The sequence below is a fragment of the Homo sapiens genome, chromosome 8 (genome assembly GCF_000001405.40).
Source record: "Homo sapiens chromosome 8, GRCh38.p14 Primary Assembly".
Lineage (NCBI taxonomy): Eukaryota > Metazoa > Chordata > Mammalia > Primates > Hominidae > Homo > Homo sapiens.
The window spans coordinates 143,091,566-143,161,837 of NC_000008.11; the positions used below are offsets into that span (position 1 = coordinate 143,091,566).

The 70,272-nt window shown below is 52.0% G+C and overlaps 1 protein-coding gene and 1 long non-coding RNA gene across 6 annotated transcripts in view, besides 5 other annotated features; one reads left to right on the forward strand and one right to left on the reverse strand.

Moving 5' to 3' along the window:
* Positions 2,926 to 3,454: an enhancer, noted in NCBI's record as "H3K4me1 hESC enhancer chr8:144175908-144176436 (GRCh37/hg19 assembly coordinates)". NCBI's record gives its function as "activates a minimal SCP1, AML or CMV promoter by ChIP-STARR-seq in primed H9 embryonic stem cells {active_cell/tissue: H9 hESC(primed)}" and the evidence as "EXISTENCE:reporter gene assay evidence [ECO:0000049][PMID:30033119]".
* Positions 24,401 to 25,398: an enhancer, noted in NCBI's record as "H3K27ac-H3K4me1 hESC enhancer chr8:144197383-144198380 (GRCh37/hg19 assembly coordinates)". NCBI's record gives its function as "activates a minimal SCP1, AML or CMV promoter by ChIP-STARR-seq in primed H9 embryonic stem cells {active_cell/tissue: H9 hESC(primed)}" and the evidence as "EXISTENCE:reporter gene assay evidence [ECO:0000049][PMID:30033119]".
* Positions 25,399 to 26,396: an enhancer, noted in NCBI's record as "H3K27ac-H3K4me1 hESC enhancer chr8:144198381-144199378 (GRCh37/hg19 assembly coordinates)". NCBI's record gives its function as "activates a minimal SCP1, AML or CMV promoter by ChIP-STARR-seq in primed H9 embryonic stem cells {active_cell/tissue: H9 hESC(primed)}" and the evidence as "EXISTENCE:reporter gene assay evidence [ECO:0000049][PMID:30033119]".
* Positions 35,329 to 35,888: an enhancer, noted in NCBI's record as "H3K4me1 hESC enhancer chr8:144208311-144208870 (GRCh37/hg19 assembly coordinates)". NCBI's record gives its function as "activates a minimal SCP1, AML or CMV promoter by ChIP-STARR-seq in primed H9 embryonic stem cells {active_cell/tissue: H9 hESC(primed)}" and the evidence as "EXISTENCE:reporter gene assay evidence [ECO:0000049][PMID:30033119]".
* Positions 48,930 to 49,668: an enhancer, noted in NCBI's record as "H3K4me1 hESC enhancer chr8:144221912-144222650 (GRCh37/hg19 assembly coordinates)". NCBI's record gives its function as "activates a minimal SCP1, AML or CMV promoter by ChIP-STARR-seq in primed H9 embryonic stem cells {active_cell/tissue: H9 hESC(primed)}" and the evidence as "EXISTENCE:reporter gene assay evidence [ECO:0000049][PMID:30033119]".
* Positions 66,351 to 69,089, reverse strand: LY6H (lymphocyte antigen 6 family member H). Of its 5 annotated transcripts, NM_001130478.2 has the most exons (5): positions 68,981 to 69,089; positions 68,633 to 68,702; positions 68,017 to 68,144; positions 67,238 to 67,357; positions 66,351 to 66,920 (listed from the first exon to the last, which is right to left on the reverse strand). In NM_001130478.2, coding segments are annotated over exons 2-5 (486 nt in total). In that variant the 5' UTR covers positions 68,635 to 68,702; positions 68,981 to 69,089; the 3' UTR covers positions 66,351 to 66,684. The 5 variants fall into 5 exon arrangements, with proteins under 5 accessions (NP_001123950.1, XP_047277738.1, NP_001129127.1 ...); XM_047421782.1 differs by lacking the exon at positions 68,633 to 68,702; NM_001135655.2 differs by lacking the exon at positions 68,981 to 69,089 and having other exon boundaries at positions 68,633 to 68,756.
* The window catches only part of LOC124902035 (uncharacterized), a 3,053-nt gene continuing 1,084 nt past the window's right edge, over positions 68,304 to 70,272 (forward strand). Inside the window, exons 1-2 of the long non-coding RNA XR_007061136.1 lie at positions 68,304 to 68,421; positions 69,232 to 70,272. The exon at positions 69,232 to 70,272 is cut by the window's right edge and continues 1,084 nt beyond it. This is a non-coding gene — a long non-coding RNA (uncharacterized LOC124902035). The remainder of the gene's footprint in view (positions 68,422 to 69,231) is intronic.

Sequence of the window (70,272 nt, forward strand, 5' to 3'; positions counted from 1 at the left end):
TAAGAGATACAGAAAACTTTTGAGAATGATAAGATCTGGACATGCTAGATGAAATCAAAGCCCTGGATGTCCTTGTTCAAGCTTCCAGGGTTGAGTGCCTGAGTGCCTGAGTGCCGGGGGCATGTGGCGTCCATCACGCTCACAGGGTGAGAGCCGAGGAAGCAGTTTGTTTCACTGAACATTAACTTGAGAAAACAAACTGTCCTCCCCACATTTTCTCAGCCTTGGTCACTGTCCTTTCAGGAGCTCAGAGACTTCTGGGTCTGCTCCCAGTCTTCATGGTCCCTGGTGTCCCCACAGTGTGGAGCCCCTTGCCCTACTTTTGGGGACTGTTAGACAAAGAGGGGATGCATCAGAGCTGAGGCTGGGGCTGAGTCTGGAAGGGGGTGGACCTGCATCTCACCCCGGGCTGTGATGGCTGCATCCTCCTCCTTGGGCCTCCAAGGTTGCTGCGTAAGAACCCCAGGAATCCTCCCCAGTACCTCTGTCCTCTGTCAGGCCCAGCCCAGGTCTGAGGGAAGGGGCAGGAGGGGGATTCAGGCGAGGGTCCCTGGGATGCAGACCCCTGTGAGGATAGGGCTGGAGGGGCCAGGAGGACACATCCCAGTGGGCACAGAGGAGGCGTCCAGGGGCAGGACCAATGGTTGAGGGGAGAGAGCAGGGGTCGGGGCCCTGGCGAGGTTCTGCCTCTGCTCCCAGTGTAGACCTGCTGCCTGCGTAATGGACAGGGTTCTCCTGATCCTGGGGCCCATGCTGGTGTATGCAGAGAAAGGTGAAGACACCAGGACGGGGTGGAAGGAAAGGCCAGCTGTGTCTCTGTGGTGTAAGGCGCATGTTTCCTTGAGGACAACGCAGGCCTGCTGTGCTGAGTGCATTTTGCCCTGTGACCCTGCAGCGGAGTGGGATGCTATGTGGCTTCACACCCACGGCTGTGAACACCGGCCCCAGGGTGGAGAATGTGTGCTCAGGGTTGAGGGTGTCACCTGAGGTGCTATGAGCTTGGGGTCTTTGGGCATCTTCACATGGTAGTGGCTGGGCCCAGACCCAGGTGTGCTCGGAGCCCATGGCTCTGCCCTCACCCCTCCTCCTGCAAACTGAAGCCTGTCATGCTACCACTGCCTCCACACCAATGCCAGCAGGCCTACAAGCCAGTCTCCTGCAGTGCCCAGGAAAGCCTGGGTTTCTTCCAGCTTGCGGTGGTCCACACAGGGCAGGGCCAGCCGGGACAGTCCCTGGAGAGGGTGGGGGTGGGCTTCTGAGCTCCGTGGTTCCCTCCACGGGCTCCTGCCCAGCTGTGAGCAGGGCCTGGGGGTCCAGGGTTAGGGGACCTAGACTTTGAGTTCCGGCCTGGGCAGCCTCCCCTCCCTTCATCCTCCTCGTGGACTCAGCTGGGGACTCCATGCTGGGCCTCTGGATCCCTTAGGAAAAGCAGGCCGTGGGATGCCACATACGCCTGGAGGGGAGGGGAGCAGCCAGGAGTCCAGAGAGCCAATGACACCCATCTCTTTTGGGGTGACCAGATAGAGAATTGATGTACATTCCAATTCCATGGGAGGACCCTGGGTAACAGGAAGTCCTCTCCCTGCTCTGGTTCCAAAGGGCATAAGCCACAGTGCAGTTCAACTCTCCACTCTACAGCAGGCACCAGCGGGCATCCCCGGGACACAGGCACCAGTGGGCATCCCCAGGACATGCCAGCCATGTGTCTCTGTCTTCTTTCATTCTTATTTATTTGTTTATTATTTTTATTTTGTAGACATGGGGTCTCACTATGTTGCTCTGGCTGGTCTCAAACTCCTGGGCTCAAGTAATCCTCTGCCTCAGCTTCCCAAACTGCTGGGATTACAGGCATGAGCTGCCGCACCGTCACCCTCCTCTTTCTTTGTGATAATTTCTGAGTATTTTGGGGGCTAGCAGGTGCAGAGCTGGCTTGTTACTTTCAAAGGCCTCAAAGCCCCACCTGGCCAGGCCGCCACCCTGCTGTACGTGGTTTTGCATCCTCTGTCACCCGTCTAGATAAGAGAGGCACATTTTGAATTTTGGCTGCAAGCCACCTTCCCTCAAAAACTCCCTCGCTGATGTGCTGATGGGCATGCAGCCCTCGGCACGCCCGTGGCCCTCCCGGCACCATGTCCTCTTCTCCCAGTGGTTTGGGGTGATGGCTGGTGGTCTTATATTTATTCATTTATCTTTGAGATAGGGTCTTGTTCTGTCACCCAGGATAGAGTGCAGTGGCACGATCATGGCTCACTGAAGCCTTGCCCTCTCAGACTCAAGTGATCCTCCCACCTCAGCCTCCCAAGTAGCTGGGACAACAGGCACGTGCCACCACACCCAACTTATTTATTTATTTATTTATTTATTTATTTATTTATAGAATGGGGGTCTACTATGTTGCCCAGGCTGATCTCCAACTCCTGGCCTCAGGGGATCCTCCCACCTTGGCCTCCCAGAGTGCCAGGATTACAGGCATGAGCCACTGCACCCGGCCAGCCAGCTGGGGCTTTGACAAGCATTGAACTCCAGCCCTCTTGGGCGGGCTGTTCCTGTCTGCCATCTGCTGTGGTCATCTTCTCAGACAACCACCTCACCGCTCCTTCGGCATCTGCTCCTCCTTCCTCCTGTTTTGAAGGAAGTTTTGTATAAACGGAGACTGCAGCTTCCCTGGATGCAGCTCGTGCTGGTTTCTACCCCTCCCCTCTGTCCTTCTGGGTCCAGGTTTAGTGGCAGCAAAGCCCCCACCTGGGTGAGCCCTGGGCAGGTCGGGAGGGAGGTGGGCTGCAGGGGTGGCTCAGCCCTTGGGACTGACTAGGACTTTAAAGATCCTGTTTCTTCCCTATCCAGCTGTGCGGTGCTTCCTGCGGATAGGGACAGCAGATCCCCAGGCCTCCTTCAGCTGGAAAACGTTCTTCTTGAGTGTAGGATGTGATGTTGGCACCTCCTGCTGTGCCCGCATGAGCCTTCCTTCTCTTTCAGGGCCGTTCCAGGTTTTCCTTTGTGCCTTGTCAGGAGGGTCCCCTATAAACAGACACAGTGGCAGAGGCCTCTCCAGACATCTCTGTCACATCTGTGCACGCAAGCAGGACCCAGCCAAGCCTGGGTCGGATGCCCGCAGGCACTGGGAGACCACCTGCTGCTCTGAATTCTGCCCCCAGGTCCAGGGAGGTCTGGGAAATCTGTCCTCCCTGGTCCTCACCTCCTCCGGGAAAGCCGGCTTCTGTGCTGTCCCTGGAGGCTCAGGGCTGTGAGCCCGGCCTTCTCTCTCCCCAGGGTCAGAACAAGTGACAGAGGTCACCAGGGGCTGCACCAACAACCGCATCGTCTCGGCCCGTCCCGGCTGGGAGGAGTTCACCTGGGACAGCATCCTCTGTGCCAGCGTCTTGTGCTGTTTGGAGACCCTGGGTAACCGGGAAGCCATGGCAGGCAGCGCTGCCCAGGCCCTGCAAGGGGGCTGCAGCTCACCCAGTGGTTAGCACCCTCCCTCCCTGATGCCCGCCCCCCTCATCTGCATGGTCCTTTGATGACCATCTCCACGTCTCATCCCCCATCTCTGTTTGGACTGGTCATGGGGCCTGCCCTCGCAGGTGAGGCTGCCTTGACTCGCTGCCTCCCCCTAACAGTGGAGGGAGAAGCTTCCTCTTGAGCCTGTAAGTCTGGGCAGGTCCAGCCCCCGTCCCCTCCCCCAGGGCCAAGGGGTGGCCAGTGCCCCGGTGTGTGCTTTCTGTTCCAGCCCAGGAGGGCGTCCCCTGACAAAGCCGCCCCTCTGTGCTGTGAGGTGGGAGGAGCCTCTGCCTGTCTACCGGCCCCAGATTCCACGCCCATCGGGGAAGCCCGGCAAAGGCACCAGCACTGGGAATGTGCCCCAGCAAACAGTGAGCAACGAGGAGGGTGAGGAAAGCGAGGAAGGCAGCCAGGACTCAGTGGCAGTGTGGACGCCGATGGCTGGATCATGAGCACCCCAGTGCTGTTCTCATGACAGAGTTCTCACGAGATCTGGGCATTTAAAAGTGTGTAGCACCTTCCCCCTCTCCCTCCTCCCCCCACCCCTCGCCCCCAGCTTTCTCCTGCTACGGCCTGTGACGCACCTGCTCCCCCATTGCCTTCCGCCATGGTTGCAAGCTTCCTGAGGCCTCTAAGCCTCTTTTCTTTATAAATTTCCCAATATTAGGTTTTGTTTTGTTTTGTTTTGTTTTTTGAGACAGAGGCTTGCTCTGTCGCCCAGGCTGGAGTGCAGTGGCATGATCTCGGCTCACTGCAACCTCTGCCTCCTGGATTCAGGCGATTCTCCTGCCTCAGCCTCCCCAGTAGCTGGCATTACAGGCACCCACCACCATGCCCAACTAATTTTTGTATTTTTAGTAGAGATGGGTTTTCACCATGTTGGCCAGGCTGGTCTCAAACTCCTGACCTCAAATGATCCACCCACCTCGGCCCCCCAAAGTGCTGGGATTACAGATTACAGGTGTGAGCCACCGCACCCAGCCAGGTATTTCTTCTTCTTCTTCTTCTTTTTTTTTTTTTTTTTTTTGAGATGAAGTTTCACTCTTGTTGCCCAGGCTGGAGTGTGGTGGTGCGATCTTGGCTCACTGCAACCTCTGCCTCCTGGGTTTAAGCGATTCTCCTGTCTCAGCCTCCCAAGTAGCTGGAATTACAGGTGTCTGCCACCACACACGGCTAATTTTTTGTATTTTTAGTAGAGACAGGGTTTCACCATGTTGGCCAGGCTGGTCTCGAACTCGTGACCTCAGGTGATTCACCCAGCTTGGCCTCCCAAAGTGCTGGGATTACAGATTACAGGTGCAAGCCACCGCACCCAGCCAGGTATTTATAACGATGTGAGAACAGCCTAACACAGACATTATATAAAGAGAAAACTGCACACAATGTTCTTTATGAACACATAAAAATCCTTCACAAAATACTTGAAAATAGAGTTCAGCAATATATACAAATAATTAAAGACCATGACCAAGTGGAGCTTTATTCCAGGGATGCAAGTCTGGTTCAATATCCAAAAGTAATCAATGTAGTTCATCCTATTAGTAGGCTAAGGCACAGGTATACATATGTAACAAACCTGCACATGGTGCACATGCACCCTAAAACTTAACGTATAATAGTAATAAAATAAAATAAAATAAAATAAATAGGCTAAAGAAGAAAAATCACATGACCACGTCAAAATGCAGAAAAAGCACCTGGCAAAATTCAACATCACTCATGATTTAAAAAAAAAAAAAAAAAAAAAACAACTCTCAGAAGAAGAGGAATCAAGGGGAACTTCATCAACTTGATAAAGATCATCTACAAAACACCCTCAGCTCACACGCTTGCTAATGAAAGACTAGATGCTTTCCCCTAAGATCAGAAACAAATGAAGAGCATCAGCTCTCACCACTAGCGTTCAACACAACACAGTGCTGGAAGCTCTGGCCGGTGCACACAGCAAGACAAGGAAACCCTCGCGTTCAACACAACACAGTGCTGGAAGCTCTGGCCGGTGCACACAGAGAGACAAAGAAACCCTCGCGTTCAACACAACACAGTGCTGGAAGCTCTGGCCGGTGCACAAAGAGAGACAAAGAAACCCTCGCGTTCAACACAACACAGTGCTGGAAGCTCTGGCCGGTGCACACAGAGAGACAAGGAAACCCTCGCGTTCAACACAACACAGTGCTGGAAGCTCTGGCCGGTGCACAGAGCAAGACGAAGAAACCCTCGCGTTCAACACAACACAGTGCTGGAAGCTCTGGCCGGTGCACACAGCAAGACAAGGAAACCCTCGCGTTCAACACAGTGCTGGAAGCTCTGGCTGGTGCACAGCAAGACAAGGAAACCCTCGCGTTCAACACAACACAGTGCTGGAAGCTCTGGCCGGTGCACACAGAGAGACAAGGAAACCAAAGGCATACACATCAAAAAGGAAGACACGCCCTTGTCCCATAAGCAGATGACTTTGTAGCCCACTTAAAAAATCGTAAGGAATCTGAAATAAATAAGAGCGTCCTAGAACTAATCAGTGAGTTCAGAAAGGTCACAAGAAAGAAGATAAACGTTTGAAAAATCAATTGTATTTCTATGTAGTAGCAGTAAACACATGGGCATCACAATGAAAAATATACTTCTATTTTTAACCACTCAAAAAATGAAGTACTTAGGTGTAAGTCTAACAAATAATGTGCTGGACTTTGTATATGTGTTTTGTACACAGAATTCTGATGAAAGAAAGAAGACGAAGAAAGTAAGTGAAAAGGCGTGCCTTGCTCATAGAGTGGAAGACTCAACATCGTGAAGTGGTGAATTCTCTCCCCAGACTGATTTATGGGTTTAACACAATTCTTATTGCGTCTAACAAAATTCCAAAAAGATATGTCATGAATAAGTACAAGATTATTCCAAAGGATAGATGGAAAGTGATGGAGCTAGAATAGCTAAAATTGGGTAATTTTTAAAGGAAAGAAATTTAATGCCTGTAATTCCAGCACTTCAGGAGTCCAAGGTGGGTGGATCACGAGGTCAGGAGATCGAGACCATCCTGGCTAACACAGTGAAACCCTGTCTCTACTAAAAATACAAAAAATTAGCTGGGCATGGTGGTGGGTGCCTGTAGTCCCAGCTACTCGGGAGGCTGAGGCAGGAGAATGGCGTGAACCTGGGAGGCGGGGCTTGCAGTGAGCCGAGACCGCACCACTGCACTCCAGCCTGGGTGATAGAGCGAGACTCTGTCGCAAAAAAAAAAAAAAAAAAAAAGAAGAGGCTTAATTTGGAAAAAGAGAAAAATGGGGCTAATCCATGTACCTGATTGCAAGACTTCTTATATATAGTAGTTATAATGACCTAGAGAGTGTGGGGTTGGCAGAGGGACAGATACTCAGATTGATGTGGCACAACGAACTGCCCAGAAATAGACCCACACAAATACGCCCTGGGGATTCCTACAAAGATGCAAGTGCGACTCAGTGGAAGACGCATTGCTTTCAAAGTGCGGCGCCACAGCAATGGAAAATCCGTAGGCAAAAAGCAACAACAGACAACAACAAAACTCAACCTAGACCTTGCACAAAAGTGACCTCAAAACAGATCACAAACATGAAATCAGAAAAAAAAAAATTAGGGAAAACAAAACCACAGGAGAACATCTTTGAGATCTGGGACAAGACAAAAAGGTTTTCAGACTTGACACCAGAAGCATGATCCATAAAAAGAAAAACTGATAAACTTGACCTCTTCAAATTTAAGACTTTTGCACTAAAAAAAAAAAAACTGTTAAGAGGATGTAAAGACAAGCTACAGTCTGGGAGAAAATATTTGCAAACCATTTATCCAGCAAAGAACTAGTGTCTAGACTGTATAAAGAACTCTCAAAATTCAACAGTTACAAATCAACCAATTAGAAAATGGGCAAAAGACATGAAAAGGCACTTCACTGAAGAGAATATTTATTCAAAGGAGGGCTTTCCTCATGAAAAACGAATATATAGATAACAAAATATGTACATAAAAAGATGTTCAACAACTTTGTAAGTGAAAGAAATGAAAATTAAAATGCAACAAGATATTATACACACCTATTGGAAAGGCTAAAATAAAAAAATGCCACTGGTGAGGATGTGGAACACTGGATCCGTCACACATTATTGATGTGAACATACAGTAGTAAAAACCCCCTGGAAAGCATTTCAGCTGTTTCTTAAAAAACTAAACATATGGCCAGGCACTGTGGCTCACACCTGTAATTCCAGCAGTTTGGGAGGCTAAGTCAGGCAGATCACGAGGTCAAGAGATTGAGGCCATCCTGGCCAACATGGTGAAACCTCATCTCTACTAAAAACACAAAAATTAGCTGGGCATGGTGGTGCACCTCTATAGTCCCAGCTACTCAGGAGGCTGAGGCAGGAGAATCGCTTGAACCTGGGATGTGGAGGTTGCAGTGAGCCGAGATCGCACCACTGCACTCCAGCCTGGGTGACAGAGCAAGACTCCATTGTGAAAAATAATAATAATAATAAATAAACATACAACTACCATACCACCCAATAATTGCACTCCCGGCCATTTACCTAGAGAAATGGAGACTTATGTTCACTCCCAAACCTGCTGTGTTAGTCTGTTTTCACACAGCTGATTAAGACATACCCGAAACTGGGCAATTTACAAAAGAAAGAGGCTTACTGTACTTACAGTTCCATGTGGCTGGGGAGGCCTCACAACCATGGCAGAAGGCAAGGAGAAGCAAGTCACGTTTTACGTGGATGGCGGCAGGCAAAGAGAGAGCTTGTGCAGGGAGACTCCCGTTTTTCAAAACCATCAGATCTCATTAGACTTATTCACTATCATGAGAACAGCACAGGAAAGACCTGCCCCCTGCTTCAATTACCTCCCACCAAGTCCCTCCCACAACACATGGAAATTCAAGGTGAGATTTGGGTGGGGACACAGCCAAACCATATGACCTAAACATGAATGTTTAGCACAGCTTGATACCAAATACCCCAACACTAGAAGCAACCCAGGTGTCCCTCAGTGGGCAAATGGTTAAACAAAGTGTAACACATCCGTACCGTGAAACACTACTGAGCAATAAAAATGAATGAGCTCTTGACACACCCCAAAGATGGACAGATCTTAAGAGAGCTATGCTGAGGGGAAAACACCAGTCCAAAGAAGTGACATTCTTTCTTTTTTGAGATGGAGTCTGGCTCTGTCACCCAGGCTAGAATGCAGTGGTGCGATCTCAGCTCACTGCAACCTCCGCCTCCCAGGTTCAGACAATTCCCCTGCCTCAGACTTCTGAGTAGCTGGGATTACAGGTGTGTACCACCACACCCGGTTAATTTTTTTATTTTTAGTAGAGATGAGGTTTCACAGTGTTGGCCAAGCTGGTCTTGAACTCCTGACCTCAAGTGATCTCCCCACCTCAGCCTCCCAAAGTGCTGGGATTACAGGCATGGGCCACTGTGCCCAGCCCCAAGAGGTTACATTCTGTAGGGCTCTATTTCTATTTCATGCTTGAAATGACACAATTATAGAAATGGAGAGGAGTGTTCCCCAAGAGTTAGTGGAGATTAGTATTCCCCAAGAATAGATTAGTGTTCCCCAAGAGTGAGGGAGGTCTTGGAAATAGGGGTAGGAGGCGGAGGGGGTGTGGCTATCAAGGACAACAGGAGGGACCCACGTGGTGCCAGAAACGTCTGTGCCTTGCCGCATCGATGCTCATGTCCTGGTTGTGCCGTTGTACTTTTCAGCTTTACAAGATGTTACTATTGAGGGAAACTGGGTGAAGGGCACACAGGACCTCTCTGTGTTATTCCTCACAACTACATGTGGATCTACAATGATCTCATAATTAAAAGTTGTATTTTTAAAAAGTATCCCAGACTTGGTCCCTAGGAGCCCGATCGAGTGGGGTTCTGTGTGCTTTTGAGATATTGCTGCCATCCTCTGAACTATTCCTTACTTTCCAACCATACGAGTCTTGGTGAAAAGGTGGAGTGACCAGACCATTCCTGCTCTGCTGGTGAACATGGAAAATGCTACAACCACCTTTGAAAATAGTTTGGCAGTTTCTTAAAAAGTTAAATATATGCCTGCATATGGTGCAGCCATTCCACTTGTGGGTATTTAGCAAAAAGCAATGAAAGCCCACATCCTTAAAAAGACCTGTATGCGAATGTTCGTAGCAGGCTTACTTGTAACGGACAGAAGCTGGAAAGACTCGAAACACCCACCAACATGCAAATGAGTAAACAAAGTGTGCTCCATCCAAGAATGGAAGACTGCCCAGCAATAGAAAGGAATTAACTGCTGATACACGCGGCCATGCAGATGAAGCTCAGAATAAGTAAGTCAGAGAAAAACACGTGTCTTAACTGAATGATTCCAGTTGGATAAAATTCCCGAAAATGCAAACTAGTCTACGGTTAAAGAAAGTGAGTCAGTGATTGCCTTGTGGGGTAGGGAGGGAAGGGAGGAGGAATTACAGAGGGGCAGGAGGAGGTTTTGAGAGTGGTGGATCCATTCCTTACCTCCATCAGTGTGCTGGTTCACCATGCAAGTGTCAACAATTATCAGGCTGTACACTCTAAACTTTACAGTTTATTGTATGTCAATTATATCTCAATAAAGCTGCTAAAAACAAAAACAAGTCTGAGAAATATGCAGAGAAGAGTGTGATGATAACTTGACTTCCCAACATCCCAGGTCAGAGAACAACAATGCAAGAGGCCTGATGCTGTGCTCTGAGCTCCTCACGGAGAAAGAAGTCCTAGGGCTCTGGGCCCCGTGCTTTGGAGTCAGAGCCACCTGAGCTGGCTTCTGCTCTGCTCATCCCTTTGGTCCCAGGCACCACCAGGCTTGTGCCGGGAGTCGGTGGCGATGGCGGGAACAACATCCCGTGCCCCTGTCCAAGGTGCTGAGCAGACGACGCAGGCCCCTCTTGAGCCCCTGGACTTGGTGGCGACAGGCTTAGGACCCACAATGACTGCAATGCTCTAGGTGCTCACCCAGGACCCCCAGCGCCAGGCAGACCAGGACCAGGCAGGGCTCAGGCTGCGTCAGAACCTCCCCAGAGGCACAGCAAGTTTATGGAAGCAAGTGCTCATGTAGACAGGCGCTAACGTTTTGTTTCTCTGTCTCCGTGGGACCGTGAGCTCCTCAAGGCAGACGGGGCCTGACGAGCACCTCCACTGCCTGAGGGGCCCCCTGGGGTGCCTGTGGGTCCTGTCCTGTCACCCTCTTTTGCTGACACACGTTAATCCTACAGTCCACTGTGTGAGGAGGTGATGACTCCGAATTGGGGTCTCTCTGACCATTTACAATCCCACTCGTCAGCAGAAAGTGTCTGCCGGGGTGAGCTGGGGCTCAGTCTGGAGAGTGGTTTGCCTGTGGACCAAGCACATGCTGGAGGCGTGAGGCAGAGAGGTCCCAAAGGGGTGAAAGGCATTTCTCTTAGTGGTGTCAGCTCTGCCCTCTTGAGGTCCTGCTATGAACACTTGAAGCTCCCTCATGTCCATCAAGGAACTCTGGAACCCAAAGACCACCCAGCTAGTCCAGGATCTCAATGGCCTGGGGCTGGACCCAAGGTGGTGAAGGTGTTATTCCCCTGGTTAGGGAGACTTGCCAGCCCAGAGAGGTGTGTGTGTGCAGCGGAGTTCCAGGTTCCTGTTCTGGGCAACCAGACTTGGGTCTGGCCCCAAGGAGCCCCTTGGGCTCTGCTGCAGCAGACGCCAGGGAAGAGCTAGACCTCACAGTGCAGCAGCCGTGTCAGCACAGGCTCCACGATGTGGAGCCACACATCCCCCACTCCGCTGTCGAGGCCGCCTGCACCATCAGAGACTAGGATAGGCCACTCTGGGGGTACCTTGTGCACTTGACTGGCGGGAGAGACCTCTGCTGGGGCTGCACTTACTAAGCATGTAGCTAGGACACAAATATCTCCACATTTGGGCTCATTTAGAGACGTCTACCCACTAGCTATTCCCTGAGACCTTCCAGCCCACAGGGTTCCCTCCCAGACCCTGGTTGTCCAGGCCAGCCCCTTTGGGTGCTGAATCAACATAGAGCTACAGCTCTGTCCCTTTCTCCTTCCAGGCAAAACCATACCAGGTGAGTCCCACAGGTTCTGCTCATAAGGTGGACTTTCCCCTCTCCCCTCGTAATCACCTGATCAAGGACAGTTTGATAGCTAGGGTTTTTCAAGGTTTTCTCCATATATTTCCAGGATAGTTTGGTGGGCAGGGGGACTAGGGGAATGGGTGCTGCTGATTGGTTGGGGATGCAATGATAGTCTGCCTCTGGGTGAGGACCACAGGACCAGTTGAGCCAAGAGTTGACGGTCCCGGTGGGGCCATCCGGTTGTCAGAAATGCAAAAGCCTGAAAAGACATCTCGAAAGGCCACCTTAGGTTCTACAATAGTGAAGTTATCTGCAGGAGGAATTGGGGAAGTTGCAAATCTTGTGGCCTCCAGAGCAATGGCTGGTAATCGTATAACTATGCCCACATCTTAGCAGAATTCAGGTCCCTCTCATCCTCCTAACCTGGCAGTCTTTCATTCGTTTTTCAAAGGTGATTTAGTCTGGGGAAAAGGTTAGTGCAAAAGTAATTGCATTACTTTTAATGGCAAAAAGCACAATGACATTTTCACCAACCCACCAACCTAATAATTTCAACTATAAACTAAATTTTTCCCAAAGTTAGCTTGGTCCAAGCCCAGGAATAACCAAGGGCAGTTTGGAGTTAAAGGCAAGATGAGATTGGTCAGGTCAGATCTCTTTCACCATCATAATTTTCTCACTGTTATCATTTTTGCAAAGACAGTTTCACCCTCTGCATCATTTAGGGCCACCCTTCAAAGGGGGAAGGGTGTGGCCATGTACTTTTGGGTAATGCCAGTATTTCATTAAAAAACATCCAGAAATGAGGCCGAAATATTTTCTTCTCTATAGGGCTGGTCAGAGGGAACAACCTGTGAGGACATCAGTGTGGGGACAGAGACCAAGGAGTGCAACAGGGGTCAGCCGTATCAGCCGTGTGTGAGTCTGAGCCACATACCTCACCCCTCCTGGCTAGTGGGGTGCAACCATGTCAGCCGTGCGTGAGCCTGAGCCACATGCCTCACCCCTACTGGCTAGCAGGGCGCAGCTGTGTCAGCCGTGCACAAGCCTGAGCCACATGCCTCACCCCTCCTGGCTAGCAGGGCGCAGCCATGTACATCTGGGGCATGAGTGCTGGGTGACACTCACTCATGGCAGGAGGCCCAGGTCCCTTGACAACCTGTACTTTATGGTATAGGTTGTCTGTTCTAAGCATGTGTTCTGAAATGGAACATTCATAGTGTTCACTGGCTTACTAGTTTCACCTCTAGGAAGTAGTGAACCTTCACTTGAGCCCAGTCGAAAGCCAGACTTTTTTTTTCTTGAAAGGAGAACAGTTATCTGCTGAAGACTATTCTGCCTCCAAAATCCAGAACGCCCTGCCTGGCACTGTGCCCCTCTCTTAGTGATGGGAGGTACCAGGACAGCAATTCTCTTTCCCTTGGGGGGAAATCGGGAGATGCTCCCAGGCGCTGGACCCCGGAGATCCCACCGAGATGGAAGACGCCTGGATTTTGTGTGCCTTATTTTCCAAGCTTCTGGCAAACATTTCTGTTCTAAGCATGGATTCTGAAATGGAATATTTGCCACATGGTGGTTCCTGGGCTTGCTATTAATAGTTCCACTATAAGCTGGAGCTGATCTCAAACATTCTTTGCCATCTGACCGGCTTACCCTCACCCCCACTCCCCGGAATGAAGGAACAGTGTCATATTAAGTCTCCAGGAATTATCGGTGTCCAGTCATCCTGAAAATCCTGAAAAATATGGTCATTTCTCCTCCTCCAACACACAGTCATCCTGGCAAGAAGACGGCTAGGAAGATTTACACCCTGAATCCGTGCATGCAACAGTGTTCTCCTTCAGTGGAACCCTGCCTATGCTTGACTTAGGGCGCTCTGGCTAAAATACGGGAATCAGGGGTGGACGGTGGGTTCTCATTTGAGTCTTTCACTTGTGACATAAGCTGCCCAGGCCAGGATCCAGGATTTTTTTTTTTTTTTTTTTTTTTGAGATGGAGTCTTGCTCTGTCGCCCAGGCTGGAGTGCAGTGGCTCAATCTCGGCTCACTACAATCTCTGCCTCCTGGGTTCAAGCATTTCTCCTGCCTCAGCCTATGAAATAGCTGGGACTACAGGTGCCTGCCATGATACCTGGCTAATTTTTGTATTTTTTGTACAGATGTGCTTCACCACGTTGGCCAGGCTGGTCTCCAACTCCTGACCTCAGGTGATCTGCCTGCCATGGCCTTCCAAAGTGCTGGGATTATAGACATGAGCCACCATGCCTGGCCAGGCCAGGATTTTGTTTTAATCATTGCTTATACAAATCAGGTTAGACTGTCTCCCACTGAATTCAGGAAGCCAAGGGAAGCAACGTTTTTGCAGTTCTGGAATATTCTTCTGTTGCACTTTTTTTTTTTTTTTTTTTTTTTTTTTTTTTTGGAGACAGAGTCTCGCTCTGTTGCCCAGGCTGGAGTGCAGTGGCATGATCTCGGCTCACTGCAACATCTGCCTCCCAGGTTCAAGTGATTCTCCTGCCTCAGCCTCCTGAGTAGCTGGGACTACAGGTGCATGCCACCATGCCTGACTAACTTTTGTATTTTCAGTAGAGACAGGATTTCCCCATGTTGGCCAGGCTGGTCTGGAACTCTTGACCTCAGGTGATCCACCTGCCTCGATCTACAGAAGTGCTGGGATTATAGGCATGAGCCACTGTGCCCGGCCGCACTTTTTATTTGTCAAAGTACAAAGGTACTGACACACAAAAAACGTTTTTTCCTTTGTCATTTTTTTTTTGTGGTAAAATGCACATAACACAGAAAACCAAACGCCAAATCTCTCTCATAAGTGGGAGTTGAACAGTGAGAACACAAGGACACAGGGAGGGGAACAACCCACACCAGGGCCTGTTGGGGGGTGGGGAGCAACAGGAGGGAACTTAGAGGATGGGTCAATAGGTGCAGCAAACCACCATGGCACATGTATACCTATGTAACCAACCAGCGAACCACCATGGCACACATGTACCTATGTAACCAACCAGCGAACCACCATGGCACACACGTACCTAAGTAACCAACCAGCGAACCACCATGGCACACGCGTACCTATGTAACCAACCAGCAAACCACCATGGCACACGCGTACCTATGTAACAAACCAGCAAACCACCACGGCACGCATGTACCTAGGTAACCAACCAGCAAACCACCATGGCACGCATGTACCTATGTAACCAACCAGCAAACGACCATGGCACATGTGTACCTATGTAACAAACCAGTAAACTACCATGGCACGCATGTACCTATGTAACCAACCAGTAAACCACCATGGCACACATATACCTATGTAACCAACCAGCAAACCACCATGGCACACGTGTACCTATGTAACCAACCAGCAAACCACCATGGCACACGCATACCTATGTAACCAACCAGCAAACCACCATGGCATATGTATACCTACGTAACAAACCAGCAAACCACCCGGCACACATGTACCTATGTAACCAACCAGCAAACCACCATGGCACATGTATACCTACGTAACAAACCAGCAAACCACCCGGCACACGTATACCTATGTAACCAACCAGCAAACCACCATGGCACACGTATACCTATGTAACCAACCAGCAAACCACCATGGCACATGTATACCTACGTAACAAACCAGCAAACCACCCGGCACACATGTACCTATGTAACAAACCAGCAAACCGCCATGGCACACGCGTTCCTATGTAACCAACAGCAAACCACCATGGCATGTGTGTACCTATGTAGCAAACCTGCACATTCTGCACTTGTATCCCTGAACTTAAAGTAAAATTATTTTTAAAAATTTACCATTTTTATCATTTTAAAGTGTACAATTCAGTGGCATTAAGTACACTTATAATGTGTGACCATGACCACCATCTTGTTCCAGAACCTTCTCATCACTCCAGATGGAAACCCCATGCCCCACTAAGCAGTCACTCCCCATTTTTTCCTCCCCCAGCCCCTAAGCAACCACTTTCTGTCTCTTGGACTTGTCTGTTCTGGACATTTCATATGAATGGAACCATACAGCATGCGGCCTTTGGTGCCAGGCTTCCGAGGTGCATCCACGCGTGTCACATATCAGATGCATCCACACGTGTCATGTATCAGGTGCATCTATCTGCACGTGTCACATATCAGGTGCATCTGCACGTGTCAGGTCCATCCACGCGTGTCACGTATCAGGTGCATCTGCACGTGTCATGTATCAAATGCTGTAAGTCCTAGTCATGAGGAAAATGAAAACCAAAACCACAATGAGATAGATACCTCTTCACACCCACTAGGATGGTCATCGTCAAAACTACAGAAAATAACAAGTGCTGGTGAGAAGATGAGGAGATTGGAACTCTCAGACCCTGCTGGTGGGAATATAAAATGCCGCAGCCACTGGAAACAGTTTCTTATAAAAGTAAACGTGCAAGTCCTGTGCAACACAGCAAGGGCACTCCTAGGTATATACCCAACGGGACTGAAAACAGGCATTCAAACAAAAACTTGTCCATGAATGTTCATAGCAGCTGATATGGTTTGGATGTTTTTTCCTCTAAATATCATGTGGAAATGATCCCCAGTGTTGGAGGGGGTGGGAAGTGACTGGATCATGGGGGTGGACCCTTCACGGATGCCTTGCTGCCACCCCTTGCTAATGAGTGCTTTCTCACAGTGAGCTCCCGGGAGATGTGGCTGTTTAAAAGTGTGCGGCGTCTCCCCCCACTATGTTCCTCCTGCTCCCATCATGGGACGCGCCATCTCTCACTTCCACCATCAATAAAAGCTCTCCGAGGCCTCCTGAGAAGCCTCCGCAAGCCAATGCCAGTGCCATGCTTACTGTCCAGCCTGCAGAACTGCGAGACAAACACAAATACCAGTCTCAGGTATTTCTTTACAGCAACAAAAGAACAGCCTAATATATGCAGCAATATTCACAAGTACCAAATGGTAGAAGCAACCCAAATATCCCTCAACAAATGACGGATAAACAGAATGTTTAAGTGTATACAGAAGAACACTATTCAGCCACTGTCTCACAGTGAACAAGTCCAAACACATCTACCTCAAAGTCCAAGGAAGCTGACAGGCCAAAGAAAGAGGCTGACAAATTCACATCTTTTTTTTTTTTTTTCTTTTGAGGCAGAGTCTTGCTCTGTCGCCCAGGCTGGAGTGCAGTGGCGCCATCTCGGCTCACTGCAAGCTCCGCTTCCCGGGTTCACGCCATTCTCCTGCCTCAGCCTCCCGAGTAGCTGGAACTACAGGCGCCCGCCACCACGCCCGGCTAATTTTTTGTATTTTTAGTAGAGACGGGGTTTCACCGGGTTAGCCAGGATGGTCTCGATCTCCTGACCTCGTGAAATGCCCACCTCGGTCTCCCAAAGTGCTGAGATTACAGGCGTGAGCCACCGCGCCTGGCCCACAAATTCAGTTCTTAAAAAGAAACATTTAATAGGGACTTAGAAACAGAAGCCATGTCAGTCTCAGGCTACGGTGAGTCAAGATGGCGGCTCCCTGCGCCGTCACCACCCAGGCCCAGGGCTTCTATTGCCATAGTGCAGGGGACATGCCTCAGAGGGGGTGGGCAGGAATTTCCCTAAGGCCAGGACTTGTGATAAGGATGTGCTCTTACACAAGGAACAACAGATGAACGGGAACTCTCAGAGGCATTCCCGGAACTGAGGTTAATCAGAAGCCAACACGACAAACTAGCGTCCAAGATGGAGCGGCTTCGGCCTCCATGATCCGCCCGCGCCGCCCCACTAATCCAGCTCTGACCGTCTCACCTGCCCTCCTCTTCCGCGATGGTCCCTGAGCCTTAGGGAGGGTGCTTGGGGTTGTCTGGCTTCAGCAGCGGTGCCTTGGCGTCGGAAAACAGGTCGGGCCCGGTGAGAGTCCCAGTGAGGGAGGGTCACCGGCTGTTGAATCATCTCTAGTCTTCAGGATACCACGACTTCTGTTTTCTCAGAGAAAATAAAACAACAAGAGATACATAACATTAATAATTTGCACACAAGGATGACAATCAAAAGGGAATTTGTATTTCAGAACAGTAACAAAAAAGAACCTATTTCATTAAGAAGCCGACTAAAAGCATCGTGAAGGAAACTAAAACCCGGTTTTTCTTTAGAGACTTGTAGCCAGTGAATGATTCAGGATTAGCCCAAATTGTAAGCAAATAATAACTCAAAAACAACGGTCAGAGCTAGGATCTAAATTTTTCTCTCTCTAGTTTCCCCATTTCTACCAAGGATAAATCATAGTAGGACCAGTTTATTTGCAAAATAAATTTCGGTCTCATTATACTTGGCCTATTTGCATGAAGCGTGGCAAGAATAGTTACCAGCCCTAGAGGCTTTTTTTTTTTTTTTTTTTCCCTGTGACAGGGGCTTGCTCTGTCAGCCATGCTGGAGTACAATGGTGCAATCAGAGCTCACTGCAGCCTCAGCCTCTCAGGCTCAAACACTCCTCCTGCCTCAGCCTCCCGAGTAGCTGGGACCCTTGGCACACCCCACCACACCCAGCTCATTTTTTATGTTTTGTAGAGACAGGGTCTCAGCATGTTGCCTAAGCTGGTCGGCTCTTTTTAAGTTGGCTTTGCTGGAACTTTTTTAGGGAATTTTGGACTCAACTTATTAAAAGCCTCAAGGGTAGGAAGCCAAGCGAAGGATTCACTGAATGAAATTGAAGTATTTTACCGCAAATTGTGTTTCTTTGCCATGTCTTGAAATAGCCTTGCAAAGCTTTCTCTTGTGGGGAAAAGCTGCATTCTGAAGAGAATCCTTTTCCTTTTTCAGGACTTTTCCCTGATTCAAGAGAGAATCAACTCTGGTAAGAAACATTTACAATCTGTTCTCTCTGAAGCTACCTGGAGGCTTTCTCTGTGTAATAGGAACTTGGTCACCACAATCCCTCATTAACCCAGACATTCCTTCTTTTGATTCCAGGTCTTTAGATAGTAACTCCTTCAACCAATTGCCAATCAGTAAATCTTTGAATCTACCTATGACCTGGAAGTCCCTGTTTCAAGTTGTCCCACCTTTCCTGATCGAACAAATGTATGTCTTCCCTGTATTGATTGGTGTCTCATGGCTCCCTAAAATTTATAAAACCAAGTTGTGGCCCAAACACCTTGGGCACTTGTTCTCACGGTCTCCTGAGGCCGTGTCATGGGCCACAGTCTCTCATATTTGGCTCAGAATAAATCTCTTCCAATATTTTACAGTTTGACTCTTTTCGTTGATTTTTTCATGCCTTTACTTTTGCAGTAGTAGGTAGGGGTTTCCCCAGTCCACGTACAATATCCATTTTCCATTTTCCTTTTTTTTTTTTTTCCTGAGTCTCTATTGCCCAGGCTGGAGTGCAATGGCACAATCTCGGCTCACTGCAGCCTCTGCCTCTTGGGTTCAAGCAATTCTCCTGCCTCAGCCTCCCCAATAGCTGGGACTACAGGTGCATGCCACCATGCCCGGCTAATTTTTGTATTTTTAGTATAGATGGGGTTTCATCATGTTGGTCAGGGTGGTCTTGAACTCCTAACCCCAAGTGATCCGCCCACCTCGGCCTCCCAAAGTGCTAGGATTACAGGTGTGAACCACTGTACCAGCTTCAATATCCATTTTCATAAAGCATTTAGGTAAAGGATATGTAATGCCTTACATAAAGCCTGTTTAAACATCTCGGCTTTCATAACTCTATCACACAAGTCGACTTTCATAACTCGACGTCTTTCTGTTCTGCTCCCAGGAACTTCTTTTTCCCACCTCCAGACCATTTTACCCTCTCTTGTGAAAAAGGATGTGGGTGCCCCACAGGGGCTTGATCCAAGGGACCCTGGCCCTTCTGTCAATCTTATCTTGATTAACCCACCTCAACATTGGCCCCCGCAATTGTTGGTCAGTTTGCTCAGTGTAACTTTTGCCTTCCAATTTTTATAGTTAGAGTGCCTTCTCCAATCTGGCAAAAACTGTTTTGGAGCTCTTTACTGTTGAGGGACCAGCGGGGGCTCCCTTTGTTCACCCAACTTTCGATAGTGTTGTATTAAGACCTTTGTGAATAACCCCCCATTATTCATTCCATTGCTTAACAACCATGTACAGATTCCACCCCGCTAGGATGCACCCCATGACTCTCTCCTTTCCTTTTTCCTCTTGGTTTCACCCCATCCACTTTTTACCTTTTTTTTGAGATGGAGTCTTACTCTGCCACCCAGGCTGGAGTGCAGTGGCAGTCTTGACTCACTGCAATTCTCCTCCCTCAGTCTCCTGAGTAGCTGGGATTACAGGTGCGCGCCACCACACCTGGCTAATTTTTGTATTTTTAGTAGAGATGAGGTTTCGCCATGTTGGCCAGGCCAGTCTCGAACTCCTGATCTCAGGTGGTCTGCCCACCTCTGCCCCTCAAAGTGCTGAGATTACAGGCGTGAGCCACCAGGCCTGGCCCATTTTTTACCTATTTAAAACTAATCGTTTAAAAATTTTCCCCTTCCTAGGATGAGTCCTTGGACTCCCTTTTGCCTTTCCCAATAATTTTATTAATTAGCCTAAAGTTTTTATAAGCATCTGGATGACCCATGAGGGGAAGTTGAGACCCAATGAGGTGCCCAGGCCAATGGGCCCCCTTAACCACAGCATTTACCATGATCTGGGCATACTCAGCCGTGAATATCCCGGTCATCATAAAGTCAGTCCCACATGGCTTGCTTACGAAGCACATCAGCTGCTTCATCGGGGGTGCTCCACTTGGCGTTTATGGGGAAAGTTGGGTGGTCCCCTTCTCTTACAGTGCCTTTTATCCAGCCCACCAGGCTGGCCGTTCCCTCAGGAATAATCTGTGCGTCTGGATCACACACACTCATCTGCCATTGTTCAGCAGTGAGCTGTGGGTCTCACATCAGCCCACACGTGCTCTTCCATTCTGCTGCACTTGTGACCAGCAGAAGGGTGAGGCTGCTCACCACTTGTAGAAAGAAGCCAAAATAATAATGAGGTGTGATAGAAAGAGAGTGAGACTTTATTATCCGTACCAGCAAAGGGATGAGCACAAAGCAATTCCACTCTTCCATTTGTGGAGGGAACGCAGGGGATTTTAAAGAGAGGGTTTGGAATGCAGAAGAGGCAGGTGATGAGGAGGTGTCGGGTGGCAGGAACCAGTCCCATGGCTCATCTCGAATTATTGTTCCATCTGGTGAAGGGGCCAGGGCCATCGTGGCTGGAAGTGTCTGGTCCATAGCAGGATCCGGCCCCTGAAACTTCTAAGGAAATACATCACCAGAGAAGTGAGCATGGTGTGAGCTTAACAAGCATCCAGGTAAATAAGTGTGTGTAAGGTGTGACAGCATGGAATAGAAAAAGAAGGGGAGGGGAGGCCACAGCACATTCCCAGGCTATGTTTCAAGATGAAAGGAAACCCGTATGCAGCTTGACTCAAAGTTATATCTTGAGATTGGGAAGAAAGGAGAAAAAACAAAGTTTTAAAACATGGTTTGAAGCCAAGCTGCTCAGTTACACATTTAAAACCAAAAACACTGTTCCCAAATTAGTCATTCTCATAATTTATTTTGGTAGAAGTTCCTCAGGAAGCGAATCTACAAAACGAAGCAATTGCCCCACATCACGTCCTCTGGCTTCAGTGCTACTTGATTTTGCCCTTACTACCATCTTGGTAACCACAGGTCTCAGGGTGCTTTCTTTCATCCCTGGCATCATTTCCCCTTTGTGGGTAGTTTTGAGGCTAATGGCCTGAGCTCAGACAGACCCACAACTGAGCATGGTCCAGGCCCAACCCAGCACTCTCTTACACTTTCATTTTAGCTACTGCAGATAGCAGTAACCAAGGGATTGAATGTTTTGCTTTTTGCTTATTAGTCTGCATCTTCTTATGCATCCACTGAACCAACTCCCCAAGGGTTTGTGCCATCTCTAATTCTACCAGTAGCTTTCCCCTTTAGCAGCTGAGGATGGCACAGCTGCAGCTCCAGACCAGGGATGACGTGTGGCCGCTAAGGAATCAAGGGCTTCTTGTTGCCCAGCCCTTTATTCTTCCTCTTTCTATCCATTTACTCTCATCCATGTCATCTTTCCTTGATTCCAAAACAACCTGTAAATAGCTTCCAAACTAGACAAGAGTACTTTTCCTTTAAGCAGAAACCATATCTTTATGATTTTTATAACCTTTGCTAAAAACACATCTTACATTATGGCCGGGCGCAGTGGCTCACGCCTACAATCCCAGCACTTTGGGAGGCGAGACGGGCACATAACTCAAGGTCAAGAGTTTGAGACCAGCCTGGCCAACGTGGTGAAACCCATCTCTACTAAAATATAAAAATTAGCCGGGTGTGGTGGCGGGCGACTGTAATCCCAGCTACTCAGGAGGCTGAGGCAGGAGAATCACTTGAACCCGGGAGACAGAGGTTGCAGTGAGCCAAGATCGTGCCATTGCACTCCAGCCTGGGGGAGAGAACGAGACTCAGTCTCAAAAAAAAAAAAGAAAAGGAAAAAAGAAAAACCCACATCTTACTTTTCATACACTCTGTATGTAGAATAGTTTTGCCTATATCTAGCAGTTTTAATTACATATATAAACTATTACTGTAACTTAGTAACCCCTTATTTCTAGAAAATCCTAGTCTTAATTTAGCATGACTTTTAGATTTTATAAAGAGAATTTTGAAACTAGTTTTACTTACCAAAGATTACCAAAGTCACATGAACTAAAAGGCATTTGAGCTAGCTTCTATTATCCTGATAAGATATTTAAGTGTTTAAATTTCCTTTAAGCCCATTAGAGTTCTTTCATACAATCTGGTAGTGACCGGTCACATACGCATGACCCATGTAAACATATATGAGATAGAATAGGAGCGGGACGTGGCTCCTCCTTCACGATCTCACCATGCCTTCTACCTAACCCTGTTCCCATTGAGAAAAAAGAAGGTGCCAGCGCTCATTTAATTTTACATAAACACGCTCTTTGAGGGTGAAGCAAATCTGACTGCTTTTCAATGTGAAAATAAAATATAAAAACTGTTGTTGGAGTTATTTCTAAACAGAACATCAGAGTCATCTGAAGCATCAGAATCATCTATTTCTGAAAAATCAGATTCATCAAATGATCTTCAGCCAACAACTGTTCGAAAACGGTGCTCATGTCACAGAAACGCTACATTTTCTAAGATTTGACATTTTCAGTGGTTGCTAATTACTATATGTTGTAACTGGAAATGCCACTACTGCAAACAGAATGTATAAATAGAATAATGTCTTTTGTTGCCAAAGTCAATCTACTAGAGCAATGCAAAAATAGTTATAAAAGTGAGATATTTCGTGGCAAAGTTTTCTCGAAGTAAATGCTGCAGCCACAAGTGCCACCGGCAAGTATTCTTGGGGCAAACAGGAAATGGGTTAAAGAAGTTCAGGATCCGGCCTTAGGAAATCCAAATATCACACCGAGGTTGCGGTCTGATCTCATTTATTCAGCCTGAATAGATTTCTTTAGCATTTCTCATAGCGCGTATGTGCTGATAATAAATTCTTGTGGTTTTATTTTATTTAAAAATGTATTTACTGCCGGGCTCAGTGGCTCACACCTGTAATCCCAGCACTTTGGGAGGCCAAGGCAGGTGGATCACCTGAGGTCAGAAGTTCAAGACCAGCCTGGCCAACATGGTGAAACCTCGTTTCTACTAAAAATACAAAAATTAGCCGAGTGTGGTGGCGGGTGCCTGTAATCCCAGCTACTCTGGAGGCTGAGGCAGGAGAATCGCTAGAACCATTAGGAGGCGGAGCTTGCAGGGAGCCGAGATCTCACCACTGCACTCCAGCCTGGGTGACAGAGCGAGACTCCGTCTCAAACAAACAAACAAACAATAGTATTTACTTCACCTTCCTTCTTGAATAATATTTTCACTGGATATAGAATACTGGGTAGATCCTTATTTTTCCTTCAGCACTTTAGAGACATTGTTCCACTGTCTTCTGGCCCCATTCATTTCTTTCTTTTTTTTCTTTTTTCTTTTTTTTTTTAGACAGAGTTTCACTCTTGTTGCCCAGGCTGGAGTGCAATGGCGCAATCTCAGCTCACCGCAACCTCTGCCTCCCGGGTTCAAGCGATTCTCCTGCTTCAGCCTCCCGAGTAGCTGGGATTACAGGCATGCGCCACCACGCCCAGCTAATTTTGTATTTTTGGTAGAGACAGGGTTTCTCCATGTTGGTTAGGCTGGTCTCAAACTCCCGACCTCAGGTGATCTGCCAGCCTCAGCCTCCCAAAGTGCTGGGATTACAGGCGTGAGCCACCGCGCCCGGGTGGCCCCCATCATTTCTGATGAGAAGTCAGCTCATGTTGGGGTTGATGTTCTAATACTTCGTGGGAATGTGTGTTTTCCTCCAACTGCTTTCAAAATGTGTCTTTGGCCGCCAGCAGTTTGACTATGGTGTGCCTAAATGTAGTGTTCTTTGTATTTATACTCTATGGGGTTTGTTGAGTTTCTTAAATCTGTAATTTTATGCCTTTCATGAAATACGGAGGTTTTTTGGCAATTGTTTCTTTAGATAATTTTTTTCTGCGCAATTTTTTCTCTCCTCTTCAGGAGCTCCTATTACATTTATCTTAGGCCTTTTAATATTGTGCCACGACACTCTGACGCTCTGTACATATTTTCCTTTTCCTCTGTATTCTTCAAATTGGTTAATTTCTATTAATTTACCTTCAAGCTCCTCTTTCTTCTGTCACCCTCAATCTTCTTTTAAGTCCAACTGGCAAATTTTTACCTCAAATATTTTAACTTTTTGGTCTAGAATTTCCACTTGATTCTTCTTATAGTTTCTATTTCTCTGTTGAGATTTTCTATCTTTTCATTCATTAAAAGCTTATTTTCCTTTACATCCTTGAACATAGATATAATTTCTGCTTAAAGCCTCGATGTGATCATTACAATATCTGAGTTATCTCAGAGATTGTCTCCATTCATTATCTTTTCTCTCATGTATGGGTCATAGTTTACTGTTTCTTCTGTGTCAAGAAATTTTATTTTTTTGAAACAGAGTCTCGCCCTGTCGCCCAGGCTGGAGTGCAGTGGCATGAGCTCAGCTCACTGCAACCTCTACCTCCCAGGTTCAAGTAACTCTCCTGCTTCAGCCTCCCAGGTAGCTGGGATTACAGGTGCAAGCCACCACGCCTGGCTAATTTTTTTGTTTGTTTGTTTTGTTGTTGTTGTTTTTAATAGAGACGGGGTTTCACCATGTTGGCCAGGCAGGTCTGGAAGTCCTGACCTCAGGTGATCCACCCGCCTCGGCATCCCAAAGTGCTGGGATTACAGGTGTGAGCCACCGCGCCCGGCCAGGTAATTTTAAATCGCTTCTGGACATTGACCGTGATGTGCATGGAAACTCTGCACTCATTATGTTCCTCTGAAGGACATTCTTTTTTTTTTTTTTTTTTTGAGACAGAGTTTTGCTCTTATTGCCCAGGCTGGAGTGCAGTGGAGCCATCTCAGCTCACTGCAACCTCCGCCTCCTGGCTTCAATCGATTCTCCTGCCTCAGCCTCCTGAGTAGCTGAGATTACAGGCATGTGCCACCACGCCCGGCTAATTTTTGGTATTTTTAGTAGAGACGGGGTTTCTCCATGTTGATCAGGCTGTCATCGAACTCTCAACCTCAGATCCGCCTGCCTCAGCCTCCCAAAGTGCTGGGATTACAGGGGTGAGCCACCACGCCCGGCTGGGCATTCCTTTTTTAATCAGGCTTTTCAACTTGGCTGAACTCAGCCTGTACACTCTGTCATCCAAGCGTGGATGGTAGCTGAAATTTCAGCTCAGTTCTACTTGGTTCAGTTCACCCTTAGCTGGGCTACTTGGAGTCCACCCTTGCTGAATACTGTGCAGAGAGTAAGTGAAAAGCAGGTTCGTTGCTCACCGCATGCAGAGTCCAATTAACCAAAGCAAGTTCTGGTACCAGGGAAGCAAGCTTACGCTGAAGCTAGCTCAGGGGAAGGGGCACACAGCATCCTGCCTTTAAATGTGCCGCTTCCCCTTTGGAGCCGAATGTAGGCATTTTTATAAGGTAGGGAGGAAATGAGCAAGGGCAGGGGTACCCCTGCTACTGGGAAGTTGGTATCTACCAGGCAGTTGTTATCTAGAGTCAGAGCCTTCCTGGGCAGAGTGGGTTACAAAAGTGGCCAAGTGGGCATGTTTTCGACATGCCCTCTTAGTGGGTGTGAGTTCCAGTTTCAAGGCAACCTCTGGAGGTGAGAGTTCCGTCTTGGAACACGCAGGTAGATGAACTTGCTCTGTAGGGAATATCTGGTTATGTTTGCCTTTCTAAAGGGCTAAGTAGGAAACAGGGAGCCAGGGAGGAGAAGAACAGGAAAAACAACTTCTAAAAGTTTAACTATCTCTTAGAAATATGGGGGTACTAGGATCCAAGAGGTTAGCCAGAAATAGGAGGACATTGTGTGCATAGAATGTTGGCTCTCCTTCTCCCTCTCTGTCTCTGTCTTGGATTTTCTCCCTCACTTTCCAGCTGCTGCTGTTGCCCTGAACTCTGTTGTCTGGTTCTTCAAGTCAATCAGGCTGTGGGTTTTCTACCTGAGTTTTAGCCTCTCCACGTGGTGCAGACTGGAATCCATCCTCAGGCTAAAATCCATGACAACAGGAACCCACCCCCCACCCCGGGGGGTTCTCCTGTCCCAGGTGTTGACTATCCCCCAGGCCTGGACGGCTTCTGTCACACTCCAGTGACTACCCTCAGGTAGTTGTTAATCTTTTGTCTGGAATTTAGAGTTGTTATCTAAGGGAAGGTTGGTATAATAGGAGCTTTTCAGCCATGATCAGATGTAAGTTCCAGTAAATATAGCTCAAAGTTCTAAGATTCTAGAAGTACTAGAAATACGAAAAAAGTAATTGCATATACTTCCAATAAGTCAAATTTTATGCTGTAATTTCTAAGGCAACTAGTTAAAAGTAAAAGCCATGTGACTGAGTAACAGAAAAAGTGGAATAAAAATATTTGATTAATCTAAAAAATGAAAGATGAGAAAAGAAACATAAAACAGATGAAATACCAAAAAAAAAAAACAAAGGTAGATATTACCCTACTATCAGTAATTTTACTAAGTCTAAACAAATTAAGTACTGGAAGCAGAAGAATAAGATTTTCAAAGCTGCTTATGAGAAAACGTAAGAACTCAAGAAAGAGCAAGAGTAAAATCACAGAGAAAAGCAAACCCTGTAAACCAAGAAAAAACTAGCGTGGCTCCACTCACACCACACACAGTACATTCTTATCACAAAGAGAACTGCTGCAATCTCTATTTTTTTCTAGCTAATAAATATTCTCTAGTTATAATAAAGGATACTTTAGGCCGGGCGCGGTGGCTCACGCCTGTAATCCCAGCAGTTTGGGAGGCCGAGGCGGGTGGATCACGAGATCAGGAGATCGAGACCATCCTGGCTAACAGGGTGAAACCCTGTCTCTACTAAAAATACAAAAAATTAGCCGGGCGTGGTGGCAGGTGCCTATAATCCCAGCTACTCGGGAGGCTGAGGCAGGAGAATGGCGTGAACCCAGGAGGCGGAGCTTGCAGTGAGCCGAGATCGTGCCCCTGCAGTCCGGCCTGGGCAAAAAAGCGAGACTCCGTCTCAAAAAAAAAAAAAATTAATAATAATAATAGAGCCTTTAAAAATGTATATATATTTAAAAATATGTAATTATATGTGTGTGTGTGTGTGTGTGTGTGTGTGTATATATATATATACATATATTTTTTTTTTTTTAAGATGGAGTCTCACTCTGTTGCCCAGGCTGGAGTGCAATACTGTGATCTTGGCTCACTGCAACCTCTGCTTCTCAGGTTCAAGCGATTCTCCTGGCTCAGCCTCCAGAGTAGCTGAGATTACAGACGCCCGCCACCACGCCTGGCTAATTTTTGTATTTTTTAGTAGAGATGGGGTTTCACCATGTTGGCCAGGCTGGTCTCAAACTCCTGACCTTAAGTGATCCACCCACCTCGGCCTCCCAAAGTGCTGGGATTACAGATGTGAGCCACCACACCCAGCCTAAAAATTATATATTTTAATGATTTTTCTCTAGTATGTGAAATACAAATGACTTCTATAATTTACTCTTCTCTACTGTTACTTCTAATAATGTCTCTGTAGTTTTATCTTTTCAATATAGATGATCCCCTAATCCAGGAGTTAGCAAACTTTTTCTGCAAAAGTTTTCCACTTTCCCAGCCATATGCTTGCTGTTGCAAGAACTCAGCTCTGTCCTGGTAACATGAAAGCAGCCAGAGACAAGATGGAAACAAATAGGTGTAGTCAGATTTCACCCATGATGGGTCAGATTTTGCCTACAGCGGGCAGTTTGCCAACCCCTTCTATAACCGACAAATAATAACATTTTAATTTCCTCCTTTCCAATCTTCGTGCCTTTATTTTTCTTACTTTATTATACTGTCTTATTCTATTGTTGAATGGAAATGGTAAACATAAATATCTAATGTGTTGGGGTGGGGGGATGGGGGAGGGATAGCATTAGGAAATATACCTAATGCTAAATGACGAGTTAATGGGTGCAGCACACCAACATGGCACATGTATACATATGTAACAAATCTGCACATTGTACACATGTACCCTAAAACTTAAAGTATAATAAAATAAAATAAAATAAAAAAAGAAAGGCTGCACATGCCCTCAGCTTAAAAAAAAAAAAATCTAATGTGTCATTCCTATTGCAAGAGGGAATGCTTCCACTCTGTCCCTGTCTATAATTGGTGGTAAGTTTTACACAGCTAGCCTTTATTAAGTTAAGGTAAAGTCCTTTCAGTCCTAATGTATACGAAGTTTTTCATAAATGTGTGTTAAGTTTTTTTTCAAAAGGGGTTTCATTGAATTGAACTGGTGACTTTTCTCATTTAATCTGCTTCCAAGGTGATATTCATTTATAGATTTCAAGCCTTCCTTGCATTCCTGGGTTAAGCCTGCTTTGGTCATCTTGTGTTATCTTTTCATACATTATTTATTTGGTTTGCTAAAATTTTGTTGGTAATCTTGCTGTTAAACATATTTTTGAGTGAACGGGCCAGTCATGTTTCCTGTGATGACTTTGCCTGCTGTTCATATCACTGTTGTACTGGCCTCTTGGAGGAGCTGGGGCATCCCCTCTTCCTATTCTTGGGAAAATGTGTGAGGTCAGAATGATAGGAAAGGCTACTAAAACCCAACTGTACAATCACCTGGGCCTGATATCTTCCTTTTAGGGAGACCTTTAACAACTGCCTCATTATATCTCATAGTCTTAAAGCTATTTATGTTATCTAATTAAGGCCATTTTTCAAGTTACTCTTTTCTATGAATTTTCCACTTCACCGAATTTTTCAGCTTGCTTGCCATAACATGTATGCTTTATGTCCTGATACGTTCTTCTGTTACGTTACCTGTGAGTGCCTTGCCTCCATTTCTACTTTTACTTTATTATCTCTTTCCTTGCATTTAATCTCTTACTCAGGTTCTAAATTAAAGTTGGACACTTTCAGCTTCTCTTCTTTTCTACTGTAAGTAATTAGGCATAAAAATCACCATCCACGGGCCTCCCAGTGTTTTTGGTGCGTGTTTTCATTGTTGTTCAGTTAGAGAGAGTGTGACATTTCCACCGATCCTTAGGCAGCTCAGGCTGCTATGACAAAAAATACCGTGGACTGGGCGGCTTAAACAACAGACATTTATTTTTCACAGTTCTTAGGACTGGAAGTTCAAGATCACGGTGCAGGCAGATCCCGTGTCTGGTGAGGGTCCCCTTCCTGGTTTGCAAACGGCCACCTTCTTGTAGCCTCACTTGGCAGAGAACAGAAAGAGGAAGCAAATCTCTCAAGCCTCTTCTAATAAGGCGCCAGTCTCACCAATGAGAGTTTCACACCCTCATGACCTCATCACCTCCCAAAGACCCAGCTCCGAACATCACCACATCAGGATTTCAACATGGGGAACTGGGAGGATACAGCACGCAGTGCCTAACTCACTGGGATTACATTTTAATCCATAGTACCGCAGAAGTATATTTATAATTTACTAGTACAAATGCATGGTTACTTATCTGTTGTTTTTTTTTTTTTTTTTTTTTTTTGGTCTTGTTCTGTCGCCCAGGCTGGAGTGCAGTGGTACTATCTCAGCTCACTGCAACCCCCACCTCCCGGGTTCAAGTGATTCTCCTGCCTCAGCCTCCTGAGTAGCTGGGAATATAGGCATGTGCCACCACACTGGGCTAATTTTTGTATTTTTAGTACAGACGGGGTTTCACCATGTTAGCCAGGATGGTCTTGATCTCCTGACCTCGTGATCCGCCCGCCTCAGCCTCCCAAAGTGCTGGGATTACAGACATAAGCCATCGCGCCTGTCTTACCTGCTTTTCTTACTGTTTGACTGGGGGTGGCGATTACAGTGTGGTCATGTGATAAACGTGGCATTTCGGAGGAATCTGGGCCATTAGAATGAGATGAAAGTGTTGAACGCGCAACTCAAGCTTCTGCAGCAAGCACCTGCCTGTGCTTGGTGTGAGATGATTAATGTGGCAGATGGGTGGGGAGGGGGAGAAAAACCGCCTGAGGGTGGGGAGGGGGAGAAAACCCGCCTGAGAGGCACCCCTGGAACCCCTGGATCCTCTCCCTTTTGCCAGATGTGAAGTTGAAACACTAAGTTGTGTTCAAGAGCCAAGTGGAGCCACCCGACAGTCCCAGAGCCCAGCAACCTGGCACAGGGCCTGGGGCATGGCTGCCGCGCTCAGGCAGCTGTACCCCGCCTTGCATCCGCCCAGGATGCCTTGCACACCCCGAGACCCGGCTGCTTCTATCTTCCTGGCTGTGTCATCGCACAGCTGAAAGGAGTCTGGACCAGACAGCTCTGTCCGCAGTCAGAACTGAGGGTAAGCGCGGTCCTGTGCACAAGTCAGCAAACCGGAGAGCCAGGGTGCCAGGCACTGACCCCATTCTATAGCCATAGAATCAAGGCTCACGGAGCCCAATCAACAAACGCTCCAAGAGTCCAGGAAAAGGTCGAGGGAAAGAAATAAAGGTGTGACCGGGAGAAGAGTGGGGAAGGAGCCGACTCAAGGCTGAGTCCCGCAGCCCCGTGAGGGCGGAGTGGAGGTTACGGGGCGGGAGCGGGACGGGAATCTGAGCTCCCAGCAGCCGAGCCGAGAGGAAACCCCTGCTCCTGCCCATGAGCCCAGCAGAGCACATGCCCTGGATGTCGAGACGCGGTCCACAGAGAGATGGGCTCCTGTGACTGTCCTCGGATAGGCCTCTGGACGCCACGCCCTAGTGCAGCTCAGTGAAAGGAGCTCCATGGCGTTTTCTCACACGATTCTATTGCAGCTGACGGTAGTGAGGTCACGGCACGCACCTTGCTGATGACCGGGGTTCAGCCAGACGTAACTCTGGGAAAACAGACTGAGCTCAGCCCTTTCAGCCAGCGGCCATTCAGCTTTTCTGACCATGGCCCATATCAACAAACACAATATGGTATGTGAGCGTATACATGTGCACAAACACGCAAATGCACCCTCACACAGGTACACATGCACGCCCTCACACGTGTACACACACCCTCACACGTGTATACACCCATACACGTATACACCCCACACACCCACATATATGTATACACACCTTCACACATGTAACACACCTTCACACACCCCACACGTGCACACACCCACACATACACACCCTCACACGTAACACACCCTCACACACGTAACACACCCTCACACACGTAACACACACCCTCACACATGAACACCCCCACACACGTGCACACCCCCACGCACGTGCACACACCCTCACACACGTAACACCCTCACACATGTGCACACATCACATATATACACACACCCTCACACATGTAACATGCCCTTACATGTAACACGCTCACACATGCACACACCCACGCATGTATGCACATCCACACGTACACACCACACATGTACCCACACATTACACATACACCCACACATGTACACACACCCTCACACATACACATACCTCCACACATGTACACACACCCTCACACGTGCATACATGCACCCTCAAATGTATGCACCCCACACATGTATACACACCCCCACACATGTATACACACCCCCACACGTAGCACACACCCTCACACATGTACACACGTGTGCACACACCCTCACACGTACACTCATACACACACGCACCCTCACACACATGTACACACCCCCACACATGTATACCCTTAAACGTACACCTTCACACATGTATACACTCACATGTACACACCTCACACATGTACACATCCTCACATGTACGCACACACCCTCACATGTACACAAACCCCCACACACATACACCATGACACATGTAAACACACATACACCCACACATGTACACACTCACACATACACATGCACCCTCACACGTACACACATACCTTCACACATGTACACACAACCTCACACATGTACACGTGCACCCATAAACGTACACACCCATGCACACACCCACATACATGTGCACACACCCTCACATGTACACAACCCTCACATATGTACACACACGTACAAATACACCATGTACACTCACATGTATACACACTCACCCTTACACGTGTACACATGCACACCCTCACACGTGCACACACCCCCAAACATGTATGCATCCTCACATGTACATGCACACGCACACATGCATGCCCTCGTGTGTACACGTGCGCACACACACCCTTGAACACATATACATCTTCACACATGTACACACACCCTCACATGTACACACATGCACCCTCAAACGTACAGATCCTCACACATGTACACACACCCTCACACATGTACACACACCCTCACACATGTACACACCCTCACACATGTATACGTACGCACACCCCCTCAAACGTACACACCCTCACACATGTACATGCACACACATGCACACATGCATGCCCTCGCATGTACAGGCACACCCTAATACATCCTCACACATGTACGCACACAAACCCTCACACGTACACACACCCTCACATTTACACACTCAAACGTACACACATCCTCACACATGTACACACACCCTCGCACATGTATACATATGCACACCCTCACACGTACGCACACCCCCTCAAACATGCACACATACACGCACACACATGCCCTCACATGTACATGCACACACCATCAAACATGTACACATGCACACTCGTACACACACCCCCACACACACACTCACACACGTACACACACCCACATATGTACACACCCTCACACACATGTACACACACCCTCACACATGTACACACCCTCACACGTACACACATGCACCCTCACATGTACAGCCTCACACATGTACATGCACCCACACATGTAACACACCCTCACATGTAACACGTCACACGTACACATGCATCCTCACACACACACCCTCACACATGTACACACCCTCACACGTGCACACATGCACTCCCACATGTACCCCCCACCCCCCCACGTACACATACAGGTACACACCCCTCACACATGTATGCACACACCCACACGTACATTCACATACATGTGCACACACCTTCACATGTACACACAGACCCTCACACTGTATACATATGCATACCCACACGTACACACACCCTCACATATGTACATGCACACATACACATGCCCTCACATGTACACACACACCCTCAAATGTACACACATCCTCACACATGTATACACACGCACCCTCACATGTACACAGCCCTCACACATGTACACACCCTCAAACATGTACACACATCCTCATACACATGCACACCCTCACAAATGTACATGCACACGCATGCCCTCATATATGCACGAGGACACACCCTCAAACATGTACACACACACATCGGCACACATGCATACACATGCCCACACACTCATGTACACACATACACACCCTCACACATGTACATACACCCTCACACACACCCTGATAAATGTACACACACACCACACACCCTCACATATGTATACACACACCCTCACACATGCACACACGTGTACACACATGGAAAGTGTTACCATTTGCAACCCATCCATCCTCCCCTGGGGATGCTCTTGGAGAAAGAAATCAGACAAAAGAAAAGAATGTCCTTGTAAACACGCTAATGAGAGCTCCTGGAGGTGTCGACTGTGAGCACAGAAGAGCCTTCTGTTCAGGATTAAACACATCTGGGCTTATGGCACACGGCCCACTGGAAAATGTCAGTGCCTCTGGCAATTTCTAGAGTTTAAAGGGAAAAAGTTTCATAACGGAAAGAGCCCCCTTTGGGTAAGAGCTGCCCCTCCTGTACCACGGGGAGCTTCCTACCCTAAACCTTGATGCAGCGTGCCTCCATGTGTCAGGGACGGGGGTGGGGGTCGGCGAGTGGGCAGTCCCAGTGGTCCCCTGGCTTCCCCTGGCTCCCAGGCAAACGAGACCATCCCGCTCTGCGTGCTGTCTCCGGTGGGCACCACGAGCAGCATGGCTGTTTATTATCTAAGCTGAGGTTCTCTGAGGCAAGATAAGGGGGCGCGGGAGAAGCTTGCTGAGGACGAGGCTCCAGGTGGCTGTCAACCTGTCCCTGATACAAAACGCTGACAGCCTTGGGGCTGGCCACAGGGAGCACACCTTACCGAGGGGACGGAGAGGAAGCCGACCTGGGGCGGGGAGCTGGCCAAAGACCGGCACAAGGGAGGCGAGAGAAACAGCTCTTCCATGGCAGGTGCCACTGACACCCAGACAGAAACAAGGCCACTGGAAGAAGCAGCTGGGGCACAAGAAAGAAACCAGACCCGGTCCTCGGGTCAGTGCAGTCTCCTCTCTCCAGTGGCCAATTAAACAGATGTGACATTCATCCAAAAAGTAACTCAGCTGAGAAACCTGACTGGCTGCAAACCCATGCTGCGGGTGGAAGGGCATGGCAGGCGGCTGCGGAAACCCGAGGGTCCTCTGAGAAGAGCCAGGACATTTGGGGAGAGCGGCAGGCAAAGCCCGATGGCTCAGGATGGGCACAGTTTCCTAAATTATCAGTGCGAGGGGCGGGCACACCACTGATTCTAGATACCACTGCATGGAAGTGATGGTCAGGGCCAAGAACCAGTCCCCAAGACGCTGCAAGCTCTTGTGATCAAATGCTTCCAGGTGGGTCCATACGTCACTTGCTGCAGGTGGCAAAGGTGGGGGTTTTACCCTGAGAGGAGTGACTGCCCCCCACCAACCCACAAATGGCATCTTGCTTCCAAAGCTGTTGGGAAGTTACAAGTGCAGGTGACCCTAGGCTGGCTTTACGGTGAACAAGGGGACGCCTAATTTAATGCCATTGACACCAATGTTGCCACTAAACAGAAGCCCCTAAGACTGAAACTGTATAGGTTTTTGCAAAATTACATTCCTCATCCAGAAATCCTGTGATTCTAGTCACAGTGTCACTGGGGGAAAGACCTCGATGTGAAAGGGCCCTGCCCAGAAACAAGCTGGGACATGGCCCAGGCAGCCCACGGGGCCACTCAGGTGCTACTGGGAGGGCCCAGGTCTTGGTCAGAAAAGATTGGCTTTTGGCAGAAATGCAAATCACGTTTGGGGCCCAGGGGCTACCTGATGCATTTCTTTCATGTTGCCTGGGAGACCACCGTGAGCTGGCAGCCGTGCTGGGAAGATGCCCGTGCTGGGGCCCTCGCTGCACTACGAGCCACCACAACCCCACAGTGTGGGTCAGTGCCTGTTGACTGCCTGGCAGCTCCAGAGGGGTAGGAGTGCGAGGGCTCGGCTGGGCGGGGTCTCACAGACTGCAGTTGAGGTGTGACAGCTGGGCTCCTGGGTGGAGGCCCAGGGCTGTTCGGATGGATGGCAGACTCTTTTCCCGGCTGTAGAGCTGCATTCTCCGTCTCCTTGCTGGCGGTCAGCAGGACCTGGTCTCCACCGTTCAGGCTGCCATCTCGCACGGCCCCACAGCACTCTTCCCTGGCCTCTGACTCTTCTTCTGCTTTTAAAGGGCTGGCGTGATTCGACCAGGCCCACCTGCATCCACGGACCCTAAGGTCGGCTGACCTGGGACACACGGCACATCTGCAACGCCCCTTCCCGGCAGCACCCACGGGTATTGGAGGAGTGGTAGGGGATGGGGGAAGGAAGCTTGGGTGGGTGGGTCATTGGAACTCTTGTGCATGGAAGAGCGTTAGATGATCCCGACACCAGAAAAGTTGGCCACGTCCCAGGTGGCGTGAAGAAGCACTGGAGAAAGAGGGGCAACCCATGAAAGCCCCTTGGCGGGTTTAATGTCCAGCGGCAACAGTGAGGGGCCCAGCGGGGCATGGGTGACAGGGACCAGGTTACCAAGGGTCTGGGCGGGGAATGGCAGGGCATGTGAGGGGTATGGTGGGGAATGGCGGGGAATGGCGGGGCATGGGAGGGGCATGGGAGGGACATAGGAGGGACATAGGAGGGGCATGGCGGGGCATGGTAGGGCATGGCAGAGAATGGCGGGGAATGAGAGGGGAATGGTGGGGAATGGCGAAAAATGGCGGGGGAATGGGAGGGGCATGGAAGGGAATGGGAGGGAATGGGAGAGGCATGGCGGGGAATGGCGGGGCATGGGAGGGACATAGGAGGGGCATGGGAGGGACATAGGAGGGGCATGGCGGGGAATGGCAGGGAACGAGAGGGGAATGGTGAGGAATGGCGGCAAATGGCGGGGGAATGGGAGGGGCATGGCGGGGAATGGCAGGGCATGGGAGGGACATAGGAGGGGCATGGTGGGGAATGGCAGGGAGTGGGCTGCACAGAGACCAGCTTGCTTTGCTGCCCAGAGGGCTGTAAAGCAGCCCCCGCGGACCTCCTGGCCTGGCCCCTGCATCAGGCGGTCCCCCAGCCGGCAGAGCAGGCTGCCTGGCCCGGACTCTTCCCATGCCGGGGGCCCTTCTGCTGTTTGTAAATCAGCTTCCCCACGCCACACAGGTGGAGGCAGGACAGGCAACCTCCCTAATGCGGGAGCTGAAAAGGAGTGAAAAAGGAGTCAGGCCCCTGCTCTGGGGGCGTTTAGGGATTTGCCAACTCGGGCTGGACAACGGCCCCGCAGGATGCCAGGCAAATGCACCCCAGAGAACTGGACAATTGGAAAATCCCCAGGGTGCCCTCAGGAATGGGAATTCCTGCCAAAAACTCCTGTTGCCAGCTCAGAAGGGGTTGAATGGTAGCGCCTTGGTCAGATCCCAGAATGCGCCCAGCAGGTTAGGGAAGGAGCCAGCAGGAGGGAGCATGGGGTCCCCTTGTGCCCAGCGCAACAACTAGCATGAGAAGAAACCACATCCACCGCTGACCAGAAAGCATTTGCAAATAGCTTTGGGTGGCACCCCCGAAGGACAAGGCCTGGCCACAGCAGGCAAGGGGGACCCTGGGTGCCTATGGCCTATCAGGAGGCCCGGAACCAAGGGAGCACTCAGGACACACCAAGCAATACAGGACACACCAAGGAGCTCTTCCCATCCCAACACAGCCACAGGCACTCTTGCACCAGATGTGGGCAGGGCCTTGTTTCCTGCACACCAAGCAGTGCTGCAGGACACTGTCTGAGCATCCTACGGTTTAAGTCATTTCCCACCGCATCCGCCTGGAGGTAGCGTCAGATCCCACAGATCGAGGGCTCAGTCCCGTGCAAGGGGCCCCACTTCTGATGCCAGTTGCAAGCCCCGGGTGTGGCTTCTGACGGAACTGCCATGAATCAGGGTTCCCACAACCCCCTCCTCCGGTTTGATGAATTGCTGGAGTGGTTCACAGGACTCAGGGACACGCCGCCCTGCGTTTACCCATTTATGACACAGGCTGTGACGAAGGTGCGGAGGCACGGGGGGTGGAGGAGACAGGCACGTACATGTGCAGCTTCCAGACAGCCCCAGGCCTCCACCCAACATCCGCGCATTGGAGATGGGAAGTTCCTTGGGTTTTGCAAGGCACAGGGGAGAATGGCAGAGCTCCTGTGCCCTCCTGGGCGCCGTCCTCCAGGCACCTGCGTGCGTCCAACTGTTGAAAGCTCCTTTTGGGTTTTTATGGAAGCTTCATTACATATACATGATTGATTGCATCGTTGGCTATTGATGATCAACCCAAACTTCATCACACTCACTACAAAAGAGACTCTTGTCACTCCAGAGATTCCAGGAAGGAGCTAAGCTGTATCTCACGCTCTCACGACACTCTATTCTGGACTTGGCTTATTTGTAACAGAAGCAACCTTGGGAACAGCATGAGGTGTTTAGAATGGTGAGTCCTCTGTCAATTTCAGCCGACTTGGACCTACTTCTTCTGATCCAGGTACCCACTCTTGCTGGCACCAGGACACTGAGACGGTCCAGGAAACACGGCAAGCATACGTGTGCACCACACTGCTCGTCCCGTCCAGCTGTGGCCATGCTGAAAATTGCAATGGGCCACTGGAAGACAGGTTATTCAGGCAGGTGTGAGAAACGTGACCAGTTGGTGGAGTCGCTTAACTGGGGTGTCTTCAGACTGAGCCTGAGGGGAAGGCAGGCAGGCCGCTCACAGGCTTCAGGGCTGGGGGAAGGAGGAGGGCGTGTGGGGGGTGCAATTGGACCCTCTGTACCTTCCCCACCTCCCAAAGGTTTCTCTTCTTCTGCCTGAGCCAGTGGTCCCAGGACCCCATGCCCAAGCACTAAAGTGGGCGGCACAGGCTCCAGAAGGGACATTAGACTGGTCATGACTGGACCCCATGGCGGGACTTCCTGCAAATGTGGCCAGCAGGAGGGCTGCCCCGTGGCTCCTCACCGGCGAGTCCTGTGGCAGCAGCAGGCCGAGACACAGCACCACAGGGCTGTGCCGGGTGCCTGCTCGAAGGCAGAGCTGCAGTGGGGGATCCAACAGGAACCGTGGAAATGGGGGGCTCCTGCAGGCAGGGGGATACCCACAGGGTCCCGTGATCCTGCAGGGGTGCAAGTGGCTCCTTCCGTGATGGCCCTAGAGCAAGAGGGTAATACTCTTGCCACCTCTCCCAGACCTGGGGCCAAGTAAAGGCTGATGATAAAGAAGCCAGAGGTGCTTTTCCCAGAGATGGGAATCGGATTCCTGCTGACTTCACCTGAGTAATTCAGAGCACGAGGGAAGCTGCACCTCCAGGGGCGCTCCTGACAGGTAACCCACTGGAGCTGCTATTCCGCAGCAGAGGCACCAGCCAGAAAGATCCGAAAGAAACATTTTCAAAAGTGGACCAAGATGGCTGCAGTTTGGCCACACGGGTAGTAGGAGGCAGGCCTGGCCTATGAGGCTGGAATCTGCATTGTCTCACTGACGTGTCCTGGTCACTGCCGTGCCTGTCAGATGAGGCAGGACAGAACAGTCGCCCCTGCAGACCCTGAGGCTCCAGTAGGTGCCAGCTTTCCACCCTGTGTGCCAGCCACGTGTCCACTCCACCTGTGTACAAGGCACCGAGGCCAGGCAGGACTGCGAGGTCCCCCTGAGCGCACTGCCCCTCTCAGGCTGTGGAACCACCCCTCCTGCCTCCTCAGCCGATGGAACCTGTGTTCCGGGTTGCCACTCACTCTTGGCTCAGCATAAAACGCACTTTGGCTTCTCTAAGTCTGCAGTGCCCATGAGTGCGGCCTCCAGCCGTCGCTGCCGTCTGCCCCTCTCGGAGGACAGATGAGAACAGTGCAGGGATCCCAGGGTGGGGAATGCCCAGGAGCCTGGCCTCCACTCTGGGGTGACCCCGGACCTGCCAGGCGCTGCCTGCATGTGGAGGGGGCATTGCTGCCTCCTCCCTGCCTCAGAGCTTGATCTGCGAGTCCGAACGTGCCAAGTGTGAACCAGCCCCAGCGATCTCCAGGCAGAAACAGATGCATTGGTCTCATGAGGGTTGGCCCCACCCTGCTGAAGGTTTGGGGAGATTTTAGAATTTGGTCTTGGGGCCCTGAGTGCGGCAGAAACAGTGTCCCTGCACGCTCATCATGAAGAGCAGGAGGCTTGTTATCCTGAGTAGGGACAGCAGAGGGCGACCTCTTCCAGGATCCAGACACAGGCCCGGGAGGCTGTAAAGGCCACTCATACGGGAATCGATGGAAATCGGACACCCGTCCCCAGCCCTGGGCCAGTGTGCATCCTTCCTCACCCAGGAGGGGCTACTGAACACTCTCATCCCTGGCATCTGATGCTGTAGAGGTCAGAGGCCAGGTCGGGGCCGGGCAGTAGCCTGAGTCCTGAGGGAGCAGTGCTGACAACGGCCCCTCAACCCATCGCTGTTCTCCCGCAGCCTGAGTGCCACCAATGTAAAAGGACAGCTGTGTGGGCCGCATGTGCCCGGAATGAGGCCCCCTGCTCCCTCAGCCGCGTTCTCATGGGTGAACAAAGACCGTGATGGAACCCACCTGAGCCCCTGAGCCGGCTGGACTGGATTATCCTCCCTATGCGTGGATAATCAGAGCCGGGATTATTCCCCTTAAATATTCCTCTTCCCACTGGCAGTTCTGATTCTCTTTGGACAACTGTTAGGAAACTGAAAAACCTAACAGTGTGTCCTCCTTTCCTGGCCAAGGAAGAAACCACCGTTTAGCTTCTTCATGCCCCAGCCAAAGAGCAGGCGATGGAGGCCCAGAAAACCAACCCCACGCTGTCTGACACAGCTCTCGAGACCCGGTCATCTAAGGCAGCTGTTTGCAAGGCTCTCCTGGGCTGCACCTGCCACCACTTCTCACAACCCACCTTAGCTCCAGTCTGCAGAGCCCCTGCGAAGGCTGAGTTAGAGAACGCTGAGCCCCTGCTGCTAGCAGACACACAGGGTTAGGGTCCCGCAAGCCTCTGGCTCCGTTTTCATCAGCCGATCAATATATCATCTCATTCTCTGTGTTTCTATTTAAAGATCCCTTACTGAATGCACGTGGTGGCTTCATTAACATTGCAATCGGTGCCAAGCACCGTAAGCCTGGACAAAGCTTCTCTGACCCAGGCATTCCTTGCCTAGGACGTGAGGCAGCACCTCGGGACAATGCTTGGGGACATTGCAAACAGCAAAGTCACCCACAAAAAGCACAAAAATGCAAAAAAAAAAAAAATGGCACCAGATAGACCACGAAAAGGGCTCTTGATTGCAGCACAAGCTGGAGCAAGAAGGCCGCCCTGCGCAACCTCAGCCAAGAACGCACTCCGGTGACTCAGAATTGTCGCCGCTCCGTGCAAGTAAGTGTTTGGGGATTACAGCTTCTTTTTTTTTTTGAGACGGAGTCTAGCTCTGTCGCCCAGGCTGGAGTACAGCCGTGTGGTCTTGGCTCACTGCAACCTCCACCTCCCATGTTCGAGCGATTCTCCTGCTTCAGCCTCCCAAGTAACCACCACGCCCAGCTAATTTTGTATTTTTAAAGTCACGGGGTTTCACCATATTGGTCAGGCTGGTCTTGAACTCCTGACCTCGTGATCAGCCCACCTCGGCCTCCCAAAGTGCTGGATTTACAGGTGTGAGCCACCGCACCTGGCCTTACAGCTACATTTTAGCAAGTAGAAGAATCGCATACAGACTCCAGGAATGACAAGGATGGACTGTTAAGGAAATCTCAGTGGGGCACAGCACAGCGGAACCCTGGCACTTCCAAGAGTGCTTTTCAGGACACCAGCCAGTCCTTGCACACCAAGGTCACGAAGATAATTAACATTTGGAATAATTAATATCTAGAAAATGATTAGGAGCATTTACCAACATTAGTCTTAATATTTTTTACTATTTAACCCATCTCCCTTCTTTCCGGACACACTCAGCCACACCAGCTGTCCCTTGTTGAGACTTCTCCTGGATCAGGATGCCGAGCGTCTATCTCGTGTCCATTATAATTTTACAAAACGCACCTGTGCAGCCCTCCCCAGCCCCACCGTCGCCTGGCATCAGCACCCAGGGTCTCCAGCCCACTCCACTCTTCAGACTGGATCCGCAGTGACCTTTCTGAAATACAGATCAGGTCATGCCACTGATTAAAACCCTTCAATGGCTTCCCCAGTGCTTCCATTAGTCACCAAACAGTCCAGCCGCCCTGCAAAGCAGCCAGCACTGGGGACCCCTGTGGCTCTGTGCTCCAAACACCCTCTGCCTCCAGTCCAGCTGCAGCCGCAGAGCCGTATCCTCCAGCGCTGCTCCTGCACTGACCCTTCCTCAGAGGGGAGGACGCTTCGGGCAGCCACCTCCCAATCCCGCACTATTGCTTTGCCTCCTACCTGCCCCTGCGGCACTCACTGGCCTGGCCCTCAGGACACCCAGAGGAGCTTCCAGCCCGCAGTTTCAGTGGTGCCCAGCAAACAGCTCCTAGTGGCCTCTGAGGGCCTTGCCAGCGTGGACAGCTCCTTGCCAGTGGGACGGTTCCTTGCCAGTGTGGACGGCTCCTGCTGCAGCTCCCAAAGGGCGCTCTCCTGCCAGCCTTGGCTGAGGCGCTGCTGCTTCAGTAGGGTCTGAAGCTCAGCCTTGATGAGGGACCTCCCCCAAACACATTTGGCTCCGCCCAGCCCTCAAGCTGTGGTTGCTTTTGGGCCCGCCCCTCCTGCCTCTTAGAGGTCTCTGTGCCCCTTCACAGCTGTTCCCAATATCCAGCCCCTACTACCTGTTAATAACCCCAGTAAACTTCCCCTGCCTGCTGGCTGTGTGATTTCTGTCTCCTGGTGACCCTGAGGGAGGCACAGCCCTGTGCGGTCTGGTCTCCATCCTCCCACACGTCCTGCCTGTCTGGGCTCCAGCCACACGGGCCCCTGTCCCGCTCCGGTGGGTAATATGGTAGAGTTCAGACCAAAATGTCAGTCACATTAACACAAATAAGTGGGCTTCACTCACCTGTTAAAAACATTTTTAGGGCCAGGTGCGGTGGCTCACGCCTGTAATCCCAGAACTTTGGGAGGCTGAGGCGGGCGGATCACGAGGTCAGGAGTTTGAGACCATCCTGGCTAACATGGTAAAACCTCATCTTTACTAAAAATACAAAAAATTAGCCGGGCGTGGTGGTGGGCGCCTGTTGTCCCAGCTACTCAGGAGGCTGAGGCAGGAGAATGGCATGAACCTGGGAGGCGGAGCTTGCAGTGAGCCGAGATCGCGCCACTGCACTCCAGCCTGGGCAACAGAGCGAGACTCCGTCTCAAAAAAAAAAAAAAAGAAAAACATTTTTAGTTTGGGTCATAAAACAAGACCAACTATATGCCAAATAAAAGATATACACCTAAAAAATGATTCTGACAGGCCAAAACTAAAAATGTGGGCAAATGGACAATAAGAAAGCCAGAGTCATGACAAAATAAAACATTAAATGCGACAACAAATATTTTAATGCAAAAATCCGCAATTCATAATGTAAAAATAACAGTTATGACTATGCACCAAATAATAAAGCAGCCACTTTTATAAAGCAGACACTCCGGAGACAGAAGGAGAAATAAATACAAAAACACTAGTCATGAGAGACTTTAACATAGCACTGTTAGCATTCTATCAGTAAGGCCAAGCGGACGAAGAGTAGCTGAGGGCTTAGAAGACCTGTGTATCATACAGACATCAAAGATAAATGCAATCCTAGGCCGGGCGCGGTGGCTCACGCCTGTAATCCCAACACTTTGGGAGGCCGAGGTGGGTGGATCACTTGAGGTCAGGAGTTCAAGACCAGCCTGGCAAACATGGTGAAACCCCATCTCTACTAAAATAAAAATACAAAAATTAGCCGGGCATGGTGGCACACACCTGTAATCTCAGCTACTCAGGAGGCTGAGGCACGAGAATCGCTTGAACCTGGGAGACAGAGATTGCAGTGAGCCGAGATCGGGCCACTGCACTCCAGCCTGGGTGATAGACAGAGACTCAGTCTCAAAAAAAAAAAAAAAAAAAGGTAAATGCATCAAAAACACACTTTCTCACGTGCACAGAAAACACAGACTGTCGCTGACGCGGGATAGGTAAGGTCAGGAGGCCACATTGACTTGTCCCTTGTGTGAAGCCTCTTGGGCTCTCCGTCCCTCACCCCTTGTGCTCAGCACCCAGCTCTCTTGCAAGGTCAAGAGCCCTGCCAGACACCAGCAGATGGCCAGATGCTTACAAGTTCCTGATACCTGATATGGCAGGAAAGAGAACAAAAGCCCCTTATTCCTGATGTAGCTTCGCCAGTCTCCAGCCAATCAGCACCAGAAGCCCATGAAGCCATCAGCGACACATTCCTGCCTCAGGGGTCCTGCACGCACAGCTAGGCTCAAGGTGTACCTCGTATTCGGTTGATGCAAAAGTAACTGTGGGTTTTGCCATTGAAAGTAATAGACAAAACAGCAATTACTTTCGCACCAACCTCATAGTAACCCTTCTCTCGTTTTTGTAGTAAAAAGCACACCCTGGATGGAGATGTTAAACGCTAGTGATCCATGTGATGCGTTCACCAGCCGCAGGTCCACCTTTGCACACCTGACTCACCAGGATTGTATGTACAGCTCCCACAAAGGGAATATCCCCCTCAAGACACCAGGGACTGCTCTCTCACTGAGCAGCCACTCTGTCTCTCAGGGTGGACTTTTGCTCTGCAATAAACTCTTGGCTGGGCATGGTGGCTCATGCCTGTAATCCCAGCACTTTGGGAGGCCGAGGCTGGCGGATGACCTGAGGTCGGGAGTTCGAGACCAGCCTGACCAACATGGAGAAACCCCATCTCTATTAAAAATACAAAATTAGCCAGACGTGGTAGCGCATGCCTGTAATCCCAGCTACTCAGGAGGCTGAGGCAGGAGAATCACTTGAACCCAGGAGGTGGAGGTTGTGGTGAGCCAAGATCGTGCCATTGCATTCCAGCCTGGGCAACAAGAGCAAAGCTCCATCTCAAAAAAAAGAAAAAAAAAAAAGAAAGAAAAAAACCTCCTTTGCCTGCTGTTTCTGTGGACTCGATCTCAAATTCTTTTGTGCAGCGAAGTTGGGAACCTGACCCGGCCACCCACAGGCAGCATCGGCACAGAAGGTCACAAAGAAGACACCAGGAAACCCCATAAGCGAGAAACTGGAAACCGCGCACTCTGGTCACGATGAAAAGATAATGAGAATTTATCAACAGTACTATTGTAAAGGGCCCTTCCACCCGGAAGTTTAAAAACAACTCTTGGGTGAAAGGAGAAGTCCAAACTGAAATTACAGAATGTCTTTTGAAAGTGTGATTGTAATAAAAACTTGTGGTTGCTGCCTGCTTTGCTGACGGTGGCTCATCCCCTGTGGCCAATCTGAGCTCGCCCTGGTGGGTGTGCACGGGCCTGACGCCCCCGGCTCTGCACCGCCCGCCTACCTGGGCCAGCCCTGGTGGGTGTGCACAGGCCTGATGCCCCCAGCTCTGCACCGCCTGCCCGGCCCCTGCACTGCTGCTTCCTGCCCTGCAGTTGCCTCTGACCCCGCAGCTCTGTTAGCCTTCGTCCATAAAGTCACACGGCACCCCTCAGAGAGGCTGTGGCTGACCACACCAGAGGGGTAGCCTCAGTCCTTACCATGAGGGCTATTCTTTCTGTCCTTTTCTTTCTTCTTTTTTCTTTTTTTTTTTGAGATGGAGTTTCAATCTTGTTGCCCAGGCTGGAGTGTAGTGGTGTGATCTCAGCTCACTGCAACCTCCGCCTCCCAGGTTCAAGCAGTTCTTGCGCCGCAGCCTCCCAAGTAGCTGGGATCACAGGCACCTGCCACCACACCCGGCTAATTTTTTTATTATTATTTTTAGTAGCGATGGGGATTCACCATGTTTGCCAGGCTGATCTCAAACTCCTGACCTCAGGTGATCCACGTGCCTTGGCCTCCCAAAGTACTGGGATTACAGGTGTGAGCCACTGCGCCCGGCCTATTCTTTCTTTTATAGCATGTATTGCTTTTTAAAATTGTGGTAAAATACACATAACATAGAATTTACCATTTGAACCATTTGTTAAGTGTACAGTTCAGTGGCCTTAAGCACCTTCGCACTGTTGCGCGGCCATCACCACCATCATCTCCAGCTCTCTTCACCTTCCCACACTGAAACTGTCCCCATCAAACACTCATCCCTACGTCTCACTCCCCAGCCCCAGCAGACACCATTCTACTTTCCATCTCTATCGATTTGACTACTTGGCTGGGGCGCGGTGGCTCATGCTCGTAATCCCTGCACTTCGGGAGGCCAAGGCGAGAGGATCACATGAGTCCAGGAGTCCCAGACCAGCCTGGGCAACATGGCCAGACCCCGTCCCTACAAAAACTACAAAAATTATCCAGGCATGGTGGTAACTGCCTGTAGTCCCAGCTACTCAGGTGGCTGAGGTGGGAGGATCACCTGAGCCCAGGAGGTTGAGGCTGCAGTGAGCTGTGATTGCGCCACTGCACTCCAGCCTGGGCAACTGGGCAAGACCTTGTCTCAAAAAAAAAAAAAAAAGATCTGACTACTCTAGAGACTCCTTAAGGTGCATCCCTGTTGTAGCAGGTGTCAGAATGTCCTTCCTTGTTAAGGCTAAACAGTGTCCCATTGAATATATATTTCATGTTTCATGCATTCATCTGTCAGTGGGCACTGAGTCGCTTCCTTCCACCTCTTGGCTGTTATGAACAATGCTGCTATGACCATGGAGGTACAAAAAGCATGTATTGCCTTATTTTTTTAAGACAGGGTCTCACTCTGTTTTCCAGACTGGAGTGTGATCTCGACTCACTGCAGCCTTGACCTCCCCAGCTCAAGCAATCCTCCCCACTGAGTAGCTGGGACTACAGGTGGCGCCACCACACCCAGCTAATTTTTCTATTTTTTATGGAGATGGGGGTCTCACTGTTTTGCCCAGGCTGGTCTTACACTCCTGAGCTCAAGGGGTCCTCCCACCTTACCTCCCAGAGTGTTGAGATGACAGGCATCAGCCACCGCACCTGGCCCATGGATTAATTTTTAAATTACCTCTTTATATGTTTAAATACTCTATATGTATCTCCTAGCAACCCCCCAGAGTGAAATCAATGGGGGTGAAGCCCTGGTCTCCTGTTTGCCCATGATATGATGCACGTGATGTGACATCATGTGACATGATAGCCTGTGATACGATAGCCCATATGATGGCCCGTGATATGACAGCACATGACATGATAGCCCATGATATGATAGCCTGTGATATGAGAGCACATGACATGATAGCTCATGATATGATAGCCTGTGATATGAGAGCACATGACATGATAGCCCATGATATGATAGCCTGTGATATGAGGACCCTTGATATGATACATGTGTCCCATGGCGGGCATTCTCCATATTGTTTTCAGAGGTGGCTCAGCGGCTCCTCTCATATCCCTTCATGATGTGACTTAGTCAGTGCTCCTGACCCTTGGTGGAACCTCTGTCCTCTTCCCCATGAAATTAACCAGCCCCGTGGGCTTTGACCACTGAATAGGAAAGGATGCAATGCCGATTCCAGGCCAATTCTAAGTGGCCTGGCAGGCTTTGCTCTTGCTCTCTTGGGAGTGCTCGGTCAAAAGAAGTCCAGGCTGCCCTGCAGTTCTCCACAGGGAGAGATTTTGTCCCCAGAGGACATCTGGAGGCATATTTAGTTGTCACACTGGGTGGGGGGATGCTACTGCTGTCCAGCAGGTGGAGGCCAGGGGTGCTACTAAACCCCCTTCAGTGCACAGGGCAGCCCACAGCAGAGAACAATCCGGCCCAGCACCAACAGCTCGTAGTTAAGAAGCCCCACGCTAAAGACTGAGTGGACAGAGAGGCCCTGAGATAAAGGGCCACGGAGGAGACAGAGGCCCAGCCCTCCAGCCAGGGTGCCCCCAGTCCAAACTGCACCTGCATGAGTGACCCTGGCTGGTACCACCTGCAGCAGAAATGAGCCACCCTGGCTGAGCCCAGCTCAATCAACCTGCAGAATTGTGAGAAATGATAAGACAGTCATTTTAAAGTCACCAAGCTTTAGAGTGGTTTGTTACCAAGAAATACATATCTGAAACGGCAATCAATAAATATCTGTTGAGTAAACGTAACCCTCCTGCAGTCGCTAATTCAGAACCATTCTTTGGTTCCACTGAACTGAAGCCCTTACGGCCAAGTGGAAGCCTCGCCCACAGCCTCGGGGAAGTCAGGTTCACAAAAACATTTTTTAATTGTTTCTTCTTTGAGACAGAGTCTCGCTGTATTGCCCAGGCTGGGGTGCAGTGGTACAATCATAGCTCATTGCAGCCCCAACCTCCAGGGCTCAAGCGATCCTCCTCCCTCAGCCTCCCATATGCTGTGACCACAGGTGCACACCACCATGCCCGGCTTATTTATGTATTTATTTATTTATCACAGAAACAGGTCTCACCATGTTGTCCAAGCTAGTCTCGAAATTCTGGGCTTAAGGGATCCTCCTGCCTTGGCCTCCCAAGTAGCTGGGACCACAGGAGCCCATCATCACGCCCAGATAATTTACTTATTTTTTTTGTAGAGACAGGGATCTCACTATGTTGCCCAGGCTGGTCTCAAACTCTGGGGCTCAAGGGATCCTCCTGCCTCATCCTCCTAGAGTGCTGGGATTACCGGCATGAGCCACCGCACCCGGCCCTAAAATCTTGATCCATATCAGTGTTTTACCCAAGCCAAAAACATTGCCAAACCCCTAAAACTAAACCTGGTTCTGGTCACTTCTTTCTCGAGCCACAAAAACCAAGGTTGATCATCAATGGCCTCTGAGTATTTCAAAAGCTTCTTATGGGAAGGTGGTATCTCGAGACACTGGCCTTGGAGTGAGGGGAGGGCCTTCCCCATCCCTGGGATGGGACAAGTTCACAGCAAACAGAGACACAACACCATCACCATCACTCCCCACAGGCCAGGGGAGGTGCAGCTGGCACGGCAGAGCCCGTGGGTCCCAAGGGCGACTTTCCTGAATTTTCCTGATATCTCCTGAGCCTCTGATTGCCCATTTCTTCTCTCTGTTGTTGTAGCGTTGAGAGAGAAGAGCAGAGCCTCTCCCATGGTGACCGCAAGCCAGGTTCCAGGTGGGCACTGAGTGTTGTTCAGCTCCCTTATGGGATAAATTTGTGATTTCACAGCACACTTTTTACTTGGAGCTGCAGCTTTGATTTGGCTAATAGGGTTAAAACAGTGGAAAGCATACACAACACAATTGTAAGTGATTTGGTTTTATTTATGTGATGCCAGCCTGTGCCTGTCAGCATCCTTTGATTTGAAAGCCTGTAATTCACATCATGGACTTCCTCTGCAGGCCATGAAAATTCAACTATTCAATTAACTAGATTTTTTTTAACTGACTGTTTATTGCTTCACTCTCACCAATAAGTAACGTTGGTGAGCTCGCTCACACGGGACCTCACGGGGAGGCAGAGAGGCCAGGATGGGGCAAGGGTTCCTGGCCAGCTCTAAAACGAACACGTCATTCAAGTAACACTTTCCCCAACTCAGCGGGGAAGGTGCCCCGTTCCCCGCTCCACAGCACTGTCGGGAAACTGCATTGTCTGCCCAGCAGAAGCGTAGCAACAGTCAGCAACGCCGCCTGCCAGTTCTAACACAGCGGGTCCACATTCTCCAGCCTCCGCAACACCTTCCCCTTTAGTGACTGTCGACATAAAAACATAGAGCAAAACATCGAAGTGAAAAACGGCTTTATTTGAGAGTAATATACAAGTAGGGTTGCCAATCGGGACATACATTCAGGTCAGGGGGTGCCCTCCGGTGTGGACGGAGAACAAAGGAGAGGTTTCCGGTTTTATGAAGGAAAGAGGAGGCGATGCAAGTTGTTTTAAAAGGAAGCTCATTGGCACCAGCAGCAACTTACAGGAGCGGACTGGCGAGCGTCAGGGGTTGCTGAGTGCCACTTGTGACCCTGGAGTGCGTTGCCCCGACGGGCGCACGCTGGGCCGTGAGACCGGGTGGAAGCGGCTAGCTGCTCTGCCACTGGCTGTCCTGTGTGACTCCTGGAGTGAGCTGCGGTGAGGGAACTTTTCTGGAGAGAGTTCCTGTTATCAGCCAAATCGTGGGTGAGACTCCCCCGTTCATGGCCTTCCCAGCTTTGCCAGGGTTTGACACGAGCAGCTCCATTTTTTTTTTTTTTTTTTTGAGACGGAGTCTTGCTCTGTCACCCAGGCTGGAGTAGGGTGGTGCGACCTCGGCTCACTGCAACCGCCGCGTCCCAAGCTCAAGCAATTCTCCTGCCTCAGCCTCCTGAGTAGCTGGGACTACAGGTGCCCGCCGCCACGCTCAGCTAATTTTTGTGTTTTTAGTAGAGACGGGGATTTTGCCATGTTGGCCAGGCTGGTCTGGAACTCCTGACTCCAGGCGATCCACCCACCTCAGCTTCCCAAAGTGCTGGGAGTACAGGCGTGAGGCACTGCGCCCCGCCTCCATTTTGCATCCGACAACGTTCACGCGACCAAAGAAATGAACTCGAGCCCCACCTTCTGCAGCCACAGGGACCTCGAATGCTGCGGAGCTTCCCACGGACACTTCGCTTCTCCCAGTGGCCGCCTGTCCACTTGGGTTCCAAATGCCTGCCCCAGTCCTCACCGCCCTCTGCCTGCTGCCCCGCCCTCTGGTCCCCACACAGCGCGCAGCCCTCCCTGGGCCCACTGGGCAGAGCACTTGGTGTGGCCAATTCTCAGGGTCAGGGTCAGGGTCAGGGTCAGGGATAGGCTTAGGGCTGCCTGATTCTCAGTGCAAAGGTGAGTAAAGCTCTGCAGGAGACTGAGCAGGGAGAGGCCAGGGTGAAGGGAAGGCAGGCGTGAGGGGACACAGCATTGGGGTGAGCAGGGTGCCCAAAGCTCACGTCCACCCAGAGCCTCAGAAGGACACCACTAAGGTAAGAATGGACATAAGACCATGCCAGATGGTCCAGGGGCCCCTAAATGTGATGACATGTGTCATTATGAGAGACAGTAGAGGAGAAGAGGAGAAGAGGAAGGCATGTGGAGGCAGAGGCAGAGACTGCAGAGACACGGCCACAGGAACGCCCGGACCCCTGAGGCTGGAAGAGGCGGCAAGAGCCTCCCCGGAGCCTTCACAGGAAGCATGACCCTCCCACCCCCGACACTTTGATTTCACACTGCTGGCCTCCAGGGCTGTGGGAGAATACGTTTCTGTTGTTTAATGCCACTGGCAGATGGCAACGTGCCACGGCAGACACGGGGGACCCACACAATGGGCAGCTCCTGCCGCTGGACCTCAGACCCTGTCCTTCCCTCCCCAGGAGGCCAGCTCACCCTCGCATGGGGGACCTCAGACCCTGTCCCTCCTCCTTCCCCAGGAGGTTCTCACACAGGACACCTGAGACCCTGTCCCTCCCTCCCCAGGAGGCCAGCTCGCCCTCACACAGGGGGACCTCAGACCCTGTCCCTCCCTCCCCAGGAGGCCAGCTCACCTTTGCACAGGGGGGACCTCAGACCCTGTCCCTCCCTCCCCAGGAGGCCAGCTCACCCTCGCACAGGGGGACCTCAGACCCTGTCCCTCCCTCCCCAGGAGGCCAGCTCACCCTCACACAGAGGGATCTCAAACCCTGTCCTTCCCTCCGCAGGAGGCCAGCTCGCCCTCGCACAGGGGGACCTCAGACCCTGTCCCTCCCTCCCCAGGAGGCCAGCTCACCCTCACACAGAGGGATCTCAGACCCTGTCCTTCCGCCTGCAGGAGGCCAGCTCGCCCTCACACAGGGGGACCTCAGACCCTGTCCCTCCCTCCGCAGGAGGCCAGCTCACCCTTGCATGGGGGACCTGAGACCCTGTCCCTCCTCCCTCCCCAGGAGGTTCTCACATGGGACACCTGAGACCCTGTCCCTCCCTCCCCAGAGGTCCTCACATGAGGGAACCTGAGACCCTGTCCGTCCTCCCTGGAAGGCCCTCACACCGGGGACCCTGCTGCCAAGGGCCCCTTCTCCCATCTCCAGCTCTGCAGGTCCAGGGGCCCTCAAAACCCTGCTCCTCTCCTCCCTGGGGAAATGTCCTTTCTTCTCACATTCCAAATCTCCCCCTTGCAGAAATACATTCATCCTGCTAACACTGACAGGCCCTAGAGTGGGAGGTCAGCCACGCCACTTAGGAAGCGGGGGCATGTCTCCCCGGAGACGGCATTTTCAGCACTGAACACAGCACTGGTCCCCCAGGACGATGACTCGTGTGTGTGGGGAGGACAGGCCTCACGGAAGGGGCTCTCGACGAAGGGGTCTCCTGAGGACCGTCCTGCAGCGGTGCCCAGAGCCAGAGAAGGGGACTGTCAGCTTCTGTTCCCAGGCCCCAGTTTTCCACAATGCTGAGGGGCCTGACACAAACACAACACTGAGGGCTTGGCTTTGTTTTGTCTTCATGTGAGAGTATTTCTCACAGCTCAGGTCATGATCTTTGGTCTGTGACACCCTCATCACTGGGTTTCTTCCTTCTTAGAAGAACATGTAAAAACCATCCATGAACTCTCACCAACATAAACCCTAGGCTTTCACTAGAATGTGCTGCCCTCTGTGGGGTGTCAGACCCCAAGCCTCTAGCCTCCCCTCCTAGGGTCCAAACACCAGACTCCAGAATCTTGAGTTGATCGTTCTTGGTCTCCTCTGATGGGTAGGTAGGTAGGCAGGTGGGTGGGCGGGCAGGCGGGCAGATGGATGGATGGATGGATGGATGGATGGATAGATAGATAGATAGATAGATAGATAGATAGATAGATAGATAGATAGAGCTGGATAGAGATTGAAGGAAATAATGCATACAGTGGTCCATTTCCAAGACAATGTGCCTTAAATCGCCTTAGGCCAGCAAACTACAGAAGAAACAGGATATACTAGGCCCCTGCTTGGACAGCCAGCACTTACTTGTTGCCCCCAACCCCCCTTAGTTGCCCTCACCCAAACCAAAGAAGTTTAGTCTAAGATGAAAGTTTACTAGCCTGCAAAATAGCTCGTTTTTTCTGTTCTTATCAGCCTGCCCAGCTACTTAGGTCATAGGTCAAATACTTGAAAGGCCCCCAAGCTGACTAGGATTGCAATGCATTGTGGGCCACAACAAAATGCAGCAAGACAACCCTAAAGAAAACACCTACAGCCCCTGCCCAACAACCAATAGGTGACGTCCAGGAAGACTGTGACCCCCATCATACTCAGCCTATGAGGAACCGGGGGAGAGACCTGCGCACTAGGGGATAAATTGCTTGTTGAAGTCGTGCTAGGTGTGCCTGTCCATCAGACACCCAACCTCGCAAGATCATCATTACAAGTCTCACTTTCACTGTTCTCCAAGTTTCTAAGTCCATTCTTTGGGTTGGGATGGGTAAGTTTGTTTCCCACAAGATGATAGAAAGATAGATAATAGATGGATAGATGATAGATAATAGATAGATAGAGACACACATAAATAGATGACAGAGAGATAGAAGAGATAAATAAGAGGGATAAAGAGACAGAAAGATGGAGATGTGACAGATGATGGAGAGGTAGATAAGTAGATGACTAAAGAGTTTCATGAAGTCCGTAAAGCTGTATTTTTCCTGTCGCATTTCTATAAAGCATTGTAAAGTGACTTATGTCAGAGCATTGGCTCGATGTGGTCTTCTGGGACCCCCTTGTGTACTTGGCTCAGCGCTGCCCGCACATGCCCACGCTGCTCCGTACTGTGGCTTGCTCACCGCCGTGTGCAATGTTCCTTTGCGTGTCACAGCGCTTCCTTAACCCATTCTCTGCTGAAGGCCATTTTGGCTGTTTCAAGACTTTTGGTCTTGTGAACAGTACAACTGTTCACAGTAACATTCACACCCACGTCTCCTGATATTCACATGCAAGACGTTTTTCTGGGTGATATGCCAGAAAGAGATTGCTCGGGTATGAGGGACACAAACATTCACCTCCACAGAATCCACCCCACTGTCTCCCCACATGGCTGTGCCAATTTATCTCCAAACTGCAGAGTCCACGAGATCCCAGCAGAGAACAGTCTCTGCCGCACGTGGCATCACCAGACTCTAAATGTTTGCTCATCTGCATCTGTGGCTGTCGCTCCCTGGGAGCTTCTGAAACAGAGCATTTCTCCTGTATGCAGGTCTGTGCTCTCGGCCCCGACATTGCCTGTCTTCTTTGTGACTCTGGGTGTCATTAATCTATTCTTGTACCAACCCTTTGTCGGGTACGTTTGTTGCATGTCTCTTTTTCCAGTTTGTGATTTAACCTTTTGTTTTAAGATACGTTTTAACAAATGAAAGTTTTTAATTTTCTTGTCAAATTTATCGATTTTTTGTTATGAGATTTTCTATTTGTGTCTTACTTAAGAAATTCTCCAAATCACACAGAAATTCATTTTTATTTTCTTGTAAAAGTTTTTCAGGGACCTGGTGAGGTGGCTCACGCCTGTAATCCCAGCACTTTGGGAGGCCAAGGTGGGAGGATCCCTTGAGGTCAAGAGTTCAAGACCAGCCTGGGCAACTAACTGTTCAGACCCCATCTCTACAGAAAGATTTTTTTTTTTCAATTAGCTGGACAAGGTGGCTCACATTTGTAATCTCAGCACTTTGGAAGGCTGAGAGGCAGGAGGATCACTTGAGCCCAGGAGTTCAAGACCAGCCTGGGCAACATAGGGACTCTCTATCTACAAAAAAAAAAAAAAAAAAAAAAAAAAAAAAAAAAATTTTAAATTAGCTGGACACTGTGGTGTGCACCTATGGTCCCAGCTACTTAGGAAGCTGAGGCAGGAAGATTGCTTGAACCTGGGAGGTCAAGGCTGCAGTGAGTCATGGTTGCGCCACTGCACTCCAGCCTGGGAGACAGAGCGAGACTCCATCTCAAAAAAAAAAAGAGGTTTTCAAGTTTTGCTCTTGACATTCACTCCCTTGATTGAGCCTGGATTTATTCTGTGGGTGTGGGTGGTGTGCGATGAGTACCCAATGGGACTTCCCATGCAGACAGCTCCCATCTCTGCTCTGTGTATTGAAGAGGGCCTCGCGACCCTGATCTGGCCCGCCCCTCCCGCACTGGTGAGCAGGCCTATTTCTGGGTGCGTTGTTCTGCCTCGCTGGGCAACTGTGGATCCCGGTAAGGACGCTGCACTCTCTTAACTGCCACAGCTTCAGCAGGACATGTGGTGTCTGCTGGCCCAGGTCTGCCTCCTCCATGAGCTTTTGCCTGGCTGTGATTCTCAGCCCCCTCCCCTTTCCAACTGCGGAACCTGGAGCAACTCAGCCCTCTCCCCACTTTGAAACGGGGACCACGTGGTGGCCTCCACCCAGGGCTGAGCTGCAGCTGGAGAGGAAACGCATGCTTGGTGATGGCCCCGCAAATGCCTCTGGTGTGTTCAGTCCCTAAATATTCCTTCTCTCACAAGAGTGTTTGGCCATCTGGGTTAAACACCAAGCTCCCTGAAGGCCCAGTGTCTGAAGGCACCAGGTCTCCGTTGCCAGAAACACACTGAGGCACAGAGGCTGGCAGCTGACAGCCTGCAGGGAAGCTGTCCCCAACATCCTCGAACTCTGGGATGCCTCACAAGGAGGCCCCTCCCCCCAGGAGTGAGGGAAGGAACCCACAGGCAGAGCCGGGCCAGCAGCTGGGACAGGGTGTAAGCCTGGCCCCCACACACACAGCTCGGAGGGCCACCCAGAGAAAGGTGCCTGCCCAGGAGAGGCAGGCAATGGCGGCCCCTCTAGCCTGAGCCCTGGACCACAGTTCTGGAGACATGGTGGGGGTTGAGGGGCTGAGGATGCACCCCGGCCCCGTGAAACCTGCACGACCCCCCACCTCCAGCAAGCCGAGATGGAGGCCCAGCTAGAGCAGCGAGCGGCCCCTCCAGAGGGCTCTGGAAGACACAGGGGACTTGAAGCCGTGGTAACCATGGCGACTACTGTGGGAACATCAGGGACATTTAACAAAGGACGACTTGGTTTTCTGATTTTAGCTCTGCTTCCCAGCCGTACCCTCCGATGCACAGCCCACCCCTTCTGAGACCTCCCCCAGATCAAGGTCACTTGTCCTGTGGTCCTGGGGGGCCCAGTGCAGAGGTTCCAATGCCCCCAGTGGCCACATGTGCTCAACCCCTCAGGTAGCAGACAAGGCCCAGCACCCAGGAGGGATTGGAGCAGGGACCCCAGGTAGACTTGGGGGAGATGGGTGTTTGGAGAGAAGGGGGATGAATGTGTTTGGAGAGAAGGGGGATGCATGAGTTTGGAGAGAAGGGGGATGGATGAGTTTGGAGAGAAGGAGGATGGATGTGTTTGGAGAGAAGGGGGATGGATGAGTTTGGAGAGAAGGGGGATGGATGTGTTTGGAGAGAAGGGGGATGGATAGGAGCTGCTGACACAGGGAGGGGGGTCCAGCCAGGGAGAGGGGTTCTTCCGCCATCACCATCCACCGCTCACGGACCACCCACCGGGCACGTGCCCCCTGCTATCCAGTCCCGCTCATCAAACACATGAATTCATGATTTATGGCAGATTCAATGATCATTCTTTATCCCTCACCATTTCTTTTTACTTTATTCATTCATTTAACAAAATTACCGATCATCTGCTGAGGGGCTGGCTGGACAGACCTGAATTCCGGGATCCCTGCTCCAAAGAGCCACACCCATCTCACCTGGGAGTGTGGGGACAGGGGAGGGAAGGCCAGGGTCAGTGGCCTGGGGAGGAAGAGTGCGAACCCAGCCCCAGCACCCACAGCCAAGCCACGCTGCTCCGAGCACCGCCATGGGCCAGGGAAGTCTGGGACCTGGCCTCACCGCTGCCTCAAAACCCTCTCTCACCCACCCAGAGATTTCCCAGCTGGACACTCAGCGGTTTTCCCAGAGCCTCTGGTTCTCCATTGCTGAGCCAGTGATGCATGGCTGCTTCCAGCCAGCCCCCAGTGCCGAGAGAAGGAGCCCCCGTGACATTAGGGGAACTTGAGGACAGTGGTGGGGAGGGCAGAGAGGCTCTGCTCTAGCCGGGGGATTCTGGAGCTTCAGCCAGGAGGGCCACTGTCAGGCGAGGGGCCGGGGGAGGCCCCCAGCCCCAGACTCTCCTGTTCCTTGAGGGCCTGACTCTCAGCCACTCCCACCTTCCAGTTCTCCAGGACGCCCCCACCCCAGTATCCTGCGGTGCCCACCTCAGCCCAGTCAGCATCGGGGGGCCCTGCCCCACCCATAACTCACCTATGCCCTCGCTGGGTGGCCCAGGCCCGCCCTCCCCAGGCCAGGTCCTGGGCCTCCTGGGCGCCTCCATCCACCCCATGCCCGTCAGGCCTCACCTCCTGCATCCCACCAGGACCTCCCAGATGGGCACCCACCCCCATCATGGGCTGCAGACTACAGCTGGCCAGCCTTTCTAGGATCCCAGACCTGAGCCCATAGCTGGGGCTCAAAGGCATTAAGGCCGGCCTGGTCCTCCTGGATTCAAGCTTCTTGGGCCACCAGGTTTTGTTCGTCACTGTCCTCTCTGTCCCCTAATAACGTTCACTGCTAGAAATGACCACCTGACACACCCTCCCACGCTCAGGACCTGGGGCACAGGCCTCGCTGGTAAAAGCCCACATGGGAGGGGAGTGAGCCCCGCAGCTCAGGCATCAAGACTGCAGGGAGCAGCAGGTGCCCCCATCCCAGCTCTGCAGCCCCTGTCTCCCGCTCTGGGCCTCTTGGTTCTGATCTGCTCCTCTCTGCGTGTCTTAGCTGTGCCGAGGGGGCACGGACAGATGCATTTCAAACTCACGTCAGCAAGCATGGACAGGTGCAGAAACCAACACAAGAGAGAATGAGCCACCGGGTGGAGTCAATCAATGAACACATTTAGCCCCCTCCCCTCCAGTTCACCCACACCCACCAGGTGGGGCTAGAGCCTTACAGTGGGAAGGGGCTCACGGGGGCCGGAGCATAAGGGGGGACCGCAGAGCCCAGGAGGAGCAGGGGCCACCGGCCACCCACGTGTGCAGGCCTTCCCTGCCCAGTGAGGGGACAGAAGACCAGGCCTGGGACTCCCGGGCACCCAGGATGGGACAGCACAGGGAGGGCCTCAGAAATGCTCCAGGGCAGAGGGACAGACGCCAGGGAGAGGCGATTCCAGGAACCACCCTCGTGTGCCCTTCTGGGGATGGGAGACGTCCCCTGCACCTGTGAGCTTAGGTCTGAGTCAGCATGTTCTGCATCCCTGCAGGAAACACAGGGAGCAGGGGTGGTGGGCCTGGGACCCCCTGGGGGTGAGGCGTGGTCCACAGGCCCCTAGGCTGCAGGGGCCACAGGTTCCTGCCCTCAGTGGAGGGAGGACTCACTGGAGGCTGGGTGTGGGAAAACAGCACCCCTATGCTGCCCGGCCCTGAATCCCCCAGCCCACAGTGCCAGCACAGCCCCAGCACACACGGGGCCTCGAAGTGCAGGGGTGAGCCCCAGGCCTGGGCACCACGCAGCTTCCAACTGGGTTCCTCCATCGGGCGCTGGGTAATCGCCAGCCCTGCTCCGCCTGAGAAGAAAGCAGGAGAGGTTCCCTTTAAGCATCGGAGGAGGGAAGATTTTTCTATGACTCAAATCCTGAAGCTGTAAGAAATAATGGTAATAGTGTCTCCATAAAAATTCAAGGAAAAGAAGCTTCCATGTGGCAAAAAAAAAGAAAAAAGAAAAAAAAACTCACAAAACACCATAAGCAAAATAAAGGGGGAAATGTGTGTCACTCTTATTATAAATGAAGGGCTTATTTCCCAGCTATGCAGAAAGTTCCCAGAAAAGAGTAAGGAGACCAACCATCCCACAGCAAAGGGACCGAGGTTATGAGCAGAGAGGCCAGAGAAATGGAAACCATCCCCACACACCCCCCAACAAAAGACAAAGAAATCAAAATGCCCAGAACGAGAAGACGGGCATGCACGAACCAATAAGGGGCACGTGCCAGGAGCCAAGGGTGACGGCGCCTCCAGGTCCCCATACCTGTGGTCCAACTTCCAAAATTCAGAACACAGCTGCAATGCCGTCTTTCATTGCTGACCAGACTCACGGAAGTCCAACGGCAACAGAGAAGCTGTGGTCTCAGGCATCGCTACTGGAAGTGTGAAAGTGTGCAGCCCCAGGACAACCATGCTCACTCATCAGTTACAGGCCCAGCAAGACTGACTCTGGAGATGTGTCCCCACACGCAGCAGCTAGCTGACATGTCTGAGGCTATGCATTACAGCCTTGTAACTGGAGCATGAGTGAGACCATCTAAATATGCAGAAACAGGCCAGGCGCGGTGGTTCACGCATGTAATCCCAGCACTTTGGGAGGCCAAGGCCAGCAGATCACTTGAGGTCGGGAGTTGGAGATCAGCCTGACCAACATGGTGAAACCCCATCTCTACTAAAGATACAAAAATTAGCCAGGCATGGTGGCACACACCTGTAATCCCAGCTACTTGGGAGGCTGAGGTACAAGAATCTCTTGAACCCAGGAGGCAGAGGTTGCAATGAGCCAAGATGACACCACTGCACTCCAGCCTGGGCGACAGAGTAAGACTCTGTCTCTAAATAAATAAATAAGCAGACACAGGAGTATGTGTGCTGTGCGATGCTGCTGTTAAGAACGGAGTGGGGAGCTGGCTCTGCGCCATCACAGAAAGATCTCCAGGCTGCACTGAGAGGCAGAAAGAGTAAACGACCTCAGCTGTAAAGGACTTTCTTGTCCTTGTATAAAGACATCCTGAACGGGTACACAGGAAACCGGTCAGATAATGACAGGGCAGGAGACACACTTCTCAAGGTAGACTTCTTTTTTAATTGATGCAAGCGTTCTTACCTGTTTTTTTAAAAGAATCCAAACAGAGGAGCCCTTGAACCTCCTTGCCCCTTCCTGCTCCACGCCCCTGTCCCCAGCAGCCTCCCTCCAAGTAGGGTGAGGAAGGCACTAGCCTCCCTTCCAGGTGGCCTTGGCAGCAAGTGCTGGAGCTGGCCCTGCAGTGGGCCCCAGCCTGACCTGAAAGACCCACTGCTTTAGCCCCATGAGGCCCACGGGCTCAATTCCCCATGAGCCATGGACAGCAGCTCAGGCTGCCTGCAGAGCTCGTGTGCTCTGCCTTTCGCCTTCTCCCCTTCCCTGGACGGGGCTCTTCTCAGCAGCCATCGCTTTCCCAAACTATCCCATCAAAGCGGTTGTGTGCCTGTTTACCATCTGCACCACCCCTCCAAGCACAGGCCTGCGCACACACACGCGTGCTCACTAGAGGACAGCCACCTCCTCTGTCTCATCCACTGCTCTGTCCCCAGGACCTAGAGCCCAGCACTCAGCTCGCAGAAAGCAGAAAACTGAGCCCGTACGCATATAAAACTGTGGGCGTGCTCCTCCCCTTCCGACGCTGCACCCCCTGCTTCTTACCAGTAAGGCTGGTACCAACTCCTGGAGCCAGTGCTGGGCCCTTTACATCAGGGCTTCTAGGCGCGGGCCCTGTGCATCTGCCTTTGAACCTGCCTCCGAGGAGATTCTGATGCCCCTGGAGTTTGGGAGTGGATGGCCCTAGGGGAGCGTGCAGGGAGGAGATCCTGATGTCCCTGGAGTTTGGGAGTGGAGGGCCCGAGGGGAGCATGCAGGGAGGAGGAGGCTTTCCTGCACCCACCCAGCCTCCCTGTCTCCCTCAAGGGGAAGGGCCGCTTTCCTCCCCAACTTCGCGAAACTCAGGGAACTTCCAGTCTCCAGTGTGCGGATGTCGCGGGGAGGCCTGGGGATATCTGAAAACCACAAAAGTAAACATCTGTCTTGTAGAGCACGAAGAACCTGGGGGAGTTTGGAGAAAGCTACAGGCCCCAGGAATAAAGTTGAGGAGGGAGGAGTGTTCATTCTCCCACTTCCCGCCACCTTCCGTCCACCCTGCCTGGACCAGCGTTCTGCCAACCTGGAGCAGAGGGCCAAAGGCGGGCTCCAGGATCAGCCCCGCCCCCACACCCACAGCACCCCCGTGAGCTGGGTGTGTCCTGCCTCACAGACACAGGACCAGGCCCCGAGAGGCTGCAGAACTTGGCCAGGGTCACACGGCCAGGAGGTGCTAGAAGAGAAATTGGAATCCAGGTAGCCTGATGTCCTCTGCGAATCCACTGAAGGTTTTGGTATGTCAGTGTCTGACTTCTTAGCTGTTTCCCAAGATAAAGTGGGCACAGTTAGGCCTCAATCCAGCTGGAGGTCCAACACAAAGGAAGGAGGAGACGGCCTAGACAGGCCCCGGCCCCACACGAGGGGGCCCAGCACCCACTGATCTTGCAGCTTCCCTGGCCCAGCTACCTCCCCAGCCCCCGGAGAGGGGAAGCAGGAGGGCTTTGGAGGCCCCACTGGGGAAGGTGAACCCCACGGACCCCCAGGCAGCCAGACTGCCCCAGAGCATGGGAGGTGGGAAATGGCTGTCTGAGCTCTGATAAAGATATCAAAAGAAAAGCTACAGACACATCTCAGCCTGACTGTGATGCAGGTGTCTGCGACGCAAACATCCTAACCAAATATTGGCTATCTGAATTTGGCAGTGATTTAAACGAGTAATACATCACAAATGCCAGGGCAGCTCACCACAAGGAAATCTAGCAATGGAGCTCGCCGCACTAACTATTCATTAAATAGGAAAATATGGACTTAGAGCCATAGATCATGAAAGGGCATTTCTTTTAAGTTCATTCCTAATAAAAAGCTAAATGAAATATGAATAAGTAAAGAGTCTAGACTCAGTAAAGACTGATTTTGAAATCCAACAGCAAACACTAATTTGTGGCGTAACATGAAAGACCTCCCATTAGCACAGACACCCTGGTCACTGTTATTATTCAGCCATGCTTTGGAGGGCTCAGCTAAGGCAATAGAAACAAAAGCTGAACAGGCAATATAAGTACCGGGAAAGAAGCAACCAAATTATCTTTATTTGCCAATTATATGGTTATATCCCTTGAACATCTAAGAGATTCTGCTAATCGTGGAATTCAGGAAGATATGCATTCAGAAATAAGCAGCCTTCACTTACCGCACCTGTGGTGTCATCTGTGGCTGCCTCAAGTCACCTGAACACGCTCTGAACATTTCTGAAAGTTCTGCATCGTGAATCCCATCTTCCTGTTGCAGAATTCAGGAACTATATCGTGCAACCTCCCAGGCCCTAGGGTGTAGCTATGTGACTTCATCTCTGCCGGGGAGGCACATCCAGGCAGAACTCCTAAGGAAAGCTACGGAGGTGAGGTGCAGGCCTCCTTCCCTGGACAGGGGCAGGGGCAGCGGCCGTGCCAGCCAGGCCAGCCCTGGGTCTTTCCCGGAGGCCACGCCTGCAGCCTGAGGCCCCAGCCCTCCCTGCAAAGCCCCTGTGAAGCCCTCTACTTAAACTCACTCTGGTGGATGCTGGCCTGAGCGGGCAGGGGACACTTGGGTAGAGGAGCACAGCCCAGAAACAGCTGAACGAGAAACACGACTTTACTGTTCCTACAATTTCTATTCCTAGACCTCTCCACTCTACCGGCTGGCAGGAACATAGTCGTAGTGACTGCAGGTCCTCCATGCCTTCTTGCCCAGGGCTGTGTCTGTGCGGGGCTGTGGGCAGCAGGATGGCATATCTGTCCACTCAGGGTGTTTGTGGAGACACCACTGGGCCCTGGACCCTCAGCCCTTGGCCAGTGCCCGGTGCACACTGGCTGCCACCAAATGGCTTCTCCTTTATCTGCGTCCTAACCCCATCCTCTGTTGGTTCTGAGGCTGCCAGGGGCCCACCTGCCCTGACCACCTTCACCCGGGGCCACTCTGAGGTCTTGGTGCTCTGGGATTGCTGCCCAGGACGCCAGGTGCAACCTCTCTCTGGGACTCATCCCAGCCTCAGCCCTCAGCAGCTCCCCTTTCCCTGCCCGGGCTAGGGAGTCTCTCATCCTGGTTAGAGGGCAGTGCCTCCCTCCCGCTCTGTATCGTGAGACAAAGTAGCACACGTAGGAAGCTGTGTGTGCTCATCCTGCCTGCAGGCAGGATTTCCTGAGCTCCTGACTCAGGACTGGGTGCAGCTTGTGGAAGGATGCCCCGGAGGCCATGAGTGGGCTACAGACCAGGTCCCCGTTCTCCTGCCTGAGTCACTGGGTTTTTAGAAAGATGAGTTCAATGATCCTGACTCTTGCTTCTTCCTGCATGAAAGATGATGATGCTGACAGGATTTGCAATTATGCCCCTAGGATCCGTGGCCAGATGCAGCCACACACCCAGCCCTGAGGCTCTGCCCCACTGTCACACCTGGGTACGTGCGGAGCCGCTGCCCACACGCAGGTTGTAGGCTGGAACAGCTCTGGAGCAGCCTACTAGAAACTCTTGGAAAGACCCCTCGGTTGTCATATTTAGCAAGGCTTCTGAATAAAACTAACTTCCATCCTTTAAAGCCTGAGTTTTCTTGACCTGGCAGTGTCTTGAGATGTTCTGAGAGGTTCCTCCTCAGACTCCTCCCTCTGTCTCACTGTCTGCCTCTGAGGGGCCCACAGCCAGGTGGGTCAGGCTTCTGGAAGCACCAGGACAGGGTTCCAGGGGACCTTGGTGTTCTGCCCTATCAGCCCCTCCTCTCAGGCAGCAAGCAGGCCTAGTCCACCTGCTTCAACAGAGTGGGAGACTTACAAAAAGAAATCACAAAAAAATAAAAAGCATCCACTCATCGCACCAACAATGGCCAGAAAAATGTGAAGGTAAGAAGGGAAATCCAATTTGCAACACCAAAAAACCATAAATTACCCAGTAATAAGTACATCAAGGAAGGAGCACAGCCCATCACTCAGTCCGACTCAGTGGGACATCGCTCAGGAGGCCGAGTGAAGAGGCCAGACACCAAGCTGCTGAGCGGGAGACTTGAAGCAGCCAAGACCGCAGCTCCCCCAACCTCACATGCAAGAGAGAGACAGTCCCGCCGAAATGCTAACAGCGTTAGCATTTTCTGCAACCGGAAAAATGGATCCCAAAACCCATCTGTAAGAATAAATTGTGAGAAGTAGCAGTATGTGTTTAAAAAGAATAACGTGGGGCCCTTGCCTTAACGAGTGTAAAACACGCCGCCCGGCTGCCATCGTTGAAACAGCATCACATGTAGATGACCCGTGACGAACCGACCAGTGCAATCCCAGTGAGCAGCGGCTCAGAAACAGCCTGCCACACGTGGGAAGGCATTGTACTATAAAGGCGGCATCTCAGATCAACGGGCGAAAGGCGGGTTGTTTAATAAATGACATTGAGGAAAAGTGGTCATTTGGAAGAACCTCCTACCTCCTGCCACATTGTAAATAAACTCCAGATGGACTGGCTATCTGAATACAGTAACCAAATCTGTAAAAATATTAGAAGAAAATACGGAACTCTTTTCCTAAGATAAAGGTAGAGGAAATTCTCCTAAGACATGAAGCCCCCACACCATAAAAGAACAACTAGTCAGATTTGACTGCATCCAACGTTAGAACATCCATAAATGCACGCTGAAAACAACGCAAACAAGACACAGGCAACAGACGGCAAGGAAATATCCACACAACGTATGACACAGGGAAGATTCATGTCCCCAAAATATACAAAAGGGCAGTGCAAGTCAGTAGGACAAAGACAAGCAGCACGATAGGGGCATGGGCAAAGGGTGTGACCAGGCGAGAGAGGAGAAGCACACGTGGCTGACACAGAAGGCGTGGAGATTCTCTTTGTCCACGAGGCGGGCAAAACGTTGCTGAAGGTGAACAACACTCATTGCTAGCAAGTGTGTCCAGAATCTTCAGAAGCAGCAACTTCATCAGATTTCTGCTCATTCATTGGCATCCATCCTACACCCATCACCACTTGAGCCCATGGAGGTATGAGGACAAGGAGGGTCACTTCAGTGTTGCTGACAATAGACATTTGAGAACAAACCCTACACCCACTGATAAGGGACAGTTACAAATGCACGGCTCCCTCATCCAGGGGAACCCTAAGCAGACGTTAAAGCCGGTCCACCTGGACACGGGGCCCTGGGATGACATCACCGGTGAACTGCTCAGTAGAAAGGGTTGCATAGCAGATCAATTTCTCAGCACCGTCCATGTGCCCCGCTGGACCAAGGGCTTCACGCGGACGGTGAAGTTCAGCCCTTCAAAGACAACCTGTCAGGTGGGGACCACACTTAAACTCCTTCAGAGATGGGGAAACCCACTCAGCCAGTGCCAGCGGCAGCTTGGGAGCTGGCCGGCTTCCTGCCTGTCTGGCCCTGGCAGCCCCTCAGGGTGGGAGGTGATGGAGAGGTGAGGGCGTGCCCTTCTGATTGTATATGATTTTTCAAGAAGGTGGGAGAATTTCACTCCTTTTTGTGTCTTTAAATACCTCTTTCAGATAATAAATTCAGCATACAAAGATTTATATGACAATTGGCTCAAGCCTCACCCCGGTGGGATGGCCTGTCCACGGCCTCCCTAGCTGGCCAAGGCTTCCCTCGGGGGTTCCATCGCTCCAGGGCTTCCTGCCTCCTGGGAATTCTCAGCTTCTCTGCAGTACCCCAGCCCCCAAAACAGGAGGCACAAGCAAGAGCAGCACACTTTACTGAAGGGTGGGGTGGGGGCGGGGGCTGCATCACAGAGCAGGTGGCCTTCAATGGAAAAGCCCCTTGGCTGTGTCCAGCAGGGAATGGGCACCAATGCCCAGGACCGCAGGCCTCCTCTCTCTTCCTGGCTCACCAGCCCTGGACCCAATTCCTCGCCATCCCTCATGCAAGGCCAGCCTTTACAGGAACCACTGCTTTCCCTAAGGAGCCCAGGACCCAGCAGTGGCCATGAGATTGGGTCAGCCACAGGTGGCATGATGCAGCAGTGGCCAGAGACCAGGCCTCGGAGAAACCCTGGGGTGCCTGCCAAGCGGTGTGGTGAGCCTGGGCCGTGAGACGAGCCGCTGGTGGAGCATCTAGCGTGGTGGCCGGTGGGTGTGGGAGGCTGGGCTGGATGCGGGGGTGCAGGGCTGAAACTGGAGCAGGAAGGATCAAGACATCACTCCAACATTCCCCAGGCCAAGTCTTCCCTGCCCCCTCACCCCACGGCACCCAGTCCCTCCGGGCCAGCCCACAGAGAGGTGTGGGCTTCCTCAACCCCTGGCCACAGGGAGTGGCCTCAGGAGCCCAACTCAGGGCCAGGAGTGGCCGGAGTGGATGTCCAGTGAAGAGGCAGGGTGAGGGAACAGGAGGACTCCACTCGGCCTGAAGCAGCCCCCAGGGGCAGAGACAGCTGGGGTGGGGGCGAGAGGAGGCCAGCACGCGTGGTCTCATCTGTGAGTCTGTGAGGGCACCGTGTGCACTGCACGCTGAGTGTACAAGGGTGGGTGTGCACAGACATGGGCATGCACGTGTGGGTGTGGGCACGTGCACTGGGACACGCCAGTTTGTGCCAGTTATGTGCATGCCCCAGCACGTGTGCGCGGGGCACCTGGGGTGTGTGTGTGTGAAGGAGCAGGGCGGGCACGGGTGTGTGTGCACATGCTGGCTGCGTGGGCACCGTTTGTATGCTTGTCTGGGCATGAGTGTGTGTGCACATGCTGGCTGCGTGGGCACCACTGTTTGTGGGCGTGTCTGGTGTCTGTGGTGTGCTCACAGGATTCCGGTACCTCCCCCCAAGCCCACCCTGTGATCTTGCTCATCTCAGCTCTCACCCCATCACCCCAAGTGCTCCTAAACCTCACCAGGACCAAGCAGCCCCAGCACAACCACCCAGCACCCCAGTGCCCTGAGCCCAAGAGCCCAAGATCCTGGCTGAGCGCCCGCCCTGCCCCCAGCCCCTCCGCTCCCTCAGCACCTCATTCCCAGCTCTCTGCCAGGAACCCTTTCCCGCCCCCGACACCCAGGCTCAGACCCGGGTCTCAGGACTCAAAAGTGACTTTATTTCTCCGCAGAAGACGCCCTTCCAGCTGGGCTGTTGCTTCACTTCCCCTCCGGGACCTGGGGGTCCCCCCCCACCCTCATCCCCAGGCCTCCTGCCCAGATGGCCTGGTTTCCTGGAGATGTCCAGCTGCCTGGGACTCAGAGCTGGCGGAGAGACAGGGAGGCTTCACGTCGGGGGAGGAGTGAGAGCCACAGGCCACAGCCACGGAGCTGGGCCAAGGCTGCCCCCAGCCCCAGCCACGCCAGGCTGGGGAGAGGGCAGCCACAGGCTCAGGGGAGCAAGCTCAGAAGCCCCGTGGGAAGGAGGAGACATCAGGGCCCAGCCCAGAGGAGGGCAGGCCCCAGGCTGAGCAGGAGCCCCCCGGCCAGGGCCCAGGGGCTGTGCCCTGCCCCTGCCGCCCCATTGCACAAATCCTTCTCGCAGCAGTCCACGTCGACCTTTAAGATCCCAGAGTTAATAAACCCCATCAGATAGTCTGAGAAAAAGTGTCGCTTAACGAAGTCACAGGAGGAGGCACACATCTTGTTCACCGAGTGATCCTTCCTGCCTGGGAAGAGAAAGCGTGGCCTGGGACGGGGGCTCCTCCTGGGCCCTCTCTGCCTCATCCCGAGGACCCAGCCCAGGCCCCTCCGGGTCAGCTCGGGGCCCCAGTAGGCAGGGCCGAGTCCCTCCACCCTCCCACGCTGGCCTCAACTAGATGAAAAGGGCCACCAAGGAGCCAGGGGGGGACAGCAGGACAGTATCCTGCCTGCCGCCCCACGCTCTCACTCTCGTCCCAGGCCAGAGGGGCTCCGAGGACACCTCTGACCTCTCTCAAGAGCCTGGCTTTTAGCACATTCCCCACCACCCTAAGTCCCAACTTACTGCTGCTGGGATCGGTGATTCGGACACTGGCACACACCGTGTCGGACGGCTGGCACTGCTTTGGGGTGCAATGGCTGGAGTTGGTGGTCAGGGTGCAGTCCTGGCACCACAGGCCATGAGCTGGGCAGGGCATGGGGAGGAGGGTGACCAGAGGCACTGGGGTCCAAACCAGGCAGCCCCCTGCGCCCCCCACCCATCCCCCTGCTGCAGGCACTCCTGGGAGAGCCCGACCCCACGGGAGGGAGCAGGCCCCCATGACCCCTGGAGGGGGAGCAGAGGCCCTGGGACAACTGTGCCCCATCCTGGCAGTTTGAGGGGAGCCCCTATGGCCCCTCCCTGGCCCCCATGCACGTGCGTGCACACACACACACAAACACACACACGGGCTATACAGACCCCACACCGACAGTGCCCCCCTCACACTCCCGCCCCGCCTCACATATCCCCCCCAGAGGTCCGTGGGTTCCAAGCTGTGAAGGACCAAACTGGATTTGAAAGGAGGCCCGGGAGGCTCTCAGAGGTGACGGATGACCAAGGGCTTCCGTGCGGGGCCAGCCGCCCACCAGTTCCAGGCCCTGGAGGAAGAGCGCTGGAGAGAGCCCAGTGCCGGGGCAGAGGGGCCGAGGGCCGGGCTGGGGTCGCAGGGGTCCCGGAGGGGGCGTGGGCTCTATGCGAAGTGCGGTGGGAACCGTCAGAGGGTGGCAGCCCCACACCCGGCTCTCCCGCGGCGCCTCGGGCTCTCCCAGGCACCTGACCCAGCCCGCGGGCCCCCTACTCACCGGGCGCCGAGCACAGCAGGACGGCCAGCAGCGCCAGGCCGAGGCCCTTCATGGCTGCAGGCAGCATGCTCCGGGTGGGCCTGGGGGCGGCGCGGGGGCTTGGGGCGCGGGTCCTCTGGGGCGCAAGCCTGGAGGGGAGAAGCATCGGTCAGGAGACCCCAAAGACCCTCTCCTTTCCCAGCCTCAGGATGCAACCTTCTCCCCGGAATCCAAGGCCGGGGTCCGCCCGGAGCTCGCAGAGCCCCACCCCCAGCCCCTTCTCCAGAGCGTCCGCCGTCACAGCATCCCCGCCGGGAGACGTCTGGCCTCTGGGGCGAGGTGACAGCTCGAGACGCCTCCGCCCCGCGCCGGCACCTGTGTGGGGGAGCGGATGGGGGGCGTCCTCTTCTCCCCGGGGAGCTGCAGGTGCGTCCGGACAGGAATGAGCGGCAGGGGCGGGAGCGGGTGGGACCTGCCACTGGGGGGAGGGGCGCGTGCCAGGTCCCCACCCCCACCCCTGGGCTGGGGGGCCGGGAACCCCGGGCCGAGTCCCCTCCCTTGGCCTTCCGCGCGCGCCTCGGCGCTCACCGCGGATGGGGCGTGGAGCGCGGGCCTCGGGGTCGGGGGGCTCACTCACATCCCGGGGGTGTCCGCACTCCGGGCTCGGGCGGCGTGCGCGGCGCGGGGAGCTGTGCCCTTCGGTCTCCCTGCGGACCGGAATCCGGGCGCAGCCTCGTCTTTCGGGGAACGCAGCCGCAGACGCGGACCCCGCGCGAGGGGCGGGGCGGAGCCGGGGCGGGGGCCGCGCGGGGGGCGGGGGCGGCTGGGAGACGCGCGGGGCGGGGGGCGCCCGGGGCTCGCGGCCCCCACGCAGGTAGCTGGCCCGGGCCCTCCGCGCCCCCTTGCTGGCGCGCGCGCTCCCTCGGGTTCCCGCTCCCTCCCTCGCGGCGCCCCCTGCTCCTCCCCAGCCTCCGCGGCCCCCTACCCAGGCGTGGGCAGGATCCCTTCCCCCTCTGCTTGGCTGAGATCCCCTTGGAATTTCTCGGAAGAACGTTTACTGCGAAAGGAAGCAAAATGCACAAAGACGCAGAGAGGGGGAGGTACCCGGCGCGGCGCCACGCGCAGGTCCGGGTTCGCAGACCCCTGGGGTCAGACTCCCGCCCTGGGGCCCCGCCCTCCCCCTCCTCCCCGCCCCTCCCCAACCTCATACCCGTTTCCCCGTTTCCCCGTTTCCAGTGGCTCCAGGCCGTTCTCCTCCCCTGAGCATCCATGAAGACCCCCACCAGAAGCCGCAGCCCCAGGGGCTTCTGTCGCCAAATACTCCCACACTCGGAGGTAAAGGTACAAATCCTGGCCAGAGCATCCGAGCCTTGGACCCGTTTCTCGGCTTCCTTGGCCTTCCCGCCCTGCCCTCCAGCTCCCTAAAAGCTGTGCCTTTGCACGTGTCCCTGTGCCTGAAATCCGCCTCCCCGGGGCACTGGGGAAGCCCCGATCTGCCATCGTGCCTTTGGTCCTGCTCCCTTTCATTTGACCTGAAAATGTTTACTGCATGCTCCCTGCTGCCCTAGCCCTGCCCTGAGCCCTGGGAAAGGGCATGAGGAGAGAGACCTGGTTTCTGCCCTCCTGACTCTCCCCTTGGACAAATGGTGATGCCTACTGCAGCATATCTTTGCAGGATGTGACAGAGCTAACATTTATTGAGCATGTACTATGGATTCCACCTGTTCTAGACACTTCATATTTATTATCTCCTTATAGTCTCACCACAGCCCTGCTGTGCAGATAGTATCATTTCCATCTCACAGATGAGGAGACTCACACGGAAAGGCGGCGCTCCCTGCTCGGGGTCACACAGTGACGCAGGTGACAGGTGACCCAGCTGAAGTGGGAACCCAAGCAGCTTGGGCTACAGGGACTGCACACCTCCGCTCCATTGTGGCTCCAGAGGGGTGGAGGCAAGGACGAGATGGACAAGAGACCACCACAGGAGCGTGCTTTGCCTCAGGGTCAGGGAGAGCTTCTCCCAGGACCTGATACTTTAGCCGAGAACTGAATGAGGAGTTGAGATTCATAAGGTGCAGAGGGCAAGAGCTAGATCAAGGTTCAAACACAATTCTTTTCAAAACATACAGAGCTCGCAAGAAAGTAAAAGAAATCTGAGTCCATAAAGAAAGAAGTAAATAGAATAATGGACTCCCAAAGTCTGCCCACTGAGCAGGAGGCAGATGTGAAACTCACAGTGGTCCTGGGCAGACCTGGACCCCCACGGGGTCTGAG

What these genes read in the sequence shown, in the direction of transcription:
- LY6H (XM_017013413.2), bottom strand. Translation starts at nt 68,161, where the DNA reads ATGCTTCTCCCCTCCAGGCTTGCGCCCCAGAGGACCCGCGCCCCAAGC. An exon ending in CCTGCTGTGCTCGGCGCCCG is followed by an intron (nt 67,358 to 68,016) that starts GTGAGTAGGGGG and finishes TGCCCTGCCCAG; the next exon opens with CTCATGGCCTGTGGTGCCAG. An exon ending in AATCACCGATCCCAGCAGCA is followed by an intron (nt 66,921 to 67,237) that starts GTAAGTTGGGAC and finishes TTCTCTTCCCAG; the next exon opens with GCAGGAAGGATCACTCGGTG.